Below are 72,089 nucleotides of genomic sequence, written 5' to 3' on the forward strand. Positions count from 1 at the left end.
GCTGTGGATGCTACAACACTGGAAGTTTTTAAGAAGAGATTGGACAACCATTTGTCTGAGATGATATAGCCATGATGGCGAACCTATGGCACACGTGCCACAGGTGGCACACAGCGCCCACTCTGTGGCCATGGGAGCCGTCGCCCCAGTTCAGCTTTGCTGCGCATGCGCGCACCTCCCGTTAGCCAGTGGGGGCCCTTGCATGCATGCGTGGGAGGTGGAGTGCATGTCAGGGGCAGGGCGTGTGCAGGAAAAATGAGTTCTGAGTCTCTAGACCAGGGGTGTCAAACTCAATTTCATTGAGGGCCGCATCATGTGTTTGACCTTGGGTGGGATGGGGCATGGCCAGTGTAGGCGTGGCCAGCTCGACATCACTCATGTTGGCATCTGCAAAAGGGAAAACAATTCTCCTTTTATTTTGCTTCTAGTTTGTTTTGCTAGCCCTCTGTCAACGAAAATGGACCTCAGGGGGACTGCACGTGGCCTCCTGGGCCCTGTTTTTGACCGTAATGGTCTCCTGCAGCCCACTTCCAGCAAAAGCTACTCCAAACTCGATTGCAGAAAATACGACTTCAGCAACAGAGTGATCAATGGCTGGAATGCTCTAACCAACTCCGTTGTTACATCCTCAAATCCTCACAGCTTCAATTTTAAACTGTCTACCGTGGACCTCACCCCATTCCTAAGAGGTCTGTAAAGGGGGCGTGCATAAGCGCATCAGCGTGCCTACCATCCCTGTCCTACTGTCCCCATTTATTTGTATTCATTTCCCTCATTCATGTCCATGTTCATATTCATACCTGCTATCTTGTCAATAATAATAATAATAATAATAATAATAATAATAATAATAATAATAATAATAATAATAATAATAATAATAATTTTATTTCTATACCGCCCTTCTCCCGAAGGACTCAGGGCGGTGTACAACCAGTTTAAAAACACAAGACACAACAATAATTAAAAATTAAAATAATTAAATAGATTTGGCTGATTTAAAACTCTAAAAATTAAAATACCCAATTTAAAATTATTATATTGACAGCCCTGCCTGGCGGAACAACAAGGTCTTCAATGCGCAGCGGAACACGCGGAGGTCGGAGATCTTGCGTATTTCCGGGGGCAGTTCATTCCACAGGGCTGGGGCTCCCACAGAGAAGGCCCTCCCCCTGGGTGTTGCCAGCCGACATAACTTGGCTGATGGCACCCTGAGGAGACCCTCTCTGTGGGAACAGACTGGTCGGTGGGAGGCTATTGGTGGCAGAAGACGGTCTCGAAGGTACCCGGGTCCTATGCCATGGAGCGCTTTAAAGGTGGTAACCAACACCTTGAATCGCACCCGGAAGACCACTGGGAGCCAGTGCAGCTCGCGCAGGAGGGGTGTCACGCGGGCACAGCGGGTTGCGCACATAACCACCCTCACGGCCACATTCTGGACCAGTTGGAGCCTCCGAGTGCTCTTCAAGGGGAGCCCCATGTAGAGAGCATTACAATAGTCCAGCTGGGAGGTGACAAGGGCATGAGTGACCGTGCACAAGGCGTCCCGGTCCAGAAAGGGCTGCAACTGGCGGATCAGGCGAACCTGATAAAAGGCCCCCCTGGCCACGGCCGTCATGTACTCTTCTAAAGACAGCCGTGTGTCCAGGAGGACACCCAGATTGCGAGCCCTCTCTGTGGGGGGCAAGGATTCACCCCCAATAGTCAGCGATGGCACCTGCTGACTATATCGGGACGCCGGCAACCACAGCCACTCGGTCTTGGATGGGTTGAGTCTGAGCCTGTTCCTCCCCATCCAGGCCCGTACGGCCTCCAGGCAGCGAGACATCACATCAAGGGCATCGTTGGGGTGGTCTGAGGTGGAGATGTACATGTTTGACAAACTAATAAATAAAATAAATAAATAAATAAAAAAGGATCTCGATAGGGCCGTGTGCAGCCCCCTGGGCCCCGTTTTTGGCCGCAATGGCCTCCTGCAGCCCTCTGTCAGTGAAAACAGAGCTCAGGGCTACCAATCTTGATGCAAGGACCTCAAAGATTTGTGGTCAGTAAAAAGAAATTGCTATGTTGTTGTGAAGGAACCTATTCTGCTCCTATTGGAAAATGAGCAAGAATATTGTCTCATAAAACTCGCGGCCTTTCTTGTCTAAACAGATAGTCCTCGACTTACAACAGTTCATTTAGTGACCATTGAAATTCCAATTACTTATGACCATTTTTCACACTTATGACCCCTGCAGCATCGCCACAGTCATGTGATTTACATTTGGATGCTTTGACAACTGACATTTATGACAATTGCAATGTCCCGCAGTCACGATACCCTTTTGTGACCTTCAAAATCAATGGGAAAGCCAGATTCACTTAACAACCGTGTTACTAATTTAACAACTAGGGTGATTCACTTAACAAATGTGGCAAGAAAAGTCATAAAATGGAGCAAAACTCTCTTAACATATTTCTCACTTAGCAACATAAATTTCGGGCTCAATTGTGGTCATAAGTCAAGGACTACCCATATACTAATGGTCTAAGCATGAGAAATGAAAAACAAGCTTGAATTCTTAGTACACAAAGGTAAGTATTATATAAAAGGGAAGCTGAGCCCCCTCTTAATTAGAGAATCCAAAGACCATGTTGGAGATTTCAGGGGTCTTCATATGTTGCAGACATTTTATAAATTAGATCTACAAATCATGAATGGCACCACCGTTACTGATCATCTAGCAGAGTTTTCACAATGGGCTGGCACAAGGCTCTCTTTGGCTAATTAATCAAGAAATCTATGCTCCTTGATCCTTCAATTCTATAATGACAACCAGCCCAAAAATGATCACTGTCCCAACATTCTGCTTTGAAGCCCTTTAATTTCCCTTTTGGAAAATCATTCTGCTCCATCTAAAGATATCCCAAGGGACAAATACGAACAAAATAGGTCAGATGAAGGGCAAATTAACCCAAATGCTCTCTACCAAAGAGGTACTTCAACTACATACAGCTATTCTATATGACAGGTACCTTAATTGAATTTTGCTGTCTATTTATACCCAATTAGTTTACCTTCTTCAGCCAATTCTCTCCACTCGTCCATCTGCTGTTAACAAGAATCAGTGTTCTTTTAACCAACCTTGGTTTGACAGTTGAATGCCATGCAGCCACAAAATAAGGAATATTAATTTCCTACTTAATATAAAAAGGACCCTTTTTTCTTATACATCCCAGGATCTGTTGCTCTTAATTTCATTTCCATGGAGGCCATTCAAACCAATTTTGATTGGTGGTTACTCATTTTGGCTTCCCTGTTCACCCATATTGATATCCACACTAATATCCCTGAGGATTGGGGCCTAGTTTTGATGATTCCAATCTACAAAGAAGAAGGTAAGAGATTTACCTGCCAAATACCAGCCCATTGGACTTATCAGTGTGTTTATTGAATTATATACTAGATACTTGTACAACAAGCTATTGAATTGGATTATAACTGAGAACATCTTAACTGATGAGTAGGCAGGCTTCAAAGAAAGCCGCTCAATTATTGACCATGCATTAACTCTTCAACATCTAGTTGAGAAATACTTCTCCAGTGCTTGCTCATCACTCTGGGCAGCGCTTATTGATTTTAGATGGGCTTTTGATCTCATCGCTACATCCAAGCTTTGGAAGAAATTGAATTCCTCCTCAACTGATACAAGATTACTTGTCCTTATATACAGGCTTCACCTGGATGAAGATGTAATACACAAGGTCACTGCACCAAGGAAATTCCTGTCAAAAGAGAAGTAAGACAAGGCTGTATTCTGCTCCCCTTCTTTTTAATCTATATATTAACTCTTTTATTGACAAACTGAAAAGTCCATCTCTTCATCCATCAAAATGGACAAACAGGCACATTTCTGCTATTTTGTATGCAGGTGATACCTGGTGCTGTCTCAGACGCAGATTGGCCTGAAACTGGTATTTTATACTGTATACTTGCTGAAGACTGTTGACAAGAATAACTAGAAATTAATTATTGCAAAACCAAGGTCATGGTTTTTGCTAAGCACCTTAAGGCACATGACTGGCAGCTAAATAATCATTCAGTAATCCAAGTCAAGAGTTTTAAATAACCGAGGATGGTTTTCCATGCTACAGGCAACCAAAAATCTCACACCAATTATGTTACTTTAAATGTGCACAAAAAATAGCATAGGCTTTACAATCATTCTTGTTCTCCGAAGGAGCTCAGCATATACCTGAAGCAACTAAAGTCTTTTCAGCTAAGATCGCACTCCAGCTCCTTTTGGGAGTTCAGAGAGGAAAGAGTTCAATCCAAGTTCTTGAGATCAGTTCTTCAAGCACCTTACTGCACTCCTAACGTGGTGCCTTGCCATGAAGCCGGCCTATTTTTATTTTTTTATTATTATTTAAAATTTTTATTGGTTAAAAAGTACAAACAGACATACAAACAACAGTAAAACATACAAAACAAATAAACATAGATCAAGTCTTTACGACTTCTTTTTAAACTTGTTGCATCGATAGTCTATATTTATATTTATACTTATATATCTATTATAAAATTATAGATAAAAATTAAATACTAATTAAGGAACATAGTAAATTAAATACGTAGATTATGAAAATCCGAAGAGACGATGTACTAGGAATGGAGATACAAAAGATATGTTAGAAAAATATAAATAGATATATTTTATTATATATATAAGCATATAGATATAGAAGCCAGCCTATTTATACTAGAATATAACAATATAATATGTAATTTTCCTTTACTACAATTGGCATAAGCTCTCCTTTTGTTCAGCTTGTTTGACCCCTTTAATTATGACTGGTAGCTTTCAGTCTTCCAGGTGCCAGGCAATATAGGCCAAACTGGCCTTTTCATGACCAGTTATCACCCTGATGACTTATGAAAGTACACTAGCAGATTTTAAACAGTGGGCCTTTGATTTAGAATGGCAAGCAGATTGACTGGCTCTACTTAGAAATATCCCCCTTAAACCACTTTGCATATATTCTCCAACCAATCTGATATTTAAATACATAATATTCCAAAATTTAGAAGGGCCTTATTATCCCTGACCAAATTCAATGGCTTCCCAACAGCTATTACTAAAGGGAGATACCAAAAGATTCCCTTTAAACAGACACTGTCCATATTGCAGAGGAATAATTGAAACAAACACATTTGTATTATCCCCGCTACCCAGACACTCACTAGGAATTATCATCTCCATTCCTTAGGAAAAATCCTGGTCATTCCTGTTTGTTTTATCTTCAATTGTTATTATCAGATTTTATTTCTTTGACTACAGCTAAGTTCTATAGTTTGCACAATATACTATATATTTCTTCTACTCTTTTTTTAGATATTTTAGAACAATATTTTTTCTTTTTCTTTTCCTTTTTGTCCTAAATAATGGTTATTTTCTGTTTTATTTGCTGGTCAATTACTAAATAAAAATTATCAATTGATTGAAAACTGAGACTTTATAGTCTGACTCCTTGATAGGAATATAGCAATTGAAAAATATATCTGTTCCTTCAAGGAGAACAGAAATGCCAGAAAAGAGGAGTTGTACTGCATATTAAAAGAATCCATACTGGCTCAAAAGTACAACTGCATGTACTCGGAAATACTGTGGAGGAAAATACAAAGGTTATACTGTTATCAGTACTGAAATTCAGGTATTTCAAAGAAGTTATTCAGTATGATAAGGAACTTTAATTATTGCAACGTTTATTGGAAACTGTAGTATATACTACCAAGTGTGCTCATTCCAGGAAATTTTAAAAGGAAGCTTCAATTGGTTCAAAATGTGGTGGCCTGTATAGTTTTGTGCAAATCTAGATTTCTACAAGTATCACTTCTCTTGCAGGAGCTGCTTTGGTTGCTGATTTGCTTCTGGGCCCAATACAAGATGGTGTTTATTACTTTTAAAGCCTTATGTGACTATAGGAGTCACATTATTTGAAGGACCATCTCTTCCCAGTTACATTTACATGGCCCACCAGATCGCAGAGGCAGGATATGTAATGGATCCTCCCCATTAAATAGGCCTAGTAGGACCAAGAAGAAGGGCCTTTTTGGTTGTGGCTTCCACCCTATGGAACATCAATCATTTCTGCAGAGACAAGACTGGCCCCCAACTTGAAAGGCCCTGAAGGCATCGTTTTGCCAATGGGGATGGAGTCATCAAACAAGGAGGGGATGGAGCCCATCCCCCGTGTGTGGGTAGGTGGGTGAGTGGGTGAGAGTATATTGATTTCTGTATTTCTGTATTTTATTCCTGTAAACCACCCAGAATTACCATGAGTGAATTGGGAAGCCATATAAATTTTCTGTAAAATTAATTAAATATTTGGTTTGTCTTACTACTTTCCCCTTCAGAAGGTGGAGGAAAGCAATGATCAGCTGTACTTGACTTCATCCAACATAACAAGGAAGATTTAGTCAAAAAAAGCAAGTGAGAAAAATACAGGGGGAATATTAATAGTAGATACAAATGTATCTAGGACTTTAGCAAAGCAGATTTTAATAAACCCACAAAAGTTATAAGAAATCCACAACAGGAAAAGCCAATGGGATGAAGAATTTAAGTGGAATGGAATTGCTATATAAGAAGGTAATAAAAGTGAAGTTTTTTGTTTTGTTTTTCTGTTTTGTATTTTACTTTTTATGTTAAAGCAATAAATAATATTTTAAAAATTAAAAAGCTAAAAAGGAAAGCATATGCAATATGAAGTACCGTAAATATGGGAGGGAAGTGAAGACAGAAGCAGCACAAAAAGACTGGTAAAGATCTGAAATCAAAAGGAGACAATTTGGAGATTTTAAAAAAGTTTAAAGTTTAGACATAAGTTTTCAAAATATTAGATATTGCTTGATTCATTAAAACTAGGATAGTTTGATTAGTAATCATTAATTCTTATTCTGATTGATAACTCAGACTACACAGACCATCTTGTTAATTACTGAATACAGTATTGATTTAATTTTAATAATATTTCTGAAGTGCCAAACTGATGTAAGAGCATCGGTACAATGCAGCAATACAATGCAGTACAAGTAAAATTAATGTAATTTTACTTCCAAAATCCTTGCTCTCAGTCTCATATCTATTAATATAAAATGAAAACCAAAAAGAAAAAGAAAAAAAGTCCTATAGATCACCAAGGAAAAAATATTAACATGAGTAACTAAAGACCCTCAGAAAAGTTATTCAGTTTGCATTTGAGCCAAGCTTCATAGCATTCCAATATTGTTCAGCTGTTATGGTTGTGATATAATCAGTGAATACATTAAAACTAGATATTTTTAACAGCTTGAAAAAGTATGTTTTCCTTCAATGATATATAGGGCTTGTGTTCTATGTTTATGTGTTTGTATGTGTGATTTTCCTTTTATGTAAGGCAATACTGTATGTATGGTATATATATGATATATCAGATATATCTGATCTGTTAAGAATCATTGAAAAAGAGAAGTTAGATACTGTAATTTCAAGATAGAAGCATTTCTAAATTAATTGTTTAAAACAAAATGAAATAAATATGATTTATGGATTCTGAAAATAAAAGAATGTAACGTGCAAGACAATAGATAAAATCGTTCTTGTTTAAGCTTACAAAAAAACAAAATGCCATATATTTTGATAAATCATTGTGGCAGTTAAAATGAAATTCTTAGAAAAGATATCCATAAAAGTTTTCTATGTAGAGTTTTGCATTAGATAAACAAAAGTGATTTTTAATAAGAATTTGTGAATAATAGGAGTAGGAAATAATTTTGCGGAATTATTTTGTACATTTTTGTCATTCCCTCATTGCAAGTCTGTATGGATTGAAGTTTAAATGAAAAAAAAAAGATGGATGCACTCACCTTCATGCAATATCTCTGTTTCTTTTCCTGTTTCCCATATCTAGTTGTCTTCGTTCTGATTCTATCCAGCACATCCTCCAGAGCCAGTTTTCTCCCACCATCAACTGCACATACACAAAATCTGAGCACCCAAGGAGAGAGATTGGATCTGTTGCTATACATCAGTGATGGCTAACCTTTTTGCCATCGTGTGCCATAAGCGGGGGGGGGGAGAGGGGGTGTCATGCGTATGCGTGCCCACATCCATAATTCTATGTGCCCCGGCCCTGTGCATGTGTGCGTGACCTCCCTCCCCCCTGCTCCTGGCAGGTGATGGCACGTTTCTCTCTCTCCCCAGGCTCCAGAGCCTTTCTAGGAGCTTGGGGAGGGTGAAAACAGCCTTCCCCACCCCCTGTAGGCCCTCCAGAGGCTGGAAACGGCCTGTCTGCCAACTTCCAGTGGGACTGGAAGGCCCGTTTTTTGCTCTCCCCAGCCTCCAGAGCCTTTCTAGGAGCCTGGGCAGGGCAAAAACGGCCTCCCCCCCCCCGGAGGCCCTTAGGAGGCAGGAAACAGCCTGTTTCCCTACTTCCAGTGGGCCCAGAAGGCCCGAAAATCAGCTGGCCGGCATGTGCATGTGCACTGGAGCTGAGCTCGTGTGCCCACCAATATGGCTACACGTGCCACCTGTGGCACGTGTGCCATAGGTTCGCCATCACTGCTATACATTGTATTACAAAATCGGGGGAGGGGGGGGAATCTCAAATCCAGGCATCACTAATCAATCCAGATATCAGTCATCAATCCATATACCTGAACTTTTTGTTTTACCCTTATTGTGGTTGGAAGTGCCAGTTAGCAGCATTGCCACATACCCAGAGATTTTTTCCAATGGCACCAGGAAGTTGACTCATTTGGTCAGAGAAATCTTTTTCTATAAAAAGGATCAATGGGAAAATCATTCAAGGGATTAGGATTATTTCACAATTCAGAAAAGAAGAGCCATGGTCATATGGATGGTAAAATAATATAATATAAACTGCTTGAACATTTTGCTGTATTTTTCAGTGTGCACATGTGTCTATATAGTGTAGGACTCTGTCTGTCTTAACTTACTGGAATTGAGTTAAATTTATTTTGTTTCAGGTTGTGAACAATATGCATAATTTGGGGGTGGGATATATTTTGCATGAAAATATATATAACCAAATTCTGCGATAGGACTGGTGATATTTTGGCCCTCTGCATTATTTAAAGTTGTCTGAGATGTATTTGTAGCTTCTATCATAGCTAATTGGTTTGATTGCTGAATTCTTACCAGCTCAAATAGATAGAACAATAATTGCTGGAGCCTAGAAGTTTATGGAACCTGCAGAAAAACTAAAATAGATTATGTCTAAGGCATTTCAATTTTATAAATTATGCAGCTTCACTTTCAATAGCAAAAAAACCCATCTTATTCTTGTTCTCAGTCATATTGCCAAATTATTTATTTATTTATTTATTTATTTCATGTATTTATATGCCGCCCTTCTCCAGAAGGACTCAGGGCAGCGAACACAAATTAAAAACATGTACAACAAAATCCCATTTTAAACCAAATTAACTAATAAATAATAAATAATAAAACCCAGAATCAGAGTCAGCCTATTTGCTTGAACAGCCAAGTCTTCAGGTCCCAACGGAAGGAGCGTCCTTACCTATTACCTACCTATTGCCAAATTTCTGCCAACTTCTATAGATAAAACACTTTGGTTCTATGTATTTAAACCACAGTGTGTGTTTCTAGTCCAAATAAATGGATTATTATGAGCCACGGTGGCACAGTGGTTAGAGTGCAGTACTGCAGGCTACTTCTGCTGCCTGCTGGCTGCCTGCAATTTGGCAGTTCAAATCTCACCAGGCTCAAGGTTGACTCAGCCTTCCATCCTTCCAAGCAGTGGTGGGTTGCCCCTGGTTCGCACCGGTTCTATAGAACCAGTGGTAAAACCGGCGGGAGGTTCCGCCCACTGACCCTGACCTCATCAAAATGCTTCTGCGCATGCACAGAAGCTTCTGCTTCTGTGGGACGCCTTGTGCACGGTCACTCATGCCCTTGTTACCTCCTGGCTGGACTACTGTAATGCTCTCTACATGGGGCTCCCCTTGAAGAGCACTCGGAGGCTCCAACTGGTCCAGAATGCGGCCGCGCGGGTAGTTATGGGCACGACCCATTACACCCATGTAACACCTCTCCTGCGCGAGCTGCACTGGCTCCCAGTGGTCTTCCGGGTGCGATTCAAGGTGTTGGTCACCACCTTTAAAGCGCTCCATGGCTTAGGGCCTGGGTACCTCCGAGACCGACTTCTGCCGCCAGTAGCCTCCCACTGGCCAGTTCGCTCCCACAGCGAGGGGCTCCTCAGGGTGCCATCGGCCAAGTTATGTCAGCTGGCGACACCCAGGGGGAGGGCCTTCTCTGTAGGTGCTCCTGCCCTTTGGAACGAACTGCCCCCGGAAATACGTAAGTTTTCTGATCTCCGGCATTTCGCTGCACTCTTAAAACCCTACTGTTCCGCCAGGCGGGGCTATCTTTGTGAATGATTTTAAATTGGATGTTTTAATTAGGTTTTAATTCTGAGCCAAAATTATTTATTACTTTTAATTGGTTTTTAAATCGATGTATATATATTATGTTTTAATTGGCTGTACACCACCCCGAGTCCTTCGGGAGGAGGGCGGTATAGAAATTAAATTAATAATAAATAAATAATAAATTCTGCGCTTGCACAGAAGAGTGTGTGCGCGAGCAGCCCCGTTGCGAACAGATAGTAAAGGTAAGTAGAACCCACCCCTGCTTCTGAGATGGGTAAAATGAAGACACAAATTGTTGGGGCAATATGCTGACTCTGTAAACCACTTAGAGAGGGCTGTAAAGCACTGTAAAGCGGTATATAAGTCTAAGTGCTATTGCTATTATAATCAAAGGCATTCCAGCACATCACATTGCATATATATCCAATAGACCTCTGAAATTAGGTTTATAATTAGGATGAATAAATACATGATATACCTGTAATGTTAAGAACATTTTTTTAAAAAAAATCTTTCAAATCAAATCAGGAGTTTCAGGGGTCTTCCCTGATAGCTTCCTTTTCCCAGAGGCAAGTAACTGATTAATCAAGGCTGATTAATTATACGAGCAGAGTAAGCTGCCTTATTAGTCCATCTAACTAGTGCTGATGGCATCAATTCTCCAGATTCTTTGTCTGAGCACAGCTGATTAAACCTGGAATCTTCTGCACACTGAGTTGGTCCTCTATTATTGTTTCATTCCTCACTATCTGCAGCATCAATTATATTTTTTCTCACACTTAAGCATGCCTTGGGTCATTCTTAGCATGAATCCCTCCACTGATAAAGTTCAAGACAACTATTCCCAGCCATCTGGTTTGGAATACCTACCTCTAATTAAAATATAACATCAGTTGCTTCTGAGACCAGAGAACTGGTACATCTTTGCTGGCTTCCAACAGGCAAAGTCAATGGAGAAGCCAGCAGGAAATTGCAAATCATGGGCACATGATGTCCTCATTTTATGACCTGCAATTAACAGCAACCGGGACTGCAAGAAATGTCATTACCAAGTGGCACAGTCATGTGATTTTCAAATTATGACCACCCATTTAATGATGTGGTTTCTGGTTTCAATTAGTGTCGTTAAGCAAAGACTATTATAAATAAAGCAATGTGGGTCGGCTGCAAAAAAAGGCAAACGGAATATTAAGCTCCATTGAAAGAAGTATGGTTTGCAAATCACAGGATACATTTACATAGAAAAGGGATGGGATTTCAATCACCATGCCACAAAACCATCTTGCCTCTTTCAATCACCTCAGCAGATCCTACCATGGTATTGGTATTGGATGTATTGAGCCAGGCCACCACAATTTAGAGAAACTGGTACATATTCAAAGCAGGGGAGGATCAGGGCTCAAAATCCTTGCTCCTATGAAGAGAGAGTGAAAAGATTTTCAAATGTTAGCCTGGAGGGGAAGTAGGATGGATCTCTTCTTCACTGCACGCATTTAAAGGCCAGAGAACCACATGATTTGCATACCTTAATTTGGAGCCTATTCAGAGCAAAAGGGTGAGTATGATAGCCCAGAGCAATGTTTCTCAACTATGGCAGTTTTTAAGATGGGTACCCAGCATGTCAGCTGGGGAATTCTGGAATTGAAGTCCACACATCTTAAAAGTTGCCTAGATTGAGAAACTCTGGCCTAGAGAACTCTTTCAACTCTTCAACTACAGAAATCATCTAGCTATGAAGCAATGTGATTTTTAAAAAGCCAGATGCTTTATTGTGGCATATTTCTTTAATATTCATTGCTTATTAAGTCCCACTGCTTGTGATGAACTGTGTGAATCCAGCCAAAAAGCTCTGCTTCTTGTCCTATTTTCTTTACTTGACTGTTCTTTGCATTCCTTTGTTGTAACTTGTCATCTAGATCTAACACACTCTTGCAGCTGTATCTTTGGGGAAGGAATTATCTGCTGAATTTCTGGGCAGCTCTCTGACCTAGCAAGTGCTCAGTGCATGAAGGGTAGGCAAAATGAAATACTGATCCACTGGGGACAGGGATATTACTATGCCAGTAAAATCATTAACAGCTGGCCATGAAACTCTGGAAAGGCAGATTTTTGTGTGTGTGATGCTTTCCAATAGCATCAATTTCAAATCAGGCCAAGGGGTATTTTGCTCAGCATTTACACAATCTATTATCAAATCCCACGAGTCTAAGAAAATCCAGGAAACTTTCTATATTCAGCCATAGGTTATTGCTAATAATTAGCTACAATCAGCATCAGTTTGTTGGATATTTTAGAGCTTTCAGAGATCATTGCAATACTCCCTGGTGTATACTGCTTCATTATGAAGGGATCAAAAGATTTTAAAAATACTATTTATGGCACTTAGTGAGTTAATTATTACTTTTTTCCTCATTAAGATGAAGGGAAATGCATGATGAAACCATCAGGGCATGAATCACTGAATATTTCAGTCCTGTTCATGTATACATAGACATGAGTGCATGTGAAATTGATACGCAATCTGTTTTCTGTTAGATTTGGGGGCTTGTCTACAGTCCTATAATCCACTATCTGAAATATTTATCTTCATAGTGTATTCCTCGATTAAGCCAAAGTATGGCCTACTTCAAGCATTCAAATAACAACAGGTGCTGATTTTTAAAAAAAAAAAACACTACACATTTCTTTCCTTAATTACTTTTCTCAGAGATTTGGCATAAGATGAGCCAGACGCTAAATGAACTGAGGGAAGATTTGAAAGTATTTTTTTTTCCTTTTAAATGGGGAAAAAAGGCTGTCCTGAACACCTGAGTTAAATTAAAGCGACTTATCAGTTCAAGCAGAAATTGAATATAGCAGAATTCAATACAGCCTCAGGCCAAAGAAGATTAAATTCCTGTCATGATGTTGCAGTAACTTCCCATGTTATTTTCAGTTTCATTACAGAATTTGAAAATGACAGGGCCACCATCTTTTCTGAGAATGTGATTTAGTTTTCTGTTAATTTTAAGTGAAAAAAAACCAAAAACCTAATTACTGCTACCCTGTTTCAGTACTTCCCTTACTATAGTATTTAGAGAGGAAAATCTCATATCTTTTTTGTTCCAGTGTTTTGTTTCTCCTCTGCTGGGGAACTATCATTCTTCATGGGTTCAACCAAGCACCTAACGTTCATTGCAATTCTCAGGGGGGGAAAAAGTTCTTTAAACCCAATGATCACTAACAGTAAATACGTCATTTTACAGAGGATGACACATCTCAGGACCTCTTAGCAACGGAAGTGGTACCATCATCTGCCAAAACATCAGGACAGTTGAGAAGACTACAAGTTTTTCCAGCTGAAACTGGACAATTCTTTCATGGCAATTTCAGCTCCCTCAAGCCATTTCACCGATAATGCTTCTTTGCAAAGTGGTTTGGAATTCCATTAAAATGAAAGGCTGCATTTCTGCTGGCTGAGGGAAAAAGCTTTTGCAGACCTTTTTTGCTATTTGAATCTTTATATTAAGAAGCAAAATGCTGCATGAAATTTGAAGAAAGAGCAGACGTTCTATTTTCTTTAGTGCATTAAAAAATGCATTAAGCAGCTGATAGAATTAATGCATCTTTTGAAAGAATAAATACAAATCCTGAGTCCTACAAACCTGGAGAATAGGGACCAAAAAGTCTGACCTATCCCCAATCCATCACTGCCAGACACTCTCTGACCCTTGCCGGCTTCACCCCCAGGCCCAGGATATTTTCATCCAAGATGTCTACTTTCAACCTGCCAGATTCATTGCATCTAATCAGTTCTTCTGAGCTTCATTTTTTTTTCCCTCCCAGAATGGAACCATTGCCATTGCATTAGTACTTTAGAAATAGATTAATGTCTCATTTTATATTTGTACATTTTCATTATTTCTCATTTTGATCTCTCATCCTGAGAAGCGAGGTTACTGAATGTTTTTTTATTCTACAGTTTGATGTAGTATAAAATTGTCAGAGTATAAAAGTGCCTCAGTTTGACTGTCCTGACAGCTGCCAAACTATTAAAGAATCATTTTCTCAAATCCGTTCTTTTTAAGCAGTGTTAAACAAGAAAGAGACACAGAAAGTAAAGCATAGAAAACAACATTTTATCCATGTCATGACTGCAGAGTTTTGCTGTGGGCATAATATATCTGCAAATTATATTTCTTGAACTTGGATAGTCTATTGACAGCTTATGCATAAACAGTAAAAGAAGCAAACAAATTGTTTCAGATGTTATTATTCCAGTCTATATGTCGGAAGTTATTTCAATATTCTGCCTTGAACAAAACTATTACTCATATTAAAAAAGAAATTTAGATGTCATGGATTCTAAGCTTCTCTGTGAAATGTGAACTTTGTAGAGAAAGTTTAATGTTATTACAGGTATTAATATTAATATCCTGCTCTTACTCCAAAGATGTGGGGAGAATACAGATGCTACTTACTTTTTTATTTTATCCTCAGCTAGCCTATTTTAGGAGATTAGATTGGAGCTTCAGGTTTCAGAGGTGAGATTTGAACTTGGTGTTTGGTTTGGTCCAGTCATCACTTCTATTATGAGTCATTTTTCACAGTCTGAACAACTTCAGATCTATATATTAATACAAATTTATAAACTTCCCAGGTTTAATAACCCACATGAACTATTCTAAATATACTAGATTATGCAATGCCACAATTGTAGTTTCTTTTTTTAACACAAGTGGTTTGCTATTGCATTTCCCTAGGACTGAAGGACCTGACTAGTTTAAGACCACTTAGCTGGCTTTGTGCCTAAGGTGGGACTAGAACTCACAGTCTCCCAATTTTGAATATGGTGACTTAAACAACTAAACCAGACACTTGTTTAGGTAGCTCCAGTGGTGGGATTCAGCCAGTTCACACCACTTTGGGAGAACCGGTTGTTAACTTTCTGAGCAGTTTGGCAAAGTGGTTGTTGGAAGAAATCATTAGGGCAGAGAACCGGTTGTTAAATTACTTGAATCCCACCACTGGGTAGCTCCATTGTTGTTGGGTTTTATAAAAGGTTTTTTTTATTTTTATTTCTCATAAAACATATATAAATGTACAATCTCTTTAACCATTCTTATCACACATATTATCTTTTGGTTTCCATATTGGTTCATTCTTCTTCTTAAAGAAGACTTTAAAATATATTCGGAGTTGCTCTTCTACCATTCCATATCTCCCTTTTTCCACAGCAACCATTCCTCTCCTTCTCCCCTCTTACCCTTCCCTCCCTTCTATTCTTTTCAACTTTCTTCTGTCCTCCTCTCCTTCCCCTCCCTTTCCCCCACTCCTCCCCTCTTCCTCTCTTTCTAACCCTCTCTTCTACTCTTATTTCCCCTCCCTTTCTTCCTCTCCTTTTCCCTTTCTTCTCTCTCTCTCTCTCTCTTTTCCTCCCTTCTCCTCTCTCCTTCCTACCTGCCCCTTTACTCCTCTCTCCCTTCCCTCTCCGTTGTTGTGTCCATTTTCAATTCAATATTTTGTCAAGATGGTGTTCAAGCATCCCCAATCTTTTACCAACATTTTCCTTTCAATTTCTTTTCTATTTTGCTGGTTAGACATATCATCCTTAACGTACATTTACATAGTACCTCTTTTTTCATTTTCCCCCTCCTTCCCCCTCTTTCATTTATTACATATTATCATATGTGGTGGTCATGTAAGGAAGCAAAGAATTATTGGGTTAAAATACAAACATGGTTAGAAGGAATGCTACACCAGCGTATAGAGTTAAGACCACAGGCATTTTTATTGGGAATTTTACTGGAGAAATATGGCAAAGAAGATACATATTTGATTATATAATAACAGCGGCTAGAATAGTATTTGCACAAACTGGAAAGCAGAAAAAATCCCGTTAGAAGGAGAGATAATCAAGAAAATTTTAGAATGTGCAGAAATGAACAGGTTAACATTAAGAATAAAAGATAAAGAGGAATCGGTGTACTTCAAGACATGGGGACGTTTTTATGATTGACTAGAAAAAGAATATGAATAAAAATAAATGAGAGAAAAGAGGAAAAAAATAGAAATCCAGATGACACCTAGGTAGCTCCATTGTTGAGGGGGGCATTTTTATTTTCTCTTTATTTGTGGCTGTATTTTTTATTTTTAGGATATTTATTACTATGATTTTTATTTTTGCATTTGCTGTCTTTATACTTTTTATCTATTGAGTGTGCTGCCCAGAGTTGCCTTCAGTAAGATGGACGGTTACATATTTGATTAATAAATAAAATTGGATTAATAAAATAAACCAATCTGGCTCTCCTTTTTTTTTTTTTTAACATAGTAGAGTTTATTTTGCACAATTTCTTTCACCGATTACAGGGAAGGGCAAAGGATATTGAGGCCCATCTCAGTGGATTACTGGGATTTCATTTGTCCTGCTCTTATATCCAGCTCTGTCTTTGCATCCTTAAAAGTTATGACATTGCTTTAAAAAAAAACATAAATAAAAGTTATGATTGTCAGGGACTATATCCTGTGGTCACATTCTCCTTTGCTTGTTTCCAAGAATCAGTATGAACTGTAAACCCAGGGATTCAGTGACTCCTATATTATGACCACTCTGAGACCAAGATGAAATATGGTTCTGGGAAGAGAAGAAGAAAATTGTTTATATGGAATTGTTTGTTTGTTCAGAATGAAAGCAGCAAAAGTTAGACACAAATCCTTTAATAAATTGCAGGACTCTGCTGAAATTGATAACAGTCCAATAGGATGTCACCAAAAATAAAAAAAAGTAGCAATTACTTATGAGATGCTAGCAGCAGCTGCAACTCAATAAATTACAAGCAGAGACTAATCAGAATTTCAAAATATATTGTTGATTTATACATCAGTTAGATTAATGTAGAAACAACAGTATCATTTTATGGTGTCATCTGGGGAGAATATTTAATTACCACAGGGTTTGGATAGAATCTTATGAATAGATTTTCCTTCTGCCAGCTGCTCAAAATTCCTGTTTTCTGCTGTCTTTGGTCAGACATGTACAGGTAGTCCTCGACTTACAACAGTTCATTTAGTGATTGATCAAACTGAAAAAGTGGTTTATGACAGTTTTTCACACTTATGACCATTGCAGCATCCTCATGGTCATGTGATGAAAATTCGGACACTTCGCAATTGACTTGTATGACCAATTGAACTGAATTGAATTGATTCGTATTTATGACTGTTGCAGTGTCCTGCGGTCATATGATTCCCTTTTGCAACCTTCTGATAAGCAAAGTCAATGAAGAAGCCAGATTCACTTAACAACTGGGTTACTATCTTAACAACTGCAGTGACTCACTTAACAAATGTGGCAAGAAAGGTCATAAAATGGGGCAAAACTCACTTAACAAATGTTTCACTTAGCAGCAGAAATGTTGGGCTCAATTGTGGTCGTAAGTCGAGAACTACCTGTATAACCTTTAGCCAAAGTTACACAGGTTACACAGCAAAAATAAAAATCATAGTAATAAATATCCTTTAGCCAATCAGTCATGTGTCTTCTAGATTTTGGAGTACTTTGGGAGCATGGAATGAACAACTCAATGCACCTTGAACTTCTGGCCTCTCTGGTTAGAACTGTAGGAAGTTGGAAAACCACCAAAGGGCAAGTCTATCCATCAAAGCTCAACAGATCTAAAAACAAACCACTTAAACTGATCCTAGAAAGAAAGCCATTCACTTGGTTTTAAAGTCAAATTAGTCCATTTAATAACCAATTGTTTTTCTAAAGTGAAAAATCAGACCACCATCTTTCACTCCTTTGCTGATGAATTTTGACAGTTCAATTGTGGTCGAGACAAAAGATGTGAAAAATGGATTGCCCACTCCTAGAAGAGCATCTAAAGGGACCGATGAATTCATTTCTGCAGCCTTTCACTGGAAATACTGGTTGTGAATCTATTTGAATTGTGGATGTTTGGCTTGGAGGGGACTTTTAGAAACAGTTGAAATATTGTGAGCTTACTTAATAGCATTAAACATCAAAAATGGTATCGTCCATTTTTGCAGACAATATCAGATTGGGAAATTAAACTTGGATAATACAGAGCAATTGGCAAAATTCATTGTATATATTCACAATAGAAGCTTAATCAAATTCAGGTAAGAATGCCCCCTCCCCACTTATATTTCATATATTACATAATGCAAGGTAAGCTTAGACATTTAAAATACAGTTTTTAAGGGAAAAAATAGAAAAAAACCTAACTAGAAATCAGAAATAATTCTTAATGCAGGTAGTCCTTGATTTATGACCACAATTGAACCCCAAATTTCTCTTGATAAGTGAAACATTTGTTAAGTGAGTTTTGACCATTTTACAATCTTTTTTTGCCACAGTTCTTAAGTGAATCACTGCAGTTGTTAAGTTAGTAACCCAGTTGTTAAGGGCTTCCCCATTGACTTTGCTTGTCAGGTCGCAAAAGGTGCTTACATGACCCTGGACATAGCAACTGTCATAAATATGAGTCAGTTGCCAGCATCTGAATTTTGATCACATGACCATGGGGATGCTACAATGGTTGTAAGCGTGAAAAACAGTCATAAGTCACTTTTTTTCAGTGTCGTCGTAACTTTGAACGGTCACTGAACGAAGTGTTGTAAGTTGAAGACTACCTGTACTTACAAATATATGGACATGAAATAACAGTCAGCATACAATAAGAGGGAAGAGTATAATTCTCAAATATAGTTGTATTTGTATAATAATTTCTCAATAATGTTTTTTATTGATTTTACAATTGCATTAAATCTACAAGAAAAGGTTCAACTCCAGGAAAAATTCATAAACCACCAGCATAGAAAGAATATATCAGCCAGCACATTTGTCAAACTACTACAAACTAGTTTGTAGCCAAAAATATTGCTTAACGCATTGTAAGCCGCCCTGAGTCTTCGGAGAAGGGCGGTAAATAAATCAAATTTTTAAAAAAATGTAGTATAGCTATCTTGTTACGTAAACATGCTTTTCTTCACGTGGAAGTGTTAGATTAAAGCTGGAGCGATCCCCAATATTCAAGTTTGCTCAAGTTTATTTTCAGCCACAGAAGTTCACTGAGTGAGGCTAAGTCAATCATTCTTGTACAGCCCAAACTACCTTATTAAGACTATGGGTGGAAAAAACTGGAGGAATATAATGCCTGTCACCTTGAACTTCTGGAGGAATTGCAGAATATAAATCCAAGAAATAAATTTTAAAATACAACAAAATACAAATAAGCTATTATAAATATAATAATTATTTATTTAGGAAAGACAGAGAGTCAGTTTGGTCTAGTCTAGTGTAATAATTAAGGCTCCAGGCTAGAAACCCAGAATCTGTGAGCTCTAGTCCCACCTTAGGTCTGAAAGCTGACTGGCTGATCATGGGCCACTCATTATTTCACAGCCCACCATGTCAGACTTGGGTGATAAGTTGGTCAGTCAATTCTTGTTGCAACCAATGGATCAATATTCAGGTGGTTTGAAAAAAGCAGATCCTGTGCTTGCAGGGAAACAGTTAATGGTAAAATAACTACTGGAATTGAGATGTTTATGCAAAAGTGGCAATGTTGAAAACTAAAGTCACTTTTAAGGATTGAGAATCCAAAGTGACCACATGCAGCCTCAGAAGCTACAAATGGGTCTTTCTCTAACTTCAAAAGCCCTCCCAGTTAATAAATATAACTGATCAAAAGCCCTGGAGAAAAAAATGGTGCTATCTAGCTTTGTAAGCTTTTATAGTTTAACAGTTTTAGATAGTGGATAATCAATAAATTCTGTAGCAGTGAAATGATATGGTCTACAGATCTTAAACACCTATTTGGATCATTCAAAAGACTATTTAAGAAAAAAAAATAGGTGGGCTCTATAATGGATTCAAACAAGAAGGGAAAAGATTTATCATAGTCTGTCTTTGGATTTCTGAAGCCACATTATCTTTCGGTACTTGTTCTCCCAACCCTGCCTAATGGACAATTTTCACTGAGCCCATGATTCTTTGTAGATGAAATGATTTAATGATGTTGCAGAACATTAGCTGTTAATGAGCTTTTGCTCTGGGTTTAATGGAAACATTAGCCAATATACTTGGAGAAAGGTAGACAGGAAGATAAAAAAAAAATCAACATTATGGTTCTCCATAAAATAAGCAAAGTATGTGTTTATATCTCTGCAGTTGCTTTAAAAGAGGATTTATTGGCCTCAAAGAACTAAGGCTAGTCATTTTTCTATCAGAAGGGATTAAGAATGAGCGCTTGCAAAGAATACAATATGCATCAACTTCATTTAAATATTGGAAGAGGAGGTGGCTCTTAAAACTGATATAGTTCAATAGAGTCATAAGTACATACTGTACATGCATAGAGTTATTTCTCTTTAATTTTGTTGGATTTTGTTGGATCTACGTTCAAACAAAGGTTTAAACCCTGCTAAAGCAAATAAAGCATTGAGCACACAACCATAAATTAGTCACCCACATTTTAGTTTAATGCAAGGAGAAACACATTTCCAGGAATTCTCTAAAGTTTTTGGACTTGGCTTGATCTAGGATGATCAGTTTCCCATTTGGTTAATCTTGTCCATGTGTTATGCAATTAAGAAGTTTTCATCATGTCTTCTTACTGCTAGTTGGTCTTCATGGATGGGATCTACTAGTTTTCTGGCTGTTTGTGCTATGGAGTGGCTGTTGCAATCCTTACACTGTGTTGTAGGTGACTCCTGTTTCTTCTTCTGGGGCCATGTGTGATGACGTGATGTGTGTAACTGAGGAAGAGACATTCTTAAGATGTTTTAGGAAGCAATTTAATGGAATTATTATTATGATATCTTGGGGGCCAGACTTGGTAAATGGTATTTTAGGATTAATCTGGTACCACAAATATCTTTGGGCCAAATTTGATAAACATCCCTGGAGGACAGGGATGACTAATAGTTCACATACTGCTAAAATGGAAAGTCTGAAAGGACTGTTCTAAGGTATTGACCAACTGAATCCTACTGCAGACGTGGTGCAGAGAGTGGTTCATTCAAGATATTGGATGAGCTCATTAGGTCTCAATGTAATGTTCTTGTTGTTGTAAGCCATTCAATCATGTCTGAACTTTGGCCACTCTATGGGTCAGCATTCTCTGTGCCCCTTTGTCTCGCACCATTTCCTTCAGATCCACCATGGTCATTCTAGTGTCATCCTTTATAGTATCCAACCAGCAGGTACTAGGGCGGCCCCTTCTCCTTTTTCCACTGATCACTCCCAGCACAATTGACTTTTCGAGTGAGTCAGCTCGCATGTCATGACCAAAGTATGACAGCCTATGTTCGATGAACTTGGCTTCAAGTGATTTTTTGGGTGATGTTCGTTTTAGGATTTTGTTTGTTATTGTGCAATAGTGATCAATAATAATATTATATAATATTAATATATAATCAATAATTGACTATATAATCAATAATTGACTATTGCACATCAATAATATTGATGTGCAATAGTCACCTCCAGCACCACAGTTTAAAGGCGTCCACCCTTCTCCTATCTGCCTTTTTCAGAGTCCACATTTTGCAGCCATAAGTAGCAATTGGAAAAATTATTGCATTAACTAATCTGCATTTGTTTGTGAGGCTGATGTCTTTACTCTTCTGGATGTTATTCATGCCAGACATTGCTGTTCTTCCAAGTGCTGTACACCTTCTGATCTCAGGACTGCACTCACCTAATGTAATATGGAGCCAAAAAAGAAGTCTGTGAGTAGAAATTTGTGAGAATATCCTGGGCCCCTGAATTACGTATCCACTTAGAATAACCTCTAGTCTAGGCAGACCAAGTAGCCCTTGCAAGCTGTAATTCAATGTAACTCGATGTAAGGGAAGGAAAATTTGCAGCATTTGGCTTCAATTAGAATAATTACATCAACTGTAAATCACAGCAATTCATTCATGCCCTTTTTTCCCACTATCACTGGTGCAACAAACAAACAAAACCCAGAAAAATCGATCAGTTCAAAGGAAAATAATGACTGAAAATACAATACCAAGTTTCTTTGAGTGACTCTGAATAAATGTCACTCATGGTTTAATTAAGATCATCTTGTGTCTAAAATTGTGTTAAATTTATCTTCTACACATCATTTGCATGTGAAATCTTTATTTCCTGATTTTTTATAAAGCATACTTTACTTTGATGTCTGAATTAGCAATTCATTTATTTATATTTCATATTTTTAAACAGGCAATTTCCCTCAGAGGGACTCTATAGTTATTATTAATCTGGTGGTTTTTGACTGATGAGACCTTGTCTTGTGATATTTAATATTAAATATTCTTTTTTTCCAGTGAAATATAATTAATAATTTTAAACATCCTTATTGTATTAGCTGAAGAACATTAGTAAGGCAATTGATTGCAATGTTGGCTTAAAATAAATGGACCGCTATAGGCTTTGCCTTTGTCCTTTTTTTTTTCCCTTTCCTTCAATCATCTCCAATACTTGGAGACTGCCTGGACAAATCCTTGCAGTTTTCTTAGCAAAGATTTTTATAAGTGGATTGGCATTGCCTAATTCCCCAGCCTGAGAAAGTGACTGCCTAAGGTCAACCAGCTAGTATATGCCTAAACACAACTAGAGCTCATAGTTTCCAGTTTCTAGCCTGATGCCTCAAGCACTACACCAAACTGGCTGGATGTCTTAATTATAGTGCTATCTATTTATTCTTAAGTCAGCAGAAAACTATGGAGGCATGAAATTTGCTCTCTATTGCCAATCCATATTCTGCCTCACACTAATTCCCAGCTACTGCAATCATTTGACTTTCCTCCAAGATAATTAATGATAATGATAATTTTTTAGTGTCTGACCTTGGACAGTGTCAGAATAAAGGGAAATACAGCTAAGGCACTTTTAAGATCTCACTGATGAGCTGAGAACAAGTTAAAAGCAAAATGATGCCGAGCATGTTCATGCTTTAGTTAGGTACAACTAGGTTAAAGTCCTAGATAAACCTATATTTCTTGGTAGGGCAATAAATTCAATTTTCTGCATATTTGATAATTGCATGCATTCAAAAAATAAATGATTTATTATAAATAAGGGAGCAAAATGTCTGATCTTCTATATTAGACATTTTAAGAGTCACATTGACATCAATGGGTTATTATTTTATAGTAATTAAAAGTTGTTTATAAATAACTGGACTTCAGTTAAGTCTCAATTTATCATCTAGACCCTAAACAAATCAAGTCATGCTTAACTGAACATGTGAGAACTAGCCAAAATTCAATTCAATTCAACTTTGAGATGTGAAGGATTCAAAGGGCTTCAAATGAAAGAATTCTTTATAAAAGCACCTTTGTATATTTTTGTTTATAATATTCCATTGAGCTGGAAAAAATAAGAGTGGGAAACAAAAGGATTCAGAATTCCAGATTTTTAAAAAAAATCTTGAAGTACATTTGGCTTTTATAGCTGAATAGAATCAGGGATGTTTGTATGCAAAATTGCATCCCCACTCAAAAAAAAAAAAAAAATCAACTCTTAACATGCAAACTGAATAACAACCAGATTCAATCTGATCCCCAGACCGTTCTTTTTTCTTTCTGTCTTTCTCCTAAAGGCTTTTCTTGCTAGCTTCCTTTAATCCTTGATATTGTCAGGTTTCCCTAATAATCACTACTGAAAATGACCAACAAGTGTCTTTGAATTCATTAGTTTAGTTTAGTTTAGTTTGTCATTGCACCTCGTACAACGAAATTAAATGCCATCTTCAGTGTACATTATAATTATAAAAATAAAACACAAACACACATCCTTCACATTCTATACAATTGAATTGAAAACTGATATTGCATTAATATTGCACTATAGAATTCAATATAGTTACTGCCCCGGGATAGCAGCTGTTTGTGAACCAGCCAAATACTCTGTTCAAAGAAAATATATTGTATGTTTGTATGTGTGTTTGTCTAAAAAATAAAAAAAAAACTTTTTTTTTTAAAAAAAAGAATGTTTTGAACTTTCTTAAGGCAGAGGAAGCTATAAAGTTCTTCAAAAGAAAGGAGGGCAACCAATGATTCTCTGAGCAATGAGGTTAAGTAAGTGTAAGATTTATTAGGGGGTGGGGGTGAGTTATAGCATGGCAAATTTTTCAAATGAGAAAGCTGCTGGAAAAACCCCATTTTTAAAATATTCCTAAAAAGACCAGCAGTTCCGTCACTATGTAGGTGGTTTGCAAGGTCTAATACTAATCAAGTGAGATCAGGAAAGCAAAGCATGCCTTCTGAGATTCTGCTCTAACCGTGCAGAGGAAAGCACGTTTCTCTGTGATCACTACTATTTTTTCCCCAATTCCTGGAAACATGATCCATATTGGTTGCCTCCGTTTTTTCAATACTCAAGTCTAACCCTGGTGTTCCCACTGGGTCTCCCATTTACTTCCAAACCAGGGCTAACCTTTTCAAGATCAGCTTGGCGCTAAGGAAAAACAAACCGGGGGGGGGGGGTGTAGAGCTCAGAAGAGTTGGGGCAATGATGAATATGGGCTAATTAATATTATCCACCCATCCAAACTTTTCCTGTTGTTGGCTCAAAGCCTCAAACCAACAACATGACACTTTCCCTAATCAAGGTTCTGTTCCTCCAAATTTGGAATGAAGGTCAAAGAAAGAAGCGTTAGGGACAAAAAATTATGCACTCCTATCGAATTTCTGCCTCAGCTGTTTTTAAAAGATACTCAGAGCTTGAATAGGATTTGAGTCCAAAAATACAACTAGACTGAGAGTGGCCACCGCTGGAAAAACAACCGGGACTTGGGCGATATATAAATGTAATATTTATTCATCCTGCCCAATTCGCAGGAAACAAAGACTATTTCAAGGATCCGATCTTTTTATTTTCGGCGCTTCTCTTTTCGTTATAGCTCAAAAGCGTTTAGCTTCCAAGGAAAGGATAATAAAAGACACCGAAAACCCCGCTCTTTCCCTTCCCCCAGCGGAGAACAATCCACTAGAACGGCGGTTGAGAAGGCCGCTAACGGTCCAAAGGGACCAGACCTTCCATTTCCCTTAACCCGGAAGCGTTGCGATTCGCCTATTGTGCTTCCGGTTTAGGGTCGGTTGCCACGGCGGCCGCGCTCCGGCGCCCGTTGTTGTCATGGAGACAGCAGCTCCGGCCAGTTGAAGCGCCTATCCCGCTGGCGCAGAGGACCAGGCGGCGGAGCGACAAGGAGCGATAAAAGCTGACAGGATGTTTGTCTACTTGAGCAAGAAGGTGGGATCGGTGCTTTTTCTGTGGTTTCTTCGCCTTCCCTCCTATCCCCGCCTCTTTTTGCAGGAAAAGTGCTCCAGCGTGCCTACCGTCCCTGTCCTAATATTCCTTTTTACTTACTCTTTTCATGTATTCAAATTATGTTGATACTTTTACCTGTAATATGATTATGATTAAAAGTTAGGTGTCTAAATCCGAAGGGGCCAATGGGATGCGCTCAGAATTTCTCCCTTAAATAACTTTTCTTAACGATTTCTTTCCAGTTTGGACTTCACTTTGTTGCTCTTATTTAATCTCTAAATTGCCTGAAATGTATTAATCCCAGTGCGGATTAAAAGGCAGTGAGGAGAAGGGATTTGCAAGAGTTTGTGCTTCCAGTCGGAACCTTGCCTCTTTATATACAGGTAGTCCTCAACTTACAACAGTTCATTTAGTGACCGTTCCAAGTTGCAACAGCACTGAAAAAAAAGTGAATTTAGAACCGTTTTTCACAGTTACGAGCATTGCAGCGTCCCCGTAAATCATGGGATCAAAATTCAGATGCTTGGCAACTGGTTCATATTTAGGACTGTTGCTGTGTCCCAAGGTTCAGTGATCCCCTTTTGTGACCTTCTGACGAGCAAAGTCAATGGGGAAACCAGATTCACTTAACTACCAGGTTACTAACTTATCAATAATTCAATTAACAGTGGCAAGAAAGGTTGTAAAATGGGGCAAAACTCACTTTAACAAATGTCTCACTTAACAACAAAAATTTTGGCTTCCATTATGGTCATAAACAAGGACTACCTGTAGAAATATTCATACTTCTAAACTGTATATTGTCATATTTTTGTAGCTGGGTATTTGGATCCATATCCTTGACAATAAGTGAAACCTTCACAGTATTTATAGATGTGAACGTATTCTTTTTATATGTGTGAATGAACTATATGTTTCTCCTATATTTTTACCAAAGTGTTCACTGTGGCGTCTCTACCCCAATTTTATTTTCACAACAATGTGTAACGTAACCTATGTTGGCGCATGTGTATGCCTATGGAGAGAATAGATATGTGTGTGTATTATATATATTATTCCCCAATATTTCAATTTCATGATTCTTGTAGGGGGAAAACATTCTACAACATTTCCTTCAAATATTTGTTGTTTCTCTTTGTTGATGTCAATTTATGGCATGACAACTAATTTCACAGCATTATTAATTCATTGTACTACTGTTTATGAGCATTATAAGATCAGTTATAACTAGAATTCGAAGAGACTTAGCAAATTTCATGGGGGTGGAGGAAATAGTCTTGCCCATAAAAATTGGGCACCTGAGTTGGCATAGAGCTGGAAAGAACCTAGTTCCTGAATTTGAGAATGCCCAATACTTTTGCAAATACTTTCACACACATACACCCAACAATATGAACCACAAGTACTTCAGGCAAAAAGCATATATTAAATAGGGGTCAAGTCTTTATATAAGGTACAGAAACAAATTTGATATATGTGATGCATCAGAAAGCAACAGATCAAAGAAATGATATAAAGTCTTTGTTTTGTTAGATTTGTGAAAAGACCCTCTTAAACTATGTTGCATCTCCTCGTTTCCCACTAGAGTTTGTTTCTGTAACACTTTCTACTTTAATCAAGGACTTTGGAATATAGCCTTATCCTTTCCTCAAAGAAAGTGGCTTTAATTTATAAAAAACTTGAAAGCAGACATAAATGCCTTCTAAAATGCTAATATCTTTATTAAAATATTACTGAGAAAGCCTAAAATTATATTTGGTAATTTCTATTTACAGTAACTGTGAGAGGGACCTTGGAGTCCTAGTGGATGATCACTTAAATATGAGCCAGCAGTGTGCGACAGCAGCCAAAAAAGTTAATACAATCCTTGGTTATATAAATAGAGGCATAGAATCAAAATCACATGAAGTATTAATACTGTTTTATAAATCCTTAGTAAGACCACACCTGGAATATTGCATCCAGTTTTGGTCACCACATTACAAAAATATGTTGAGACTTTGGAAAAGGTGCAAAGAAGAGCAACTAAGACAATTAAAGGCTTGGAAACAAATATATATGAAGAAAGGTTGCAAGAATTGGATATGGCTAGCCTAGAGAAAAGAAGGACTAGGGGTGACATGACATGATAGCAGTATTCCAGTATTGGAGGTGCTGCCACAAAGAAGAGAGGGTCAACTTACTTTCCAAAGTATCAGAAGGCAAGACGAAACAATGGATGGAAACTAATCAAGGAGAGAAGCAAGCTGGAATTAAGGAGAAACTTCCAAACAGTGAGGAACAGCTTCCCTTCAGAAATTGTAGGTGCTTCATCACTGGAGGCTTTTAAGAAGAGAGTGGACAACCACCTAATCTGAAATGGTATAGGGTCTCCTGCTTGAGCAGCAGGTTGGATTAGAAAACCTTCCAGCTCTATTCTGATTGATTAATTGATATAATATTATTATACAATATTATATGGCATAATAATATGGAATGTTATGGATAATTATTATTATATTATTATATATGGAATAAGTTATTCCATATAGCAACAGTACTCAAACAATTTGGTCTCATTCTTAAAAATGATTGGGTACAGAAAAAGTTTATGTGGGTTAAATCTATCAATATTTTTCTATATTAAAAATTAAAACAGAGAAATTTTAAAATATTGATTTTATTTTGCAGATATTTTCAGAACTGCCATACCTTACTTCCTTGCCGGTCAAGAAACTTTTCTGATTTCGATGTAAAATTATCTATTGTGTCAAATATTTCTATTTTTAGATATGCTGCATGAAAGAGTTGCATAGTTTAAAAGCATAGGACCTCTGGAAATTGTTAATAAGTGTTGCAGGCTTGTTATTTGTATATGTATTCCATAAAATATTTTGTATCTAAAAATTCTGTATATGCCAGCTTTGATTTGAGTTAAATTAATTGCTGGAACAATTCACAATTAGAGTCCAGTTTCGGTGTTGTTATTGCTTTCATTTTATTAAAAAAATGTATTTATTTCAGATTACAATTCCTGGTAATGTTAGACTTAGATCTATTTGTTGGAGCAAAGACCAAGGTTATATAGCCTGTGGAGGTGAAGATGGTCTACTGAAAGTTTTAAAGTTAGAAATAAAAACAGGTAAATGACATTTGTATCAATATAAATTTGTTGACAACCTAGGACATAAAGTGATTTTTTTTCTTTTTTGCTGTGTTGTAACTTATTCATCTTGTTCTCTCCATGCATTGCTCACATTATTTGTTCTAGGACAATCTCACAATCTGTGTTATACTCTCATCTTCCAATATTTTGGACCCTTACTATAACTACTGTAACCTGAACAATATAAAGTGTATTTGAGACACATTTTGTTGAGACGGATTTTATTAAAATTCCATATACTGTATATTTACATAACAGAGTTAGGTAATTTGCAGTTTTCCTATTCATATAGAGTACAGGTAGTCTCCACTTCAGGTCTGTTCTGTATCTATTGAATGTGCCAAAAAAATGGAATTGTGACAGATCATTATGACCATTGCAGCACCCCTGCAATCACATGATAAAAAATTTGAGCCAAACCGCATTTGTGATCACACATACCCGTCACTTCTGTCACTTCTGCCACTTCCCCCAGCAGATGATCATCTTTACCTGCCTCTCTCTGCTGGTCTCCCCATCCTGGCCATGCATCGGGTGGGGGGGACACTATAGCGCTGGTGCTAATTGCACCATCACACAATCTCATTCACCCAACAATGCACTCCCAAACCTACTATGCCTAGCCAACCACCTGTTCACTGTCACACACCATCTTCCACCCAGCAGTAGCCATTTCCTGCCTCTTGCAAATCACATGGGACTTGCAACTTCCTGTTGGCTTCCCCACTGATTTTGGTCATTGGAAGACCAAAACTATGACCACATCACTTAGTAGCAGAAATTCCAGTCCTTATTTGCGTTGTTAACTGAAGACTACTTATATGCAAAATTACCTCAATGATGAAAGCCCAGAATATGAAGTATTCAATATCAAAGGTATGAATAAAGGATATATCTTTTCTAGGTTACAGAAAAGGTCTTTTGAGGTCTTTTCATGCAAAGCCTAATAAGATCTTAATATAATTGATAACAAGGAATATGTTATTTTATAGATCTTAATTGTTGTGGGCATTTTTTTTATCCTTTTTATCCTTTGGTGCTAGGCAGGATTTCAGACATAATTATCTAATTATTTTAGTAATATGGAATGAACTTATAGTTTATAATTCCATTCAGTGATTTATATTGTGCTGATTCTGATTCTTGATATCAACTTTTAGCTTAAGTTTAGTAGTGATTTACAATTAAGTAATGATATATTACAAAACTATAGCTTCCACAAAGTTTTAAAATTTCTGGTTTATTCATTTGTATTACATTTTTTATTCTTTTTCATGTTCTCTTTTGTACTTTATAAGTACTAATGTGAAATATATATTTTTCTTTAAAATGTTCAATCGAAGAATTTAAAATCAGGAAACTCTTTCCCCCTCCCATTTATGTGAAGTCACAATATCTTGATTGCTTGCCATCAGTTGATGAAAATAAATACATAAATGAAATAAATATATAAATGAAATACATAAATGAAAGGTCCACACATAAAGGCCTGATTAAATTAATTTATTGCTAAAACGTTTTTAAAAAATACAAAGAGAAGTTGGATTTGGGATTTCAACTTCTTTTTAATGAGCAAAAGAGGAAATTCAGTTCCTTTGGAATTCATGCTTGTCCTTCATCAGTTTCTGCAGAACATACAAAGGTTAAATATTATTAATTGAAAGGGGGCACCATTTAGGGAAAAAGCAAGATAGTAAAAATTATAAATGCTGTTTATTTAGGATGTGTGCTTTTTTGGGTTTTAGATGAAGCCAAATTAAAAGGACTTGCTGCACCTAGCAATCTCTCAATGAATCAGACACTTGAGGGCCACACAGGTAAGAGTTATTACTAAAATAAAATTGCTTTTTGACTAATTTGTTCAGAAAACGATATAGTTTCAGTGATGAACTTTCCATTTCTTCTAGATAAATTCCAATGAATTTCTTGGAATATCATTTTGAATTGACACGCTTAGAAATAAAATAATAATAATATGGAAATATCTATTGCTATATATAAAATAAAACAAAATGCTTTCGGGGCTATTTGATATATATGTATGAGGATATAAAGTAGAAATATGCCTGTACCTCAGCTCTCATTGTATACTGAAAATTTTCTCCTTGCAACTTCAAAATAGCCTGTATGTGGTTCAGAATATATTTACACAGTGTGCAAGAATAATCAGAACAAAATGCCAGAAGTGCTAGCAGTAAGAAATTGATTGTTTGCACATTTGATACAATTACCTTCAAGTTCCTCTAAAAGGACTGGGACAATACAAGGAAATCTTTGCCTTTCCAAAGCTTTCAATGCCAGCTGAGATATTGATTGTAGAAATAGCCTTCTGTAGCCTCTGGTGTTAGAAGGTTCGACAATGGGGGGAAGCCCCGCTGTACCCAGGCAGCACAACTCTGTAGGTGAAAAGGAAGTATCAGAGGTTACCCTGTTGACAACAGCACAAGATTTTGAAAGGGGGCATTTCAAAAGACGGAAGAAGGTGGTTGTTTCAAAAGTCACGACGCTTCCCTTAAATGACAAAATACATCGATGGTTGGAATTTAGCAAGCCATTTTCAGGAGCAACAGATACTCGCAGTTGCTCTGAGATTGCTGAAGCAGAGGAAAGCATATCATTTGGAGGCATGCGTACAAGCTATGAAATTTTTGTGCCTTCAAGTTAATTCTTTCCAGCTGAAAAATCTTCAGAGAGTATAAGACGCTGTGTACTATTGAAGCTTGACATTGTCAAGGAAGGTAGGATGTTTAGAACATAAATTGTTCTGTAATATCCTAAAAATTACTGGTTTCCTGGTTTGTAGTTTACACTATCCTGTAAACAGCCTTCATGGTAGAGATTTTAAATAACTGATCCAGAAAAATTACTGTAATTTCTGTAGGTGAAAAAAGCTCCAAGTCAGATATTTAAATTACTCTTAAGAACAATATCATGGGCAACAAAAAAAACAGCAAAGTATATACCAGGGCAAGTGGGTGGGTTGATGAAGGTAGTTGTGTAATGATACTGTAAGGTAGTCTGTTGTTTTTATTTATTTACTTTTTTTCTGCCTTTATTGTTTTTAGAAATAACTCAAGGCAGTGAACATATTCCACATACCTTCCTCCTCCTATTTTATCCACAACAATAACACTGTGAGGTAGGGCTGAAGTGAACGACTGGCCCAAAGTCACCCAGCTAGCTTTCATGGCTATGACAGGACTTGAACTCACAATCTCCTGCTTTCTAGCCTGGTGCCTTAACCACTAGACCAAACTGGCTCTCCACTTAGATGTTAGAATGAAATTAAACTTCACAAGGGTTAAATTAACAAAAGGAACTCCTTTGTGTTAGGCAGTAAGGAAAAAGTGATAAGCCTGGTTCTTAAGGAAGGTAGTGCTAAGATTGTGTCTTCAAAAGAGAAAATTTGGAATATCCAATTCTTGTTTTGATTCAGCCTTATTATATAGATATTATGCTCAACCTGAGACAAGTAGCTCAACTGATGTTAGGAGCAGGTGAGGGACATTTATGTAAATTTCTTTAAGGCAGTGGAGATTTTTGTTAATGGAAGGAAATTTCTAGTCTCCAAAATCTGATTCTATAAAATTATTCAGATATTTTTATAAACATATCCACACATATATTTGTATATGTATGAATCAGTTCACAATCCTATTATAATGAATGTAAAATTATTTTTTTGTTAAATTTATTTGCCGCCCATCTTGCTCTAGGGCTACTCTAGGGGGCTTACAACAAAATGGGGGAAATGATTAAGGATGTAAACAGAACAATAACAAAACAATGAAACAAAAATAAACAATGAAAATATAATAATATGAATTAAAAGATGGGCAGAGGGAGAGGAAGAAGTTCAGGGCAGGAGGTGGGGTCAGCTAATTAGTCCAGTAGCTACCTCCAGTGGGGTATCCCCTATTGGGTTCCCAGGCCAGGTCTTGCCCTTGCAAAAGGATAGAATGGTGGGGGCAGACCTCATGCTGGGAGCAGGAGATTCCAGAGGGTTAGCACTATAGCAGGAAAAGGTTCTTCTCCTGGATCCTGTTAGTCGGAGTTCCTTGACCAACAGGATTGTTAACAGCCCTCCTCTGCTGATACGAATGGGTCGAGCTTGTCTTAGTGGGATAAGACAGTTCATCAGGCAATCTGACTCCATACCAGGGAGGACTTTAAAGGTCATAACTAACAGCTTGAACTATCTTGAACATAAGCATACTGGCAGCCAGTACAGCTCACGAAGCAATGACGTAACAAAGACTGCTAGTGCTGCCACACTTTGTATTAATTGAAACTTCTGAATACATTTGAAGGGTAGCCCGATGTAAAGCACTTCACAGTAAGCCAGACGAGAGATGAACTAGGGCTTGAGTGACCAAGCACAGGGAGTTCTGAACCAGGAAAGTCTGAGGCTGGTACACAAACTGAAGCTGTGCAAAGAAAGGGTCTCCTAGCCACAACTGCCACCTGTTCGCAAGTTCAGGAGAATCTCTTAAATTGCAAACTGGGTCTGAATGGGTCTTTATATATGATGCTTATTTTTCATAGAAAGCTCATTACTTTTTTCCCAATCATCTTCTTGTTACTAGTGTAATTCAATAGTATTGTTATACAATTTTCTAGGTGCTGTGCAAGTAGTGACTTGGAATGAACAGTATCAAAAGCTAACTAGTAGTGACGAGCACGGACTTATTATAGTGTGGATGCTGTATAAAGGTAGGTAACTTGCTGGAAAATGGCTATTATATATTTGTGGCATTTCAATTCTTAGTTTGCTCAGAGATTTCTACAGTATTCCTTTGTATCTTTGCAGGCTAAAAGGTTCTAAAAAGAATTATTTATTCCAAAAATATTAATATGATAATTTATTCTAAAAGATTTATTTTTAAATTAATATCATGTTGGTATTCTTCCCTCCATCTAGATATATTGCTTTGGTCCCATGTTGTGTTAATCCTAGTATATTTGGGGATCTTATTCAGTTTCCCAGCATCTGAGGCTATGGATTAGGAGCAAAGTGTGAAAAACTACAGACACCTAGATGAAATCTAGAGCTGTATGAGCTTTTTAAGAAAATCCGAAACACATAAACAAAAATATGTTATTACATACATGTCAAAACTTCCTTTTGCTCCGGGAATGGAAGAGCAGTTTTTAAGAGCACCTTCCTTGCCACCTCCAGCTCCAGCTCTCAGCGTTGGCATGCTCTTCAGAGCAACTTCAGAGCAGTGACACAATAACCATGAATCAATGTCCAGCTCAATAGAAGTTACTGAGTTTGCAAATAATCCCTTTTGGATTACTTTCATCAAGAACAGTTCAGATGAAAAATAGGAGTGTGGAAGATATGGATGATTTCTTTTCCCCTTTGGCTTTAGGTGCTTGGTATGAGGAGATGATCAATAATAGAAATAAATCTGTGGTTAGAAGCATGAGATGGAATGCTGATGGGCAGAAAATTTGCATCATATATGAAGATGGTGCTGTAATTGTTGGTTCTGTGGACGGTAAAGTATTACTTATGCTAATAGTATATGCAGTTTTTTAAAAGGTTTAATAACTCATATAGTGTTAGTTTCCTTCAGAAATCATTCCCTTGCACATTCGTCCCATTAGCTCCAGAGCTGAAGAAACTTCTTGGATGAGAAACGAAATGTCTTCAAAGAAAAACCAGAAAGTTGCCTCTTGAAGAATCATCTTTGGACAACCATGAATTGGATGACTGAGAATTTCCATAGACATTCAGCTGAATGCATTTAAGATCTTTCCAGTAACTCTAATTTTCAGATTATGTAGGATTCAAAATTTATTTCAACTGTGCAGTTTTTCTGTTCAATATACAAAGCTGAGGGAGGGAACCCCAAAAAGTGTAGGGGACATGAATGTTCATATGTCCTTGAGCAGTAGAGGTTAAATCATATATTCCCATATACCGCCTCAAACATTTCCATTCCAAGAAAAGTTACCATCACTGGAGTGATTGCTCTCCAAAAAGAATATGCCACTATTTTTCAATAACTTAGATTCACTGGGCAATATCTAACCACGGAGAAGATATTTTCTATATATTTTACTTTATCATTTGTTTCCCTATTAAAGGAAACATTTGAAATTAAGTCACATTTAAGTTTTGCTTTCCCAGTACATTAATATCATTTCTAAATAACCAATTAGCTTTATTAGAATATAGATAGGCATATATGTTAATGTATAATTATGGGGATGTACAATACCAGGAAAACAATAAAGCCAAAATAATATGATTTTATTACAATTCCATTTCCGTTTTTGATATATATTCTTAAAGCAGTTAATGTCCTAATTCAGTTAATCTCCTAATTTAGTCAGTGTGAAAGGAACAGTTGTATTCCAAGAATGGAACCTTCCTGTCTTCCACAATCCCTTATATTTTTTATACATTTAATGTTGAATGAAATGATCTGGAACAGAATGGTATGTAACAACACAGCACAAAAAGGAAACTGAAGACTGAAGAAAACTTATCAACAGAAAGAATCACATATTTGGATCAAAGTTTATATATTCAAGAATATATATATGAGTAATTTTGAAAAGGTAGAACTTAGAGGGATGCATTGATAAAAAAAGAAATAAAGCTTTCATTCCTGTTTAAAAGATAAAATTATTTGCAAATTTCCATTTTTAATATTTTCAGTTTTGAACGTTTTGTTCTAGTTGTGAGATGCATTGAATTTATTTTCCTTTAAAAGGAAATCGTATTTGGGGAAAGGATTTAAAAGTACAACTTCACCATGTTGCATGGTCTCCAGATGGTAGAACTCTACTCTTTGGAATGGCCAATGGAGAAATACACATTTATGACAAAAATGGGACTTTTATGGTAAGTTTAGAGATATATTCTACTAAGTAGTCACCTTTTGAATACCTTAGTATCCAGTTGTTAGAAATGTTTTTCTAAGCATTCCAGCCCAATCTACAGTGATAGAATATAAAATCATGATTTTTAAATCTGCAGTTGCAGAGTTTAAAAAGATTTTTCCAATCATCACAGGGATTTAAAGTAATATATTATACTATTTAATATAGCACAACACAGGCTGATAATTAGCCTATTTGTGAAGTTGATTTAATATTTTATATATATATATATATATATATATATATATATATATATATATATATATATATATATATTCAATTCACTTTTTAAAAGAACATTGTGATTTACATATTAATATTAAGCTGATTGTATTGTTATGTGGTTCAGGTTTCTTCACTTACTTGCGAGTAAGCTCAGTTAAACGTTTGTTAGTTAAATAGGGTTTCAGCCTATCATACAATAATTAGATTTGTGAAAATATATATTTACCTGTGTATATTGAATTACTATTATAGATGAAAATGAAAATGAACTGTTTGGTGAATGTAACTGGAGCATTCAGCATTGCAGGAATCCATTGGTACCCAGGAACAGAAGGCTATGTAGAACCAGATTGTCCTTGCCTTGCCATTTGTTTTGACAATGGAAGATGCCAAATAATGAGACATGAGAATGATCAAAGTAAGCATACCTTGTGGTAAGAGTTGTAAAGAAGTACCATAAGTTTAATTGCCTAAAGATGGCTGAGAAAATATCTAAAGACCCCTCACATTCTCGACATAAACTTCTCCCCTCAGGACGCCTCTTTAGGCCATTGCATGCTAAAACAACTTGGCACAAAAATATTTTCCCCCCATGTTATCATTCTGTTAAACACCTAACTCCCAGAGCACTGTCTTATGTCTAAAGAAATTTACCCACGTAGTAGGGCTGCATTGCTATTATCCTGTATTGCTATGAAAGAGCCATGGTGAGGCAGTGATTGGAATGCAACATTTTAGGCTAATTCTGCTGACTGCAGGCTGCCAGCAGTTTGGCAGTTTGATTCTCACCAGGCTCAAGGTTGACTCAGCCTTCCATCCTTCCGAGGTCAGTAAAATGAGGACCCAGATTGTTGGGGGCAATATGCTGATTCTGTAAACTGCTTAGAGAGGGCTGTAAAGCACTGTAAAGCATTATATAAGTCTAAGTGCTATTGCTATTGTTATCCTTCTCATCCTTTTCATTTTTTCATCTTTTCCTATTAGTATTTTATGATTTATCCCTTGTTTGTATCTTATTATTTATGATTGCGTCTTATAATTTATGATCTATGACTTATCATTTTGCTGTTTGTACGTGCACTGAGAGATTATGCTCTGGAGACAAATTTCTTGTGTGTCCAATCACACTTGGCTATAAAGAATATTCCATTCCATTTCCATATTCCATTCAAGGGATAAATATTATAATAAGAATTATCTTTCCATTAATATATTTGTATATGCTCTATATATCAGTATTTGTTTCTTTATTTAAAACAATAACCAGATCCTGTCTTAATTGATGCTGCTCTGAGTGTTGTGAGCATCCAATGGAACCACTGTGGCAACGTGCTGGCTATTGCAGGTGTCCAGAAGATACCTGTGCAAGATAAAGATATAAATGTTGTGCAGTTCTATTCTCCATTTGGTGAGGTAAAAATTATGGATTTTGTGGATTTTCCTATTTCTATATTCAGTGTACAATAAAAGAACCAAATATTGATAGTTGAAAAACCAAAATGTTCAAACCGTGCTCCATGAAAGTGAGAAATGATAGGGTAAAGGCAGAGAAATATTCCTGAAACTTAACTTGCCACACTACCAATTTTCGTCTGTAACATCTGGGGTAACCAGTCCAAAAGACTTACAGACTGCCTTTTGTAACTTGTGTACACAAAATGTGGATGAAAAAAACCCTCCTTTTAATATTCAAGTGATAACTGATGTTCAACAAGTTTGGCAGAAAAACAAATAGGACAGAGTTTTCCAAAAGTCAAAAAATTGAATGCTTATACTGTAAAATGTGCTGTGAAGATTAGCAATATTGTAAGATTGAGGTGGAGACTATTCTGAATCTTTCTGCCAATTTATATAACATACAGTACTTATCCTTATAGGTGAACTGAATGAATGGACAGAAAGAATTTGATTTATAATTGAGTTGTAGTGATTGTGAAGATATTATGAATGACTTGTATCCTCTAACATTAGCATTTCTAATGTTTTGTTTAAAATAGTTACAGTTGTTTTTACTGTGGAGTGCTTATCTAATTCCAATGTATATGTGATTTTCTCAATCATTTTCACATGATTGAGATGATATTTTTGTCATCTGGGTTTCTTTGCATTTATTCAAACCTGTTAATATCTGATTTTTTTTACAGCCAGAGGCTCTATAATTAATATTCAAAACAGTAAGGTTTACATTGGAAGTAGTCAACTTTCAAGTAATTTATTCACATAAATATGTAACATTATTAGGAGATACAATTTTTTAAAATTTAAGAATGAAGACAAATATTTTTCAAGATTTTTCTTAGCTCATTTAACCTCTTTCTGTAACTTCCAAAAAAAATATTCAATATGCTACTTATTTATTTCTATTTTCAAAATACTTCTAATAGTATGCGACTAATTTATGGTTGATGTCATTTCAGCATTTGCGTACATTAAAGATTCCAGGGAAACAAGTATCGGCTTTATCTTGGGAAGGAGGCGGTTTAAAAATAGCATTAGCTGTTGATCAGTGTATTTATTTTGCAAATATTCGACCAGACTACAAGGTAAGGAACATGTTAAAATATTATCAGATCCTGAACAGGTTTTAATTGAGCATCTACTTGCTACTGTATTGCTTAATATGTTTTTGGGTGGGTTTTTGGTATATTATAGTTCACTAGTTATGATTATTTTTATTATTATAAATTCTATTCCAATTATTGGAATTGTGATTCAGAACATCAGTTTGGGGTGTGTGTGATAGGGTGTTTCCTTCAAGACCCCTATACTATTCTAACAAACAATTATCTGAAGCGTTCAAAATTTTAAATGGGATTAATTATCGGTATGAGAAAGATATTTGTCAATGTTAACTTTATAAATACATTTCTACCTACTGTTTTGCAACGTTATTGAGGAATTTTAATAATATTTTTTTTGTTAACAGTGGGGTTATTGCACGAACACAGTAGTGTATGCATATACCCGACCTGACCGTCCAGAATATTGTGTTGTCTTTTGGGATATAAAAAATAATGAAAAGTATTTGAAATTTGTCAAGAGTTTAATCTCCATAACAACCTGTGGAGATTTCTGCATTCTGGCTACTAAAGCTGATGAAAATCAACTACAGGTATTATTCCTTATTTTATAACCTTATCTGTTAGTCTTTCTTGATCTATAATTGAATTAATATTAAATTCTATATTATTCCTAGTATAACAGAACATATGAATTGGAAAGAATATTATAGGTTACCTAGTCTAATCCTCTGCTCAGTATAGAAATCGCCTAAACCATCTCTTGATAAGTGCCCATCCTGCCCGATTTTCTCCAGCAAAGAGTGTACCACTCTTCTAGGCAAATTGTTCTGTTGCATAATAGCACTTACCATTTGGAAATTCCTCCTAGTGTTCAGCTTGTACTACTTTTGATTTCAATGAAGTACAAGTCCATTCCTTCTGTACCTGACATCATTTTAGAAATTTGCAAATTTTTACCACATACAATAGCATCTACTTCAGAAATCGAAATGATTCAGGCAAGAATGTTCTGCTATACTTAGCTATAACAGCTACTGCTTTATCTTCTGAAAAAAAAATCATTTCTCATATCTCTTGTACAATGCTTACAAAGGAGGAGGATGAAACAGAATCCGTTGGTGGAATGGTAAAACAATTCTTTTTAAATGTTGCCTTAATTGATATATAATAATACATCTATCAAAATAGCATTTTCTTACAATGCAATTAGTATAAATCATACCTCAGTTCATTATAATTTCTGGAATTGTCTTTTCTTGATTCACAGATATTGCTAGATGAGAAAAATGACTATCTACTCACATAGGGTGAAATGGGTCGAAATGCATATATCTACACAACTGTCTTTAGTTCTCTGGAAAAAAATGTTTATTTTATGTTTGTTTTATTTTAATTCTTCAGAACAGATATTCTAGTCTGGTTCATGATAGATATTCTAAATAATAAAAAATAGTAAAACAAAAAAGAAGCAAAGCACAAAGTAATATAAAAATCAGAAAGACATGATTTTTAGACCATGAATTCTACTCCCACTTTAGCCGTGAAAGCCAGCTGGGTGATCTTGGACCAGTAACTAGCTCTCAGCCCAACCTACCTCACAGGGTTGTTGCTGTGGGGTAAATAGGAGATTTATGGGAACGTGGGCACATATGGGGAGACTTAAAGGATCAGAAAGGACTAAATAAGATGAAGATCAAGACCCTAGTGACCTGTATCAAGGTGGACTGGTAAACTGATGTTAACTCTGTCCAGAATAAATTGAAACACGAGGTACAATGGGGAGGAAGAAGGGGCTAGAGGCCTCTAGTGAGGAAATCTTGAAATTAACACAGTCTTGAAAAAACCTCCACTTTGTAAGATTGTCATATTTTATGTGATTTCATTTTTCTCACTTGAGATTTTGTACTTCTTTTGATTATGAATGATAAAATTGGGGGGGGGGGGACTTTGTATTGTGCAAGAATATATACTATATATTGTTGTACAAAGGAAGAGGCTGATAGCTTTCTTTACATAATACTGGTGCTTCTATTTATGAAAAGGAGTCTTTTAAACTCTTATGTTTATTTTTTAAGTTGAAAAGCCTTTAATGTAATATTAATAAAGTATAGGTATTGCTGCTTTTTTCTTCTCCAGTGAATTAAAAATATATTTATATTTTCAAATAATAAATTGTTCACTTTGTTCTTTATGTAATCCACACAGATTCTTGGCTTATATTGGAGAGGGTTGGATTTCTCTTGTAATAATTGCATGTGTTTTTATTTTTCTCTAGTATGTACTTGTGCTTTGTAATTCCATTGGTACACCCTTGGATCCAAAATATATAGATATTGGTAAGCAAATATTTAAAGTATATCTGTATATGTTTGTATGAACATTATTCTCAGTCTGCTGTCCTCATTGACAGTAGTTGTTTGGTAGACTTTTTGTTGCAAGTTACAAGTTGTTTTACTTAGGTTTTCTGATTTCTGCATTGTTTTTAAATATATTTCCCTAGACCCAGTTCCTAAATTGACACAGCATATGATATTCAGTGTAGAATAAGATAGATCAAATTATAATAATAAAGATGGACAATATTACATTCTTAGTGTCAATGTAGTCTGTAACAGAGAGACAGCCTCTTATATAACTAATATAATTTACATCACTAATCTTGTGAATTGGTGGATAAGATGTTTATTCTTCCAAACTACAACTCAGACTACAAAAATATTTATGCTTTTTAAAAGAACTTATACTGCCTAATATGTTTAATTAAGCCACATTTTGCAAAAAGCTATTCAATGTACTGCTCATTGTTCACATCTGATACTAGATGAATTTGCATCATTGATGGGCCTTTTCTAATTATTATTTATTTTATCTATTATTATGTATTTATGCCACCCATCTCCTTTGTATGGTGACTCTTTAATTTGTGTTTTTTGTGTAATAGCCCCACTGTTTGTTACAATGACTAAAACCCAGGTTATAGCAGCTTCAAAAGAAGCATTTTATATCTGGCAATACCGTGTAGACAAGAAGCTCACAGCAATGGAAATTAATCAGGTAGCACGGACCAGAAAAGAAGGCAAGGAAAGGTTTGTCCATTGGTTTTTTTACCTCTTTTTCCTGTGCTGTATATCTTACCACTTATGGTGATTTTATGACATTTGATTAATAATCTTAGCAAGAGAAAAAATACTTTCTAGGAGAAGGATTTAGAAAATCACACTCACATTGATGCCAAGAACTTGCATGACTGTGTCCATGTAGTCACCAAAAGAGCAAAAGCAATTTAAAGGAATGTTTATCTAAAAAGAATTAAAATGGCCATTTTATGAATAATTGCAAATACAATTGAAATAATTTGTTACTTGTAAATACCAGTAGATCTGTTTTGTAAAATGAAAGTATGCTGATTTTAGGAGTCACAATTGGAATTTAAAACTCTTATTTGAATAAGTTCTCCCAAATTGTTGTACACTTTTTCAGTGTGAACTTCAGTGCAATATTTGCTTGGTTTCTTTCAGGATTTACCATGTGGATGATAGTCCTTCTGGAGCAGGTGATGGAGCTCTTGACTATGCTAAGGTCCTACAAGTAAGTTCCCCTTTAAAACAGTAGCTGAATTCCAGGTGCCAAGTTTGTTTATGGGTTACTATTTCCATCTTAAAAATGAAGTCACCTTTCTTATTTAAACAGACATGTTCTGTGTTATAGCTCAGCAACATTTCTTAATGTTATTTCACCTATCCTAGTGGCTTGCTTTGCAACTTGTTCTAGAGAAATAAGTTGATTTTGTCTATAACACTGTTATTATTTATATGGTTTCAGGGAACAAGGGATCCTATTTGTGCAATAACTGCATCGGATAAGACACTGGTTATTGTAAGTAATAGAAAAGTAATTTTGCTTTATTTTACAATATTTGTTCTTTGCTTTTCAAATATAACGGTTCTTAAAGCAGTTGAGAAGAGTAAAATTAGTTTAAAAGTAAATAGTGTATCTGGTCATGATGGATTTGAATTTATATATTGTACATATATTGTACAGTTTATATATTGTACAAACAGAATTGTACTAAGAATAGAGAAAAATTATAATGAAAAGTAATCTGCAACAATGCACACACAGAGTATAGTACTTGGTACTATAACAGTATTCTAATTAGTTTATTGGAAAATTGAAGGCCAAGTATTTCAGCCTAACCCCAGCAGGGATTACAACATTTTACATAAAAGTACAATGCAACCACATAAATGAAAAATTTTACACATTAAATATTTTTCTGGATGATAATTAAAATAACAGTTAAGAAATGTAGAATTAGAGCTATGCATCATTTGTATATAGATAAATTGACAGACAAAACTTAGGAGTGAAACACAATAATCCATTTCAGGGAGAAAATCTCCATAAGTATTTTGAATTTGTAGTTTAAGAATCAGGCTTATACCAAATGTAATAACAGTATTTTCTTAATTATGACTAAAAAAGCCGCTATAATCATTATATGTTTTGAAGGAGGAATGGTAGATGCGCAGGCAAAAAGACCTTCCATGTCAGTTTGTTAGGCTAACATATGCATGCGGGAATGCACCAATTATTCATTTAGCCAGTTATTAATTTAATCAGAATATTAATACAGATGTTTTTCCGAAATGTAGCAAACATTTATTAAATGACATAAGTGCCTCTAATGAGGAACTGTTTTGCTTCATAGTGCCTCACTATTTATTTTTGCCTAGGGAAGAGAATCTGGCACCATTCAGAGTTACAGGCTGCCCAATGTTGGTTTAATTCGAAAATATATCCTAAACTGTCGGCCCTACCAAATGTCTTTGAATTGCAAGTCTAGGTAAGAAAAGGTTTGTTATTAAAGTGATTCTCAATTTTTTAGTTACAGTTCTTATAAATCTGTTAAATGGGTCTTGAAGGATTGTAGATAATGTATTATACTGAAAACAGGATTTTAAAAGAAGTAAAGAACAACTATAATGGGAATGTCAAATTTGGTTTAAACAAATATTCCTATTCTCTATATTTGTATTACAGAGCAAACTTCAGTTTAAAATTCTTTTTGTTTTTGCTGAAGACTTATCCAGATAAAATGTTTGTTTTTAATTTAACACTGAAATATTAATCAAAAGTATTTTTCCCCTCTGCATGTGTTATGTTTGTAGTCGTCTAGCTATCATAGACATGTTAGGATTGCTGACTTTCTTTGACTTGGATACACGAGTAACTGATGGTTCAGGATGCCAAGGAGTCGGTGAACAACTCAAATTGGAACGCAGAGATGTCTGGGATATGAAATGGGCCAAAGATAATCCAGATTTGTTTGCCATGATGGAGAAAACAAGGATGTATGTGTTTAGAAACCTGGATCCTGAGGTAGAGTAACTAACAATAATGAAAAAAATATTAATTTAATTGTGATTGCTATCATCACTGCCTCTTTAAATTTCAGAAAGAAAATAAGTAAAGGTCATTTAACTAAAATGCTAAAAGTTCCTTGAATAATCATTTTCAAAGAGTTGTTCCTCTTTTGATTTTTGCCACTACCACCACTTCCTTGCCCCTCCATCTAACCATTTATGAAGTGATAATTGAATTAACCATTCATTTATTGGGCATAAAAATCCAGAACAATAGCAACATTTGGTTTAGCATGGTTTAACTTTAAAGATAGGTTATCATTTTAGAAGGTTACAAGTAAAATATAAAGATTATTTCTCTGAGGGTTTTTTTTTTTTACCCTAACCATGTGGTAAGAAATAATTAACTTGTCTTCACATCTTTTGGCTATCACCAATTGAATATCTTCCGATTGTCTGAATTATCTTTGAAATCATCTTTGATTACCCTTCAGAACAATTACAGTCATGTCTGTTTTAATTGATACTTTTTATTCTCAGTCTCCTAATTGATTAAAAAGTTTCAAGTATTTGGGGAGGGGGGTTGTACCTATGGTGTTCAACCCCTTGAGCATTGTAATTGCATGTGTAGAAACTATAATAGCATGGGTAAAAATCTTATTAAGCAGGATTCAAAGAGACTTTGTATAGCACTTCCAAAATGCATTTAAGTTTTTCTTTTACCATTAATTACCTTTATATATTCCAAGGAGCCCATTCAAACTTCTGGATATATTTGCAACTTTGAAGATTTAGAAATCAAATCTGTCTTATTGGATGAAATATTAAAGGTAAATTTAAAAAAATGTTTTTAATAAAAGAAAATGCCAGAGGCAAAAAAATAGCTTGATTGGAAATGAGTAAGAGTTTTTTTTTCTATTTAAATAGAATCCTGAACACCCTAATAAGGACTGCATAATACATTTTGATACTAGATCACTACGAGATGCACAGGCAATTGTTAAAGAGGCAGGGATTGCAGAATCTTCTCAGTTCATTGAAGAAAATTCACATCCAAGACTTTGGTAAAAATCTGTTTCCATTTTTTTTCCTAAAGTGTTTATGTATTATCAGTATAATGATTCATAATGGTAGCTAGTCCCTAAAGATAGGAGGGATCCTTTTAGAAAGTGGCAATGGCTTGTGCTCTTCCCTGTCACCTTCCTATTGACTTCCTGGGGAAGCCAGCAGAGAAGTTTGCGAAAGATTATCACGGGGCATTTACCAAATGGTTGTAAGTGTGAATGCATTGCCAAGTGCCCAGATTTAATCACATGACAATGGGGCATTCTAATGGCCATAAGGTTGGGGACTGGTTCATAAATCTTTTTGTTCAGCACCATCATAACTTTGAACAGTCACTGAACAAATGTTCATAAGTCAAGGACTCTGTATTCCAAATAAAGGTGATATCTATGTAGATATAAAATATGTGTACTTTATACAGGCGTCTACTGGCTGAAACAGCTCTCCAGAAACTTGATCTTCACACTGCTGAGCAAGCTTTTGTACGTTATAAAAATTACCAGGGTATTAAGTTTGTAAAACGCCTTCACAATCTCCAGAGCGAAGCACTTAGGCAAGCTGAAGTGGCAGTTTATTTTGGAAAATTTGAAGAAGCTGAAAGAATGTATTTGGACATGGATAGAAGGTAATTGCTCTAGATAAATTTAATTAAGAGTAAAAAAAAAAAAAATCCCAAGTATATAATAGTATTTGATGGAGAGAAGACATGCTTTTAAACTGATTAATTTTAAAGTGTGAGTGCATACATAAATTACATTTCCCAAACTGGACTCCTTAGAAAGACTAACAACATGAAGCATGAAGAAGGATTACAGAAAGGTCAAAATGGCCAATTTAAATTTGCAGCATTCAAATTATTTGCTTGACATGAAGTTGTTTTCAGAGGTGTCCAGAGATGTCTAAATAACAAAAGCAGCTTTGTGTTGTTTCTCCCTTCAGGCTCTGCCCCTTTTATACATGTGTGTGACATTTTGACTCATGTATAGAACAGATGGAGTTGTGGTACAACAACATGAATGCTGCTATTGTCACTTACCCCCTCCCCGCCACCCATTGATTATCATCTTTGTTATTAAAACTGAATATTTTGCATAGCTTTGACATAGCTTCACAAAATTCAGAGCATTTCTGATCATGATCCAATAATTTCTAAAGCTGGTTTATGTAAAACAGACCATTGTTACTGCAAATGATGCCAAAGCAAAGGAGATGAGATCTTGATTGTCCACTGAGATGAGATTTAAAATAATATTGTCTTCATTTGCTACCCTTTTTTCCCCATTCAGTCCTGTCTGATTCTTGGAAACTGCCTAGACAAGTCGCTGAAATTTTCTTGACAAGGTTTTTCAGAAGTTGTTTGCCCTTGCCTCCTTCTTAGGGCTGAAAGAAAGTGACTGGCCCAAGGTCACCCAACAAGCTTTGTGCCTAAGGTGGGACTAGAATTCACGGTCTCCTGATTTCTAGTCTGATGCCCTAACAGCTGATGTCCTAATGGCTACAACTAAGAATAAATGGCATTGGTTTTGTTTTGCTAAAGTTGTCTACTTGTCACATTTACAGAGATCTTGCAGTTGACTTACGAATGAAACTAGGCAATGGGTTTCGAGTAGTGCAGCTGTTGCAAACAGGCTCAGGCCATGGAGATGATAGCCTCCTTGAACAGGCACACAATGAAATTGGAGAGTACTTCGCTGATAGACAGAAATGGTATGCTTGTAACTTCCAGTTGTAACCAATTGTGATTGCGACTGACTTTTTTGGTTTTGCAAAGCCAAAATGGAATAGTTCCACGTACTTCTCTGATTGTAATTTTAATTAAATTGTTTGCAGGAAAATAGAGCATTTTTCTTTTGAGAAACTGAAGTATAAAATGACTCTAGTGCAAAATCTGTTAAAATTCTGTTACAGAATTATAAATAACTAGACATTTTTTTCTGAAATCATGCCTTTGCTTGATTACACCTTGAATATTCATTATACATTTAACAATATTCACAAACCATCAGCCATTTCCCTTTTTTTTTCACCATTGTAGGGCAAATGCAGTTCCCTACTTTGTACAAGGTAGAAACCATGAGCGTTTAGCTGAATGTTATTATATGCTGGAAGACTATCAAGCATTAGAAAATTTGGCTAACTCCCTTCCGGAAAATAACAAGTTGCTTCCAGTAAGTATAAAAACCAGCTTCCTGGGATTAGTTATTGTAAACTGCTTATCTTGAATGAAATCGATTAAGAGCCATAATAGCTCAGTGGTTAGAATGAAGTATTGCAAGCTAATTCTACCATAGCTAGAAGTTCAATCCTGACAGGCTTAAGGTTGACTCAGCCTTCCATACTTCCAAGGTCAATTAAATGAGGACCCAGATTGTTGGGGGGCAATATGCTGTCTCTGTAAACCACTTAGAGAGGACTATAAAGCACTGGGAAGCGGTATATAAGTCTAAATGCTATTGTGAAGTTCTGGGAGAATTGTTTCTGGTTACATATGCTTAGGACTATATTCTGTATTTTATTGATTTGAGCAAGATTTTTTATCTAAAAAAATAAATCCTTACTTCTCCTACCAGTAGCCTGATTCTACTGAGGGTAACAATACTGAAGAAATAAATGGAAAGTTTAAAAACCAGGTTGTTCCTCATGTTGAAAGGGAAATCTAATAAAAAATATAATGCCATCCAATAAAACTTAAAAACGATATTGTTGTCAGAGTTTGTTGCAAAAATCAAATCCAGAAAGCACACACAGGCAGACTGATGCAGCAGGATTCATTAACTTCTTTATATACATAATAATACATGAAGTCAATTTACAATATCAATAGCAGATTTCTTTCAACCTGGTAGCAGTTACAAGCAAAACACAAGCAGAGCAGAGCAGACTAGTTTCAGTTCAGAGTTCAGAGCACACAAGCCCAGACTTGTTTAGTTCTCAGCACAGAATCAGACTCAGATCTTAAACTGCAGAGCTTAAAGCAGCAGCCACGCCCAGACTTCTTACTTAAATTTCTGTTTCTAAACAGTCCCCATTGGCTGATTTAGTTGCTATGCCTATTCATTGGCTGACCTTGTTGCCATGTCTCCATTCCAGTTCATGAATATTCTGACAATTTTTTGTCATATATGACCTTCAGAACAAAAATAACATCAGTCATACTCTTAACACATTTTTAAGATCGAATACCCAAAGGGGCTGTGGTTATGAAATTGCTCTCTGTACATAATAAAGCAAAAGCAAAACAGCACAGGTTATACTTTAAATTTATAAAACTTGATATATTTATGTTAACTTGATATACTTCTATAAGTATATCAAAAATATAAAGAATAAAATACCAGAAACGATGGAAATAATTATTCTCCTGATTAATCTTGGTTACTAGAATATCACATTTTGTATTTCTTTCATCCCAAATGAGTTTCTTTGCTGGCACCTGCCATATTCAATTTGTTAGAAATTAAGGAGTTTTGATATCGTATGATGCTACTCTTCTAGAATGTAACAATACCTTTCCATATCTTTTAGGATATAAGCCATAAATTTGTTACTGTGGGAATGTGTGAACAAGCTGTCGCTGCCTTTCTGAAATGTAACAGACCAAAGGATGCAGTGGATGTCTGTGTAAATCTCAACCAGGTAAAAATATAAGTATAATATAGGAGACATTGTTTGGGGGAGCTTGTCCATATTAATTTAATGGTTGATTTCAACATAGCTTCCCTTGCAGCTTCAACTGGCAGATAAGAGATTGAATATATAAGAGAATATAACAACCTAGGGATTTATGTGTCTTCATATTTTGTGTCTCTAATGGCCAAATCAGAAATGACATGAGAAATATATAATCAGTTCTCTTACTGTCTAAAAGCATGTTTGGAAACACGGGGACCAGTTTGAGAAGCTTAAAAGATTTTTTTCATGGGCCAATCCCCAAATATCAAACATACACTCCATCTATTTTTCAGGGGAATACACAGGTTCTCAAACAATTAACACTGGTGGAAATTAATTCTCTTCCATGGTTCCATTCAAAAGTTCTTGCACAACTAATTTTAGAAACATAATGGAGGTCCAATCTAGGTATCTTTTGTCTCACATAGTTTGGCTACTTGTTTAAAATATGTTGTTGTGGGTAAGGAGAAAAGATACTGCAGCTAAACTAGGGAAGGGTAATCCATGGATATGCAACCTCGTGCCTCCATCCCATTTGCAGTCTCAAAAACACCATCTGAATCAGTGGGAACAAAATATTTGATCAACCCATTTTTGTGGAGGTTGGAAGAATATAAAGGAAAAAGGACCCATTTTGCTGTCTAAGTAACCCTAAACTTGGGCTCCCCCCCCCCAAGTTTGGTGGTGAATGCTAAGGGACAAAATGTTTAAAGAACCAATTTCACCTCTTAAAAACTCTTAATCTCCCTAAATGACAAAACAGTTGAAATTTAATTATTGTATCAACTATATCCCTGCTTTCCTGTATGACAAAAAATATTACCTTCAAAAGTAAGTACTACAGCATATACTATAATGGTAGATGAATAGACAAATATTAAAAAATGGTGATTACAGCTGTAGCTGGAATTACATTGTTAGTTAGGAAAGAGATTAATGCAGTAGCAACACAAGTATATATTGATTCTCATGGGCATTTTATTATTATTAAACTTCTTCAAGCAGCCCATTTCTCTCCTTTTGAGAATCTCAATTACTTTATCCAACCATAGCCGTGTTGCTTTTTCATTTCCTTTCAACTCATTCTCTCCTCTGTATATTTATTTTGTAATTCAATCTTCCTTCATTCTCGCTATATGCTAGACCATCTTAATGTATTTGTTTTGTACTGGGGACTCTCTTTCTCTCCCTCCCCCCCCCCGCCCCTCTCTCTCTCTCTCACACACACACACACCACACACAATAGACACTCTCTTTCACTCTGGGTCTGTTTTCCTCAAGTTTATTACACCCACTATTCTCTTTTGTTTTATAACACACAGTTGTGATGCACCCCACAGTCACTACTTTCACTACTTACTGTTACGTTTTTCCTACCTTACCAAATTCTGATTTTCACATAAAACAATGGAGAGAAGCAGGCTGTTACGCACAACCTTTTCCCCTCCTTCTGATAAACATTCTTTCTACAGGCATTTAGTAAACATTCTGCTAAAGTACACAAATTAATTCATGTACAGGTGATCCTTGGATTATTTCCATTCGCTCAGCAACTGTTCAAAATTATGATGGTGTTCAACTAGGGAGATTTACTAGTCCTCAAAGTTCTGGTTGCCGTAGCATCCCTACGACATGATTAAAAGCTGAGTGTCAATTTCCATCATTCCAACTTCCCACAAGCAAATTCAGTGGTGAAGCCAGCAGGAAGTTGGAAGTCATGGTCATGTGTATTCCTTACCTAATGACAACAATTGGAACTGCAAGAACTGCTATTACTAAACAATAGTCATGTGACATTGTGCTTTATGGCCAGTTTATTTAGCAATTCCAGTCCCAATTGCTGTTGTAATCCGGGGACTACCTAACCTCTATTTTTGCCATTGATATGTTTTATAAAGGCTAAAGCAGGGGTGAAATCTAGCAGGTTCTGACAGGTTCTGGAGAACCAGTAGCGGAAATTTTGAGTAGTTCAAAGAATCGGCAAATACCATCTCTGGCTAGCTCCAGAGTGGGGTGGGAATGGAGATTTTGCAGTATCCTTCCCCTGCTACACCCACAAAGCCACACCACACCCACAAAGCCATGCCCACAGAACCGGTAGTAAAAAAAATTGGATTTCACCACTGGGCTAAAGCCTTTGATTGTATGGATCACAACAAATTGTGGCAAGTTCTTAAAGAGATGGGAGTACCAGACCATCTTATTTGTCTCTCGAGAAACCTGTATGCAGGTCAAGAAGCAACAGAGAGAACTGGACATGGAACAACTGATTGGTTCAAAATTGGGAAAGGAGTCCGGCAAGGCTGTATATTGTCGCCCTGCCTACATATATGCAGAGCACATAATGAGAAAGGCGGGACTAGATGAATCAAAACTTGGAATTAAGATTGCCAGGAGAAATATCAACAACCTCAGATACGCAGATGATACTACTCTAATGGCAGAAAGTGAAGAGGAACTAAAGAGCCTCTTGATGTGGGTGAAGAAGGAGAGTGCAAAAGTTGGCTTGAAATTCAACATTAAGAAAACTCAGATCATGGCATCCGGCCGTCTCAATTCCTAGCAAATAGATGGGGAAGAAATGGAGGTAGTGACAGATTTTATTTTCCTGGGCTCCAAGATCACCGCAGAAGGGGACTGCAGCAAAGAAATTAAAAGATGCTTGCTCCTGGGGAGGAAAACTATGGCAAATCTAGATAATTTACTAAAAAGCAGAGACATCATCCTGCCAACAAAAGTGTGTATAGTCAAGGCTATGGTTTTTCCAGTTGCAATATATGGCTGTGAAAGTTGGACTATAAGAAAGGCTGAGCGCCAAAGAATTGAGGCCTTTGAACTATGGTGCTGGAGAAGACTCTTGCGAGTCCCTTGGACTCCTTCCTCTAGGACTGACTCAAACCAGTCAGTCCTAGAGGAAGGAGATCAATCCTGACTGCTCTTTAGAAGGCCAGATCCTGAAGATGAAACTCAAATACTTTGGCCACCTAATGAGAAGGAAGAACTCACTAGAGAAGAGCTTAATGCTAGGAAAGATTGAAGGCAAAAGAAGAAGGGGATGCCAGAGAATGAGGTGGCTGGATGGAGTCCCTGAAGCAGTAGGCGTGAGCTTAAATGGACTCCAGAGGATGGTAGAGGACAGGAAGGCCTGGAGGAACGTTGTCCATGGGGTTGCAATGGGTTGGACACGACTTCGCAACTAACAACAACAAATGTTTTATAATTGGTCACTCCATTTTCCTGTCAGACTAAAAGTTAATTTTCAAATCTATACTCTTCATTGCATCTTACATTTGACTAACAACATGGCATTATTTGCATTCAATATGTATATTCATGTCCCTGACAAATATATCTTTAATATTACCATAATCATTTATTAAACATTTATACATAAATGCATTTAACTATTGAAGAAATATCACACATATTTGTCTTATTTTCTGCTCCAAGTTGAGCCATTCCTTAGGCTTTCCACATGTATAAGAGTAGTGCAGTAGTATACTATAGTACTCTTAATCAGTCAGTAAGGAACTACCAGTCTATATTCTCACAAAACATTCTGTAATAAAAGCCTATTCTGTTTATCGTGTTTTCTCTAATCCAATAATAAATGTACAATAAACTTAATTTCAATAGAAGAGAATATCTGTAGCTCATGGTTTAGTAATGGAGTCCATGTAACAAACTCAGATAACACTAAGGCCTGCAAAATTTCGTTTTCACCATCATCCATCTTTCTATGATTTCAATTGTTATTTTTGAGGTTTTAAATTAAAAACTCAGTTTTAGCTCCAGTGATACAAATAGTGAATTACAGTCCTCAAATTATGACTGCAACTGAGATTTGCAGTCATAATGGGACTGCAACTCTGGAATTTCAGTCATAAATTGTGATAGTCATAAGTGGAGGGATCCACATCATCGGGGCCAATTTTACAGCTGTTCTTATAATGGTTGTTAAGCAAATCACACAGTAAGTCTGAATCCATTCTCTCAGATGGGCACTTTTTTGTCAGAAACCAGCAAAAAACTTTACAAATTATGGTCATGTGACTATGGGACTCCAGTCATAAATGTGAGCCAGCTGCCAAGTACCCAAAATGTGATGATGTGACTGTGTGTGTGTGTGTGTGATTTTTTATGATGGCTGGAAGTGCTTTACAGTCGCAAAGCACCCTTTTCAAGGCTGTCGTAACTCCAAATGGTTGTTAAATCGAGGACTACCTATATGCTACTTAAACTGTCACCTTATCACAAAAGGCAGATTTTTCCATTTAAAATACCATTTAGTAAATCTTGTAATTCCATGACATCTAATTATCTTAAGAAGCATGTAAAAGGACATAACAATAATTTTAAGTCTTATAGGTTGACTCAGCCTTCCATTCTTCCGAAGTGGGTAAAATGAGGACCTGGATTGTTGGGGGCAGTAGGCTGACTCTGTAATCTGCTTAGAGAGGGCTATACAGTACTGTGAATATAACTCTTAAGCGCTATTCCATAGAACATGTTTATTTAGCCTTACTTTCCCACAATTCTGAGAACTGTGCCACAAGATTGCAGCCCTAATATATCCCTACAAAATGAAATGTACCCATGACCTAGTAATCCTAAAGTCCCCTAGATTACTTTCTCTGATAAAAGAGTACATTTATTTAAGACTTGTTCTAAATTTAGATTTGCATTGATTAATGGTTGTTGCTTTTTCTTCTAGTGGAGTAAAGCTGTTGAACTAGCTAAGGAACACAACATGAAAGAGATTGGTTCTCTTCTTGCTAGATATGCGTCTCAGTTATTGGAAAAGAATAAACCTCTTGATGCCGTTGAACTATATCGTAAAGCCAATTATTTCTTTGATGCTGCGAAACTTATGTTCAAGGTACTATCGTTAAGGGATATCTGGACAAAAAAGAGAGAAATGGAGTAAACAGTGATGTTTTAAAAATATCTCATGGAATAGATTCTTCTTTTTCTGCTGCAGAACATTTAGGACAGGTTTTGGCAGATAGAAAAGTGTATTACGGAGCATAGCTTGATTTTAACTATTTAAGAAATTAACAGTTTTTATTCATGGTAGATTTTTCAATTTGCCATTGATGCTTTTATTATTAGTCTTACTACCTGTGTTTCCCCGAAAATAAAACCCTGTCTTATATTTTTTTTGACCCCGAAATAAGCGCTTGGCCTTATTTTCAGGGAGATCTTATTATTTTGGGGCACGTGGAGCAAGATGGGGCTCTTTTTGCCGTCTTACCTGATTTCCAACTCTGCGTTTAAATATTTTCAGGGAGGGCTTATATTCGGGGGGAGGCTTATTTTAGCACATGTGCTCAAAAGCCCGATTAGACTTATTATCAGGGGATGTCTTATTTTCGGGGAAACAGGGTATATATTTTATCTATTAAAGCCTTTACAGGCTTAAAAGAGATTTGGTGCATGTATTTAACATCTATCGGTTTGTTCAGCAATAGTTTTATTAAATTAGAAGCTGCTTTTACAGCTTGTTTTTTTCTATATTTTTCTGAGTCACCAGGCCATGAGCATGAAGACTAACCATGTGTGGTATTTTTGACAGTTTTTTGGATGAAGGTTTATGAATATACCTTTAACGTTGTATGCCTGTGATATTAAACTTGATTCAATTTACTTTTTATATACAAATTAACATTTGGCTCCTAACTAAAAAAAAAAGTACAGATGTTTTTCACTCTGTCCAAAGACACCCATATTATGCCTATTTTTCCATTCTGCAACAGTGTTTGTTATGGGTCATATTCAGCTTAAGAAGAATGCAAAAAAGACTTATTAAGCAATCTTTTGCTTCCAGGCAAGAGAGAAAATTGTTAAGAGGAAAACAGTTTGGAGTATTGTCAGTTTTTCACAAATGTCTGCGTAGGATACTTTCAGATATTTACTGTGCAAAATACTTCCATAGTCTTAGTTGTGTATATGGCACTGTAACTAGAAAATAAATCTAATTTGTAATGTTTGCCTTTTTAAAGATTGCAGATGAAGAGGCTAGAAAGAGAACCAAACCTTTACGGGTTAAAAAGCTATATGTCATGTCGGCTTTACTTGTTGAACAATACCATGAACAAATAAAAAATTCGCACAGAGAAAAAGTCAAAGGAAAGACTTCAGAGGTAATATTTCAGAAAACTTCATCATCTCTGGTGTGAGTGCAAGGAACACCTATCAGAATAGAGCTGTGAAGTATTTCCATAACATGACAACTCACATTTCCTATCAATATTATCCAAAAATATTTAGAACACCCTTTGGAAAAATGGTTTTACAAATGCATCAAGTCAAAGTTATATGTCAAAATAGGATAGATTCCTCACCATAAGCATTTTGGAGTGAGAATCTGCAAGATGGTGGACACAACATTACGGACCATGCCCTGTCCCTTTTTTGCATGTTTGTGATAATTGATGCACAATCAAAACACTTACTCCATGCTCACCATCTTGCAGAAGCCACTGCTGCTCCTCATGCAGTTTTCCTTTGTTTACATCTTCCATAAAAAAAAGGGAAATCGTGGAACGTCTAATGACACTTCTCCCTTAAGAAAAATTCTAATTAGTAGGAGGAAAACCTTGGGTGAAACAGCTTCTTGTTCCCTTTTATTGACATTTGATTGTATAGAATGTGGCCTCCCCCTTCTGAAATGAATAGATTCTGTGCATCGGACCCAAGTAAAGAGCTGTAGTGGCACAGTGGTTACAGTGCAGGCTACTTCTGCTGACTGACAGCAGTTTGGCAGTTTGATTCTCACCAGCTGCAGGTTGACTCAGCCTTCCATCTTCCCGAGGTGGGTAAAATGAGGACCCAGATTGTTGGAGGCAATATGCTGACTCTCTAAACTGCCTAGAGAGGGCTGTACAGCACTGTGAAGCGGTATTTAAGTCTAAGTGCTATTGCTATTGCTAATTATGTTTGTTTTTTATGATGAATGTGTAATTTAAGATATAAGCATGGGCTTACTTCCCTTTAAAAGCTTTTCCTGTTTATACTTTGCTGCCGTACAACCTAACATTGTTATATATCATGAATTGCATTATTACAATGCATGAAATGCACGCTAACTTTAATGTAAATAATAGGCATGCTATCGCTTGTTTACTTTCGTTTATTACATCTTTTATGCCAGGCTACTTCAGCCCTAGCTGGCTTGCTAGAAGAAGATGTTCTTTCCACAGACAGTCGCCTGATCGATAATGCTTGGCGAGGAGCTGAGGCTTACCATTTTTTCATACTTGCCCAAAGGCAGCTGTATGAAGGTTATGTGGATACAGCAATGAAAACAGGTACAATGACGTCTTTCTTTTTCGCTTTGGATTCATGGGGAAAATTTTGCGTTACATATGCAGTCCTTAAGCAAATGTTTTCTATGTTGCTATTCTGTATATCTGGAGAAATTCTTTCCTCAAAAAAACCCCCTACTAAAATCACTAAAGATCTAAAACTCCTAGCCTGAATCATTTACGGCTATTGACTACTTAAGTAGTCAACAATTGTATTCTGGATGTTGAACATATTTCTTCCAGTTTTGGGATTTAGTATAGATCTTAAGAGTTCTCTTCTACGCAGATCTTTCTTGTTGCTTGTATTAAGCCACTTCATACTGTGGATCACAACAATTGGGTGCCAGCCAATGGTTTCAATGCATTAACATAGGAGTACTTATGTAACAAAACTGCTTATTTAATTTAATAGGTGGATATGTTCTGAATCTATTGCTTTCTACATTAACAGCTCTTCACTTGAGGGATTACGAAGACATTATTCCTGCAGTAGAAATCTATTCCCTATTGGCTCTTTGTGCGTGTGCTAACAGAGCATTTGGGACCTGTTCAAAAGCCTTCGTTAAACTGGAATCTTTAGAAAATCTTAATCCAGACCAGAAGCAACAATATGAAGAGCTTGCCCTGCAAATATTCACAAAACACTATCCTAAAGATAGCAAAAAGTCAGACTTGGATGGTCTTCTTGAAGAGTAAGCATGGTGCTCTTTCTTGTAATTACAATACAATATTCTGAGTTTGATGGAAATCAGTGGTGCAACAGAAAGAAATATTGTAGGTGATACATATTCCCTTTCCTTCAGAAGTTCTGTGTGTTCCCAAAGTCTATTTGGATTAAGGGAGAAAAACATAGGAGAAGGGAGAGAAGAGGATTCTCCCTTTGCAAAAGCCTTCATACAGTGTTGAAAAGTGTTCTTTATATAAGTTGGTCCTCATTTAGCAACAATTCACAGTTATGACAGGGATGAAAAAGTAACTTTGAGACCCAATCCTTTCGTTTACAACCTTTGCAGGTCTGTAAAGCAAAGGGAAACTGAAGTAAGTTCATAAACACAGTTTGAGTTTCACTTAGTAATCGCTTCCCTTACTGATTGAGGTGCCAGCCCCAATTATGGTTATTAAATGAGGACTATCTGCACATCTCATTTTTAATGTATTCTTTCATTTTTGAAATAGTGATGGGAAAAAAATGAAAAAAAGAACAAAATGCAAAAATAAAAATGCATACATATTTTTATAGTGAAGTAAAATACAACAAAGGAAAAAATACAATATATCATTTTATTTAGTTGTAAATAGTTACAATTCTATATATAATTTAATGCAATTATTCAAGTACTTATACATATATTTCTAATACCTGCTCTTTTAGTTTACTATATTTTGTATAAATGGGTTCTATGTTTTATTATACTTCATAGAAGTCTACATCTAGGCAGTCCATTTATAGGTGGTAGTTAAGTCCACAATCCATGGAGTAAAAGGGTCATATATTTACTTTTCCAATACTGCAATATTGGTCATTTGGCCATTGTAAGGGCATGGAAAATCCATTTAAGTTGTCCAGTTATTAAATTCCAAGTACTAGGTATGCAGTTCAAAAGAACATTATCATCTGAAAATTTTAGCTTTTGTCCCACAATCACATTTATACAGTCCACTAATTTCCCCCAAACATCCAATCAAAAGTGCTATGTATGTATATCCTAACGTTGCCCTATTCGGAAAATTAACACTAATTGTTGGCTTCCATTATTTAATGCTTGACAATAGATAAACATATGATACAGCTCCACATTTGGAAAACCAAATCCTCATTCATTCGTAATTGCACTTTCTGTAAAGATATTCTCAGAATTGAAGAACCCCATAGTAATTTTCTAAACAAAGAATTTATTTCCTGGAAATATTTGTCACATATATAAATGGGAATTCCTCTCAGAAGATAAATTAATCTAGGAATAATACTCATTTTGTGGGCATTCGTCTTACCTTGACACTGCAATTATTTTAAAAATAATTGTATTGCGATTCAAGCTTCTTCTTTTTTTAACCAGTCATATTTGTTGCATATTGATGAAATGTTTGTAATCCATATTTGTAATCTTAAATTTGAATGGATGGCTAATATAGTTCTATTAACATTGACATCTTATGATACTGTTTTTCTTCCTTGTGTTTTATAGGGGAGAAGGAAAGCTTCCAACATGTGTTGCTACAGGAAGGCCCATCACAGAATATCAGTTTTGGATGTGCAATAAATGTAAGCACTGTGTCCAAGCTCAAGAAATCAGCAACTATAACTTCTGCCCACTCTGCCACAGTTCGGTGGCCTATTAAATTATGCAGGTGAAAGCAACCATCTGTGTCCATTAATGAAAGTATTTGCTCCTGGTGGAACTGGAATGGGGAGAATTCCCCTCAGAATAGCTTTTGTTACATCCTCAAAAGTTGTCCCAGGGGACCTAAACTTTGGGAAGCAAGGGACAATACAGGGGGAAAGGAAGAAGGAAAAAGAAATGGATCCTGATGTGTCTTTATGCATTAATTAGAAATATACATGGTCTGAAATACCGAAGGGAGCTACAAAGAAAAATAATCACCCACGCAAGAGCAATTATATCCATCCACTCTTATTTAAAAAAAATTAATTTGAATCCAGCTTTAAAATAGCCAACCAGGGAAGGTTTTTTTTTTTTTAAGTATCCTTAAAATAAGAATTTGATATAAACAAATATTTGCTTTCTTAATTTATTCTTTGCAGGGCTTTGCCTTTGCAATATTTCTTTGCATGAGTCATATTCTATATGTGGAGCATTTTTTGAAAGATTGCGGGAAAGGTAGAGACAAATTTTAGTGGGAAAGGACTACTGTTAATAGTTTTGACCGAACAGCAAAAGTCATGATCACTTTTTTCACTGAAGTGCAGAATAATATATATATAAAATAAATATAGGTATGTCACTTCTTCAGCTCTTCACTGAAAAGATATCAGTTTAGTTTACATTTTTTAAATATGGGTATAAATAAAGACAAATAAAATGCATGGGTTGGTTATTGCCAACACTTGAAGCACTATCAAAATATTAGTCTCTTTGATCAGCTGTTTAGGCATTGATGGCAGAAGTCCAAGCCTTCTGAAATAGCTTACATTTTACATACAGGGTTCTCGGTCAAATTCAAGGCATGGCCTCTTCTGTGAAAAGTCTGGGAGAGATCTATAACAAGAGGAAATGCTTGATTCAGAATATTTAAAGCCTATTAGCCCTTTTGCTCTCTTTTTCCTGCTCTGACCTTCCTTTAACACTTTGCCTTTTTCATAACATTATCTCCAAAAGCAGCAAAGAATGTTGCAACATTAAGTATTGGAGTAAAACAGCATAGCTAACAGAAGTTTTGTATGAAAGCTGACTTAAATTCTTGATTACTTGAATGTTCAATAGAAACACATTTCTTACATGGAAAAGACGATACATTTGTACAAAACCACTTGCTCTAGAATTTTGTTTATGTTCATTGCGTTATATGAGAAAAGAATTGTTTCTTTTTTAAGTAATATTTATATAACTTACCTTTCTTTTCTGTAATAATATTGAAATAAACTGTTCAAAGAAATCAATATATTTTTCCATGAAGAAGAAACAACTGTAAATGTAGAAAACTAAATAATAAAATGCATAAATAAAAATAAAAACAAATACATGGTTTATTACATAAAATATCGTTACATATATTATCCTGGAAATAATTTATTTAATAATTAAAATAATTTCCAGATATATTCGGAATTTCCTATTCTGTTTGTATGTTCATTTCATGGTTCGTGTTCATTTCAAGTTCATTTTTCAATAAATTAAACAAAAATCAATGATCAATACAATCAATGAATGTATTAATGGAAGATAGGAATTCCTGTGTATGTCTTCAACTATGTAAATTATCCCGGATTACACATTATTGAGCAATATATAACCACTGAAAATCAATTACTATTCAAGCCCAACTCTCTAACAGTCTACAGCAGTCCTAGCACAATTTCTACATTAATAATGTTAGTTTTGGGGTATAAACTTTGTGGAAATACATAGTTAAGTGCATACACTGCAGACATGTTGGAATAAGCTCCTGATGATGGGGACAGAAATTACTCGAAGGTTGGAAATTTCTTTTAATGAAAACCGAAAAGAAATCAATTTAGCTACTGTGCATTAGTGGTGAACTCTTAAGATGAGCAAAGTCGTTAAAAGCTGAATGGAAAGCTTAGAAACCTAAAATGGGATTGTATAGAGAGGAAGATGAAAGAACAATGATATTTTTATACAAGTCATGACCACTGCATTGTACTAGTTTTAATATTTGATAAATAAGCTGCTGCAGCCCTTTGGTAATTGGGATCATATCTCAGACACTGTATAGTGGATCAAAAGACCCATCCATCACTGGAGAGTGATCTCGTAGAGGGGATCCAATCTAGGTGTCCTTTTCTCTGATCATAACAGCAGAACAACAGCATTGTTGTGAGAAAATTGGAATGTTTAAGAAAGACCGCACTCTGCCTATATTTTTCAGGGGTGGCTCTTTTTATTGATATAAACATATATAATTTAAACAGGAGCACTAACGAACATGTTTTCCTTTTTGCATGAAGCACAAATGTCAAGGAAATAAATAAAGACAGCATTTACCTTTAATAACTTGGAGAATGCACAGTGTCAAAACAACCAAAATTCAGGGATATGTCACTCCTCTCAGTAGTTAATTCCACGACATACAACGGTTTCAGGTAGCTTGCATCTGCTCTTGCAAAGGAATAGCTGAAGAATATTTATGTCCCCATAATTACAATCTACACTACCTAAGCAACATGCTTAATTTACAATGTGTCAGTATTTCATTACGTACTTCAATTTTTCAGAGGTCAATAACTTACCAATTAAAAGGCTGCATCAGCAGGAAATAAGATATACTGACAACCTATGTCTCTTAATTTGTTTTTCTTCTAGTTCATGACAGAAGAGAAACCATTAAATTTATGGCAATATTTTGTCATATGCTATCTTCAAATTGGCTTGCTTCCTAAAATTAAAATGTTACTGGTTGGCTCTCAGAGAAGCAGCTAAATATATGCATATGCACATGCACACACACAGAAGAAGCCAAAATATAGCCACTGTCAACCTTACAGAGAGACCACACAGGAAACAGGACCACAAAAGCTAATTCTACTGTATTGTAAGTTACATTAACAGGAACTTACAAATCTGTAAATTTTCCCACCATCACCCTTAGATTAGTGTCCAAGAAACTAGGGATGGTCCCTCCGGCATCTCTTGTTCTGTCCATTATACAGCTGCAGGCTATGCTGTCTCTTCTCTGACCATTCCCTAGGCAGCATCTGTTTGTCCCATCTCAGGCCTTTCTCACATACCATTACAGGCACTTGTTAAATAAGGAATCCTTAATAGATTACTCATCCTTAACAGAAGTTGAATTAAACTTTGGTTTAACAACTTATTTTCAGAGATAATAACACTAATTATTTTCGTGGATAGATTTTGAGCTTATTAATTGGACTGTCCCTGCTAAAATAAAGCAATGACCCAGATCCACTATATTAAATATGTATATCTACATATGGTATCATGTTGCGCCGGCTGGAGGGACTGGGAGTGGGGGGCACTGTTTTGCGGTGGTTCTCCTCCTATCTCTCCGACCGGTCGCAATCTGTGTTGACAGGGGGGCAGCGGTCGACCCCAAGGCGCCTTGTTTGTGGGGTGCCGCAAGGGTCGGTCCTCTCGCCCCTCCTGTTCAACATTTATGTGAAGCCGCTGGGTGAGATCATCCGTGGTTTTGGGGTGGAGTTCCATCAGTACGCTGATGACACTCAGCTGTACATTTCCACCCCAGACCATCCCAATGATGCCTTGGAAGTGATGTCCCAGTGCCTGGAGGCCGTGCGGGTCTGGATGGGGAGAAACAGGCTTCGACTCAACCCTTCCAAGACCGAGTGGCTGTGGCTGCCGGCGTCCCGGTATAGCCAGCTGACGCCATCGCTGGTTATTGGGGGCGAATCATTGGCCCCCACAGAGAGGGCCCGCAACTTGGGTGTCCTCCTGGATGCGCGGCTGTCCTTAGAAGGGCATATGACAGCCGTGGCCAGGAGGGCTTTTTGTCAGGTTCGCCTGATACGCCAGTTGCGTCCCTTTCTGGACCGGGACTCCCTACGCACGGTCACTCAAGCACTCGTCACTTCTCGTCTGGACTATTGTAACGCTCTCTACATGGGGCTCCCCTTGGGGTGCACCCGGAGGCTCCAACTGGTGCAGAATGCGGCTGCGCGGGGGATTATGGGAGCGACGGGGCGCTCCCATGTGACTCCTCTCCTGCGCGAGCTGCATTGGCTTCCGGTGGACTTCCGGGTGCGCTTCAAGGTGTTGGTGATTACCTTTAAAGCGCTCCATGGCTTAGGGCCAGGGTACTTACGGGACCGCCTTCTGCCACCAATAGCCTCCCACCGGCCGGTTCGCTCCCACAGAGAGGGCCTCCTCAGGGTGCCGTCGGCCAGACAATGCCGGCTGACGACCCCCAGGAGGAGAGCCTTCTCTGTGGTGGCACCTACCCTATGGAACAATCTACCCCCAGAGATACGAGTGATCTCCGACCTCCGGATTTTTCGTCGGGCCCTAAAAACTCATTTTTTTCAACTAGCCGGTCTGTCCTGATTTTAGGGTTAGTTTTAAAATTTTTAAAATTTTAATATTTATTTTAATTGACAAGTTTTAAATTATGAGCCAAATTTATAAATTATCTTAATTCTATTTTAATTGTGATGTTTGTATAGATGTTTTTTATCTGGCTGTTCACCGCCCTGAGTCCGAAAGGAGAAGGGCGGTATAGAAATGCGAATAAATAAATAAATAAATAAATAAATATCTTCAATATTCGGCTTACAGCCAATACATCAGTGTTAGGAATTTTAAACAAATCTGCCAATAAACAATACAAAATCTTACTTCAATTGTTAATACGTAATAATTTTATTGTAAATGGACTGTGAACTATTGGATATCCACTTGGATTGAGTCTCCCAGTGTTGAAATAGCGTCTCATCCACACAATGCAAACAATTTATGGAGCAAATTTGATCTTCACAATGAGCATTTGATTAACCAGAAAGCTATTTTACATTATTATTATTATTCCTGATGTTTCCTTTTAGAAGAAATTCTGTAAACTAAATCAGTGCATTCATGTGATTATGATTTCATTATGCTATTATTTACTAAGTATGATCAATATGATTTGTGTGTATTATGTTAACCACTGTGAGCTGCTCAGAGTTTTGATAATGGAATCAGCACAAAAGTAACCTGATACAGAACATACATAACTGTGGAGCAGGATAATGTTGAGTCTGGGTTGCGGCTACCTATGGTGAAAAGCAGTTGTTTACACTACTCGGGGCCAAAATGAAGAGAGAAAATATCCCCCCTTCTCATTTCCTTTTACAAAGGCAACTGGATTTATGGTTTAATTCAATTTCAATGCCAGCAGGAAAAAATATCTCTGGCACCCTCTTCTCTGAGTCTCAGATGGATATCACATTTTTTTGCAAGAGCACTCCCAGGTTCCATGAGGAAAGGGAATAAGTCAGGAAGGATAAATAGGGAGTACTTAGAAGGGATGGAAAAGATCAGAGTGGGAAGGGCCAGCAATACCCAGTTTTTATCATAGCTCCAACTCCACTGTCCTTGGGCCCTATCTGCCCAGCCATACAATCCCCAACAGTCTTCCGTAGGGAGGGGAATCTTTTCTCATCCTTCCTATAAGGACACTGTAGGGGACTTTAATGAATTCCTACTCAAAGAATGGTGGAAGGAACAAGGATCGTACAACACGTCAAATGTTAAGGAAAACCAGTAAAACCATCCTTAAAAAGTAACTGCCTAAAATCTATGCAATATTCAGTCATGTTCAAGTCAAGTACAATGTATTGAATGTTCCCTATTGCAAAGAAACGTAGAAATTTGAAGGAAAAGGAAACTGCCGCTCCTTGTGAAGTCGATTTTTAGTCTGACGGAAGTAAATTCTAATTTAGCAACAAGAATTAAAGGGGGAGGGAGGGTTTCCAATTCTGCTTGATGGGGGATGAAAGTCAGCTTTTCAGAAGGCTAATTTTCTCTCGCTAGAATTGCAGCAGATATTTCTGGAAATGTGGAAAGTGCTGCCTCTAGGTGTAATTTGGCAGCATGCGCGCCAAAATTCAGAGATCTTGCCAAACAATCAACAAAGCACTTGGCCAAGTTACAATTCCATTTCTGCAATAAAACAAAGATTAACTTAGAAATTGTACATTATTTTTAATCTATCTGAAATCAAAGTTTGAATTGCACTAGAGAATATATTGTTGGAGGCAAGTATTTCATGTCTCTCGGGAAAATAAAATAAAAATGTTTCCTGTAGGGAAATGTGAACAGTATAATAAGTTTCTCTGTCTCTGTCTCCCTCTTCCTCCCTCCCTCCCTCTTTCCCTCCCTCTCTTTCTCCCTCTCCCTCCCTCCCTCTTTCTTTCTCTCCCTCTTTCCCTCCCTCTTTCTCCCTCCCTCTTTCTCTCCCTCCCTCTTTCTCCCTCTCCCTCCCTCTTTCTTTCTCTCCCTCTTTCCCTCCCTCTTTCTCCCTCCCTCCCTCCCTCTCCCTCCCTCCCTCTTTATTTCCCTCCCTCTTTCTTTCCCTCTCTCTCCCCCCCTGCCCCCCTCTGTCTCCCAGAAATGTTGCCAAACCATTTAGCCCACAGATTTAGTATCAACTCAAAAAAAAAGCTTCATCTCTGCAGACATGGTTTATTCATTACACAACTCATATGCCCAAGGTCAATATCATTTGGGGAAGAGCAGGTGACCAAATATTTGGTTGACCATCAAAGTCAAACATGATTGAGGAATCCTGTGTAATAAATGTATAACTCCTAGACATATCAATAGCATTTGCAATGCTATCAAAAATTTCCACACATTTAAAAAGGGATGGTGTTTTGTTCACACAAACCTGGGTATCTTGAGTTTTCTTAAATCAAAGACTTAAGAACACAAAGAACATCCCTGCCATCTGGAGGATCTTATTGTTTTTGTTATTACCTGAGGATTTTACTATCTCTGGTTAATATCTGAATTCATTACAGAAATAATATATAATCCAAAACTGTGTTGTCCAAACATCTACATAATGGGCTTAATGCAACCAAATACTTTTTAAAATATAAAGCAGACTAATCAATAATGAAATCATTAAAGTACACATGTCAATAATAACTTCATTATTTATATCAGTTATCTTAGTTTGTTTTCAGTGCTTTGCATAAATATAACCCAATAAAATGAAAATAACCTGAAAAGCATTTTAAATTATTTCCCTTTAAAAGGGAAATAATGCATCCCTAACTGGAATTGAGAAAAACATCTTTAGGTATCTCTAAATATGTGAGGGGTCAAATATGAAGAGTCTGAGATTCTGTAATACTATCTAAGCAGCATGTCAATAAAATATGTATATCCACAAATCATGAACACTGAAAAAAGCTCTGTATTGATTGATTGATTTAGAGAATTTGTATGCAGCTCACTCCATTAATGACTTAGGGCAATTTACAGGAATACAATGACAACAACAAGCATACAGCTACGAGCCTTACCCCAGGGAAGACAGAATTATGTTATATCAAAAATATCTTTGGTGAGGCCTATAAAATATGCCTGCCTGGTTATCTAAAAATGCAGGACAGACTGCATGGGAACTGGCAGTCCTGCCTAAACTTTACACACTATTGTGAGAACCTTAAAGTGGGCTTCAAAGGAAACCAGGAACAAGTGAAATTCAACACAGAGATTACCTGGAACTTTGGAAGGTCATTCTACAAAGAGGCTATTACAATAATCTTGAAGTTATCAGGTCATAAGTCACAAAAACTTGAGGAAACTGCAGTTGACTTATTAGCTACACAGCTAAGCAAAGATACTGTCAACAGTATTTTATGCTTGTCAATTCAAGATCGCCTCCAGACTGTAATTTTGAGGTAACTTGATCTAGTTCCTCTGAATTATCCTGTACCATGGAGGAATGAACCACCATAATTGAAAAGGCCCTCCCTTCTTTCCCAGATCTGTCTCTTACCTTTCTACCATATCTTCCTCTGTTCCCCTTATTAGACTAGGGATGCAGGGGCCATTGGGGGAAGTTAAATCACACCTAACCAATCCAAAAATATTTTCCCTTAAGTCACAGAAAATCACTGCAATTAAAGAGGAAAAATAAGTTACTGACAGAGGGAATTCATTTCTTCTCAGTCACACTCACATTACCTTCAAGCAGTGGTGAAATTCAATTTTTTTTACTACCAGTTCTGTGGGCGTGGCTTGGTGGGTGTGGCAGGGGAATGATACTGCAAAATCTCCATTCCCACCCCACTCCAGGGGAAGGATACTGCAAAATCCCCATTCCCTCCCCACTCTGGGACCAGCCAGAGGTGGTATTAAAGAAGAAGAGCACCTTGAAGAGCACCCGGAGGCTCCAGCTGGTCCAGAATGCAGCAGCGCGGGTAGTGATGGGAGCAACATGGCGCTCCCATGTAACACCGCTCCTGCGCGAGCTGCACTGGCTCCCGGTGGTCTTCCGGGTGCGCTTCAAGGTGTTGGTTATCACCTTTAAAGCGCTCCATGGCATAGGGCCTAGCTATCTCCGAGACCGCCTGCTGCTACCGATGACCTCCCATCGACCCGTGCGCTCCCACAGAGAGGGCCTCCTCAGGGTGCCATCAGCCAAACAATGTAGGCTGGTGGCCCCCAGGGGGAGGGCCTTCTCTGTGGGGGCTCCCACCCTCTGGAATCAGTTGCCCCCGGAGATAAGAAGAATCCAGGACCTCAATGCCTTCCGTCGTTCCCTGAAAACCTATCTTTTTCAGCAAGCCGGGTTGGCTTAAGAAGAAATTTTTAAAATTTTTAAATTCTTTTAATTAGTCTGTGATTCTTAACTTTCGGGCCAAAATTTATATATATTTTTAAATGTTTTAATATTTGTATTCTATGTTTTTTATCTTGGCTGTACACCGCCCTGAGTCCTCAGGGAGAAGGGCGGTATATAAATTGGAAATTAAATTAAATTAAATTAAATTATGCCGGCTCTCCGAACTACTCAAAATTTCCGCTACCCATTCTCCGAACTACTCAAAATTTCCGCTACTGGTTCTCCAGAACCTGTCAGAACCTGCTGGATTTCACCCCTGCCTTCAAGCCTACCCATCACTGTTTCTGCTACCCTGCTAAACCCAACCTATTTGTGGGCAGGGAGATTGCAGGCTTTCATCCTAGCTCCATTTAACCATCCCACCAAGTCTCACCAAGTGGACACATTAAAAGGTAATCCTGCCACCCTATGAAAGCCCAACTGTCCTCACCACTACCCAGATCCTGCTAAAAGAGAGTGATCCTTCCCCACCACTACCCCACACATTCTGGGGCAGAAAACCCTTTTGGGACCTCTGTCAGGGAGGCCAGTTTAAGGCCCCGGGCTAAGTATCTCCACCAATATTTTCCAAGACCTTCAAGTTGTCCAAGCAGTGACAAGTGTTGAATTAAGATTGCATTGAGAGGTTAATTCTCCAGCTGATCAACCCACTCCAATGGTGTGAATCCAAATCTGATGCTTGTAGTCTGCGAGAACGATTTTCTTGCTGGTCCAGTTTTCCTTACTTTTTTTTTAGTGCTCTTTTGAATAGGACAAGAGGAGAACATTTGCCCTTCTTTAACTAGAAGTACTATAGCATTTGATAGGATAGAGCCATGAGCTTCCACAGGTTCTAACTGTTTTCATCCAAATGTCGAAGTCTGGATCACACCAGTGCACCTCAAGCTGCTCCTCCTTTGCATCATCCATGCGATGTCACGTACAAAAGGGTAATATACATGGAGACCTACCTCCATCACCGGGGGTGTGATGGAGCAACAGTACTTGCTTCTTTCTTGCTCCCCTTTGATGGTCCTCCCAGTTGACATTTCTGGAGATGACCTCTTTCACATAATTTCCATGTGGGGTTAGTTTCCTCATCCAGAAAATTAACTATCCTTTTACCATCTGGTGAAAGATGAAGACAAAGATACCTTTAAATCAATATCTAATGCAGCCATTTCTTGATAGCATTTCAGAAACAGTTTGGCTTATATTAAAATAAATCTCTTAGTTTAGCCAGCAGCCTTGGAATTGCCAGGTGGTTTCCCCATCCAAATACTAACCAGATCCAACCAGTTTAGCTTCCCAGATCCAGCCAAGATCAGGAAGATGCCGATTCCTGCTGAGGTGGATTTTGATCAATTGCCCATGTTATCTGACTGTTGTATATCAGCCAGCCATTTATACAATACCTTTACCCTGGCATAAAATGCAAACTCTAATGGCTTGCTAAAGAAAAGGGAATGAGATATCATAATATTATATTGTTTCTCAACTTCCTTTTAAAATGTTGTCCACAACTGCAAAAGCTGCTTCTAAACTATTGACAATAGAGTAAAAAGACTTTCCCCCTCCTTCTTGCCAAATCCAATAACGAAATCATGGCGGTTTTCCAAGTGACTCTTTGATTCTGCCAGTGAGTCCCCTGCTGACTGCATTTTTCCACCATCATTTTCTCCTCTGAAGAAATCCCTGCATTCATGAAAATTCATTATATGGTTGCTCTGGTTCTAACATCTGCACCAGGGGTGGGTTCTACTTACCTTTACTACCGGTTCGCAATGGGGCCATGCGTGTGTGTTCGCTTGACTCGCGCGCATGCACGCTCTTCTGCGCATGTGCAGAAGCGTTCTGATGACATCAGGGTCGGTGGGCGGAGCCTCCCTCCGGTTTTACTACCGGTTCTATAGAACCAGTCTGAACTGGGGGCAACCCATCACTGATCTGCACCTTCAGAAACATTTGGGATGCTTTTCCATGACAGCCCTTTTTAATATGTCATTGCAAGCACACATGCACACACACACTCACTGCATTTCCACTTGATTTCAGCTTTTTGCTCCTTGGCTGCAGATGTACAATCTCCTGGTTTTAATCAGGTTTTGTTTTTTTTCACCCCAAAGAGGATCCCTGTTTTCTTTCCATTTGTGGAGATGCCATGTCCTAGTGCGTGCGTATCAATGTTGACAACTCATCTTCCTTTGTTTTGTTTTTTTCTCCACCATCACATGCCATTTAGAAGGCATATTGGTGAAGATTGAGTGTGAGACCCTGTTGGCAGCCAATCATGAGACAATTTCCAAGCCAGTTTCTTAGGATGCTATTCTGATGTTTTGTGTTTGCTTGCTTACCCCTGCCGGAACCAACCGTTAACCCTGTCACTTTGCTTTGACACACGTACAAGAAAGGAAAGCCAAGGAAGCGCTGAGCCTTCTGGGATATGGGAGTCATCCTTTGAGGAAGAACATTTTAATATTCAAAAGAATGAAAGTATTCAAAGGAGGCATCTTGCAAAGCTAACATGCCAACATCCTTTGAAAGCTTCACTCACCAGAGTTCAACCCTTGTGCTTTTTTGCAATGACATGAGTATGAGACCAGTCTTATACTGGTCTCATACTCAGTATATACTCAGGGCTGTTCACCGCCCTGAGTCCTTTGGGAGTAGGGCAGTACATAAATCAAATAAAGTAAGTAAGTAAGTTATCATTAAGTCCAGTGAAGTTAAATGAAGTGTGTTAAAAATGACTACAGCAGTGGTGAAATCCAAATTTTTTTACTACCAGCGTGTCTTGGTGGGCGTGGTGTGTCTTCGTGGGCGTGGCTTGGTGGGCATGGCAGGGGAAGGATACTGCAAAATCTCCATTCCCTCCCCACTCCTGGGGGAAGGATATTGCAAAATCTCCATTCCCACCCCACTCTGAGGCCAGCCAGAGATGGTATTTGCCGGTTCTCCGAACTACTCAAAATTTCCCTATCGGTTCTCCAGAACCTGTCAGAACCTGTTGGATTTCACCCCTGGACTACAGGTATTCTTTGACTTACAACCACAGTTGAGCCCAAAATTTGTTGCTAAGTGAGATATTTGTTAAGTGAGTTTTGCCCCATTTTATGACCCTTCTTGCCACAGTTGTTAAGTGAATAACTGCAATTATTAGTTAGTAACATGGTTGTTAAGTGAATCTGGCCTCCCCATTGACTTTGCTTGTCAGAAGATTGCAAAAGATGATCACATGATCCCGGGACACTGCAGCCGTCATAAATATCAGTCAGTTGGCAAGCATTTGAATTTTGATCACATGACCATGAAGATGCTGCAATGGTCGTAAGTGTGAAAAATGGTCATAGGTCACTTTTTTCACCCAGAAAGAGGTATCAACTGAGACCTTCATGCCAAGAGATTTCAATATTTGAATTCAGCATTGTGCTTAATTTCGTAATTCTGAGTACTTTGTTATCTTGATGTTCCAGTGAACGGATAATCTGAGGAACTCTCAACCCAACAAAATAGACCAGAGTAAGAATTCAATGCTATATACTGTAAGTCAGGAGTACTTTTATTGCAACAACTATAGTAACAGGATCCTTCCGGTCTGAATGTGGTTCCCCATTTATCTTTCGTGGGAACTAGAGAGGGGCCTGTCTGAGATGTTTGCTCAAATTGGTTTCTTGGCCTGGGCTCAAGTGCCTCTTATCTGACCATGGTCTTGGTAGAAGCTCTTCCTCTTGTCCTTCAAGGCTATTTGCTCTGCCCCTTTACAGGACTAGACAACTTGATGTAAATTTCTTTAGGTTTCTGTTCTGTATTTTCTCTCTCTTTCTCTGTCTCCGAGTTATGGTATATTTTTATCTATCCTTTTATGGTCACATAGTTTTGCTTAGTTGCTGCTGATTCAGTATATACACTATGGAAATAAATCAATACTTCCCATTACTTGAATTGTAAACTATTGATTTTAGCCCCACCCTTACTCAAATAATTTCAAGCAGAGAAATTCCTTAGAGGAACTGATGAGAAATGAAGCAGAAAAACATATATATTTCTCTCAGTGTTTGCATTTTATTGATAGATGAGAGAGAGAGAGAGAGAGAGAGAGAGAGAGAGAGAGAAGTAAGTAGGTATAGTTATAGATAACAGATATGGTAGATTTGTTATATGAAAAGAAGGAAGGAAGGAAGGAAGGAAGGAAGGAAGGAAGGAAGGAAGGAAGGAAGGAAGGAAGGAAGGAAGGAAGGAAAGAAAGAAAGAAAGAAAGAAAGAAAGAAAGAAAGAAAGAAAGAAAGAAAGAAAGAAAGAAAGAAAGATTGTTTTTATTCACAAATCAGTTGAAATATTATTGGGGAGGGGGCAAAAGATATTTTGCTCCTTCCAGAAGTTTCAGTGTCAAAACAGCATCCAGAAGGAATTTGCTGTGATGAACTCTATTTGATAATATCACCTATATGAGCTCTTTCAGTTACATTAACATAAATTCCTTCAATACTTGACTCATCAGTTGTCGTTTTTTTAAGCGCAGGTCTGGTGTGCTTTCAAAACAATACTAAATATTTTTCCCAATAAGTGCAGCACGCTTTCAAAAGACGGTCAGCCCATGAATGTAAGGAGGCTGCAGGAGGCCCAGCAGCAACCCCTTAGAAAGCATTGTCACTGGAAGGCAAAGGCCATGTAAAGAAAGTTGAACTTGATCTAGACAAAATCCCTACGTACCTCGATCAGCTGGATAATACAGTTCAAAACTACAATTTTCATGTGGTACAAGAACATAAAATAACAGATCTTAAGCCTGCGATAATTAAAGTTTATGATTATTACCATCCAGATGACAATACTATTGTTGAATATAATGCTCCTTGCAGTGAAGAAAAATACAAAGAAGACATCCATTGAAATCTTTATTTTCATATCTGAAGTGTAAACATTAAAATTTCTGAAAATGATAAAAGAAAAAGAAAAAGAAAACACTGTCAAGCCTTACCTAGGCCGAAGCCTCTGCAGAAACAGGATAACCCATCTCTCCTGCAAGCCCAAGATCAAGTGATTTTGGGGAGCCATGCCCACATGGGTCTTGAGCTCAACAAGCTGAAATAGCTACATATTTGGAGCTCAGCAAATCGTAACTGTTCTATTCCCCAGGCATCTGGCTCCAATGGGAAGAGGCAGATAAACTCTAGCAAACAGGTTTT

General features: G+C 37.1%; 1 protein-coding gene and 1 long non-coding RNA gene across 2 annotated transcripts; one reads left to right on the forward strand and one right to left on the reverse strand.

Moving 5' to 3' along the window:
• Window positions 1-24,842: 24,842 nt before the first annotated feature.
• WDR35 (WD repeat domain 35) lies at window positions 24,843-58,267 on the forward strand. The gene is made up of 27 exons (XM_034432156.3): window positions 24,843-25,691; window positions 28,713-28,830; window positions 30,600-30,671; window positions 33,475-33,567; window positions 34,230-34,358; window positions 35,583-35,713; window positions 36,229-36,394; window positions 37,244-37,389; window positions 38,394-38,519; window positions 38,903-39,088; window positions 40,774-40,834; window positions 41,440-41,584; window positions 42,017-42,086; window positions 42,321-42,374; window positions 43,235-43,344; window positions 43,670-43,880; window positions 44,614-44,694; window positions 44,792-44,928; window positions 45,351-45,554; window positions 46,490-46,636; window positions 46,965-47,097; window positions 48,455-48,565; window positions 53,316-53,480; window positions 54,604-54,744; window positions 55,755-55,911; window positions 56,360-56,600; window positions 58,095-58,267. The coding sequence occupies exons 1-27, from the start codon at window positions 25,668-25,670 to the stop codon at window positions 58,246-58,248; spliced, it is 3,513 nt and encodes a 1,170-aa protein (XP_034288047.2). The 5' UTR covers window positions 24,843-25,667; the 3' UTR covers window positions 58,249-58,267.
• On the reverse strand, window positions 30,402-31,146 carry LOC117674258 (uncharacterized). The gene is made up of 2 exons (XR_004593784.1): window positions 31,086-31,146; window positions 30,402-30,479 (listed from the first exon to the last, which is right to left on the reverse strand). It is a non-coding gene; the product is annotated as an uncharacterized LOC117674258 (long non-coding RNA).
• Window positions 58,268-72,089: the final 13,822 nt, after the last annotated feature.

This window comes from Pantherophis guttatus, chromosome 1 (genome assembly GCF_059756535.1).
Source record: "Pantherophis guttatus breed Tessera chromosome 1, ASM5975653v1, whole genome shotgun sequence".
In the NCBI taxonomy this organism is placed as follows: domain Eukaryota; kingdom Metazoa; phylum Chordata; class Lepidosauria; order Squamata; family Colubridae; genus Pantherophis; species Pantherophis guttatus.

Excerpts from the sequence above, each read along its gene's own strand:
- WDR35 (XM_034432156.3), top strand. The coding sequence starts at position 25,668 with ATGTTTGTCTACTTGAGCAAGAAG. Across the intron at positions 42,375-43,234 it reads CGGATAAGACACTGGTTATT|GGAAGAGAATCTGGCACCAT; the intron begins GTAAGTAATAGA and ends ATTTTTGCCTAG. Across the intron at positions 54,745-55,754 it reads TCAAAGGAAAGACTTCAGAG|GCTACTTCAGCCCTAGCTGG; the intron begins GTAATATTTCAG and ends CTTTTATGCCAG.